Genomic DNA, 69,960 nt, shown 5'->3' on the forward strand with positions numbered 1-69,960 from the left:
CCCCTCTGTGTAAGACATTAACTCCGACGGTGACCCTCACAGCTCCACTGCACTTTGCAACGTTGGCGCGAGGAGGACGAAATGCCAGTGTGCATCGATCTCACAAAGAATCCTGGGCCGCGGAGACGTCTTCAGAACCGGAGACAGAGCACATACCCTCATTACTCCCAGCTGCTTAATTAACTGCATCGAAGGGCTCTACTGCCATTGTGTCTTTTCCAATCCTTCTGTTGGTTTGTGAGGAATGGAGGATTGTGGGTGGTGAAAGTCACTATGGTGCAGCTTCTTAACAAGGAATCATCTCTGGCTACCAAGGGGTTGATGGTGGAGCCAGTGCACAGGTAGGGACCCCGCCCCCCACCCCCCAGCCCCCATGCTCGGGAAGGCTGTCGGAGCACAATGCAAGCAGGGACCCTCAGACTGATTTCTGGAAGTCATCGATGATCCAGATGAAAAGCACACGCCGTCTCGGGAGAGGGTGGCCTGTGTCTGGAGCAGCTGGCAGCAGGAAGTCACCACAGTTGAAGAGAACCTGTGTTGGCATCTCTCTGTCACAGAGAGGAATTCCACGATGCCAGGAGAAAAGTGGCAGATTACAAAACAATAGAACAAGGAGGCAATTACCTCTGTGCAAGGTTTCAAAAGAACAGGATCCTAAACTGGAGGGCATTTCCTTAAACATCAGAATGTTTTCTTTCTTGGCAGAAGGAATGCAATTTAACAAATTGCACAGGAGATGATTGGGAAGTAGTTACTTGTGGGACTAGTGCACTGGTGCCTCCCTCTACATAATCAATCGCTAACTCTGTGTGTGTGTGTGTGTGTGTGTAATAGATAGGTAATAAAACACCAGGCACTTTGCCATTCTTCATATGGACAATTCAGTGACATTTATTGCATTCATGATGGATGATAAATCCATCCGTCACCCTTAGTAGAAGTTCCCTGTGCCCAAAGCAATGCTGCTGCTTGTTCTTCGGTGCCACCGAGTCAGTTCTGACTCATAGGGACCTGATGTACAGACACCGCCCGGTCACACACCCTCCTCACAGTTGTTCTTACATTGGAGACCGCTGCTACAGCCATGGTGTCAATCCATGTCATTGACAGCTTTCCTCTTCTCAGCCCTCCCTTATCTCCTCCCTCCCTCCCATCACTCAACACCCAAAAGACCTCCCTACCATCCGGTCGATGCCAACTCATAGCGACCTGGTAGGATAGTGTAGAACTGCCCCTGTGAGACTCTGAGAGTATAGCTTGTGTTCGTCTGGGTTGACTAGAGAAACAAATTCGAGTAGTCCCCTGGGCGGAAGCTTCTTAGAGTAAAAGAGCGGAAGTGCCTTCTCTTCTGGTCTCTTTGGTCTCGGCCGCAGAAGCGAGATGATGAAGGGAACGTCATCCTTCGGAAAGCGTCGCAATAAGACGCACACCTTGTGCCGCTGCTGTGGCTCCAAGGCCTACCATCTCCAGAAGTCGACCTGTGGCAAGTGTGGCTACCCAGCCAAGCTCAAGAGAAAGTATAACTGGAGTGCCAAGGCTAAAAGACGAAATACCACCGGTACTGGTCGAATGAGACACCTAAAAATTGTCTACCGCAGATTCAGACATGGATTCCGTGAAGGAACAACTCCTAAACCCAAGAGAGCAGAGGTTGCAGCGTCAAGTTCATCTTAAGGATTTCAACATTTAGTTGTGCAATAAATGTTCTCGTATTAAAAAAAATAGAGAAACAAATTCATAAACACATGTGTATAAGAAAGAACTTTATATCAAAGAGTAATTGTATATTGAGAGAACACTCCAGTCCAATCCACATCCATAAGGCCAATATTAGCCCATATGTCCGATACCAGTCTATAAATTTCTCTTCAGACTCATGCAACGCATGCAATGACGCTGAATGCAGAAAGGAAGATCACAGGCCAGTGGGTGGAAAGTCTTGTGGATCCAGCGGCAATGGAAGCTTCTCAGCACTAGTGTGGTTCTCCACGTGGCTCCCAGCTCCAAGGCTCTGGCTGCATCAGCATAGCTCCATGTGGCTTGTCAGCAGGAAAGTCAAGCAGAGAGTGTGTGCTTCCTGCCTCCTGGGAGGAAGATAGGAGTTCCCAGAATCCTCAGGAGAAGGCCTCACTGGCTATGACCTGATTGACAGGCTAGACTCCACCCCTTTACACATTGACAGATTATGTAAATGCTACATAGCTCTTTACGGGAGAGTAGAAAAGCCTGTCTTTCCCTGTGGAGGAGCTGGTGGTTTCAAACTGCTGACCTTGTGGTTAGCAGCCCAACAAGCAACCCTTATGTTTCCTACCCCTGGTCATGAGGAGTAAACCTACTCACAGCCATTGAGTTGGTGCTGACTCAAAGGCACCTTAGAGAGGGCTTCCGAGACTGTGAATTTCCATGGGAGCAGACAGACAGCCTCCTCTTTCTCCCATGGAGCAGCTGGTGGTTTTGAACTGCCGACTTGGCAGTCAGCCGCTATCCCAACAATGTCACCAGGGCTCCTCCAGTCTACGTAAAACCAAACCAAACCCTTTTCCTTCCAGTCATTTCTGAAGCTAGAAGACCCAATAGGACAGGCTAGGACGACCCCATGGGCTTCCCCGGGCTGTGAACCTTCATGGAGACAGACCACAGTGTTCTCCTGCCAAGCAGCTGGTGGCTTTGAACCACTGAGCTTTTGGTGCGCTTTCAGATGCTTCCATCGCTGTACCAGGGCTCCCTTAGGTCTGCATACATTTGTTTACTCTAGATCCTTTAGGTTCAATATTTGTCTTTGTTTCGTGGCTCACATGTTTCGCTGGCCACACTGGTTCCAAGGTCAACCCAGGGTGTGGTTAGCACCCGGACCTCATTTCTCTTTATGGCTGAGTAACATTCCATCGTCTGGATCAGCGGTTCTCAACCTCTGGGTCGCGACCCCTTTTGGGGTTGACCAACCCTTTCACAGGGGTTGCCTAACTATCAGAAAACACATCCATATTTCACAATATGTAATTACATGGTGTTTTGTGATGAGTCATTATGCTTTAATTATGTTTAATTATGTTCAATTTGCAACAATGAAAATAAACCCTGCATATCAGATATTTACATTACAATTCATAACAGTAGCAAAGTGGTAGCGATGAAGTAGCAATGAAAATAGTGCTATGGTTGGGGGTCACCACAGCATGAGAAACTATATGAAAGGGTCGCGGCATTAGGAAGGAGCCCTGACAGCGAGGTGGGGTCAGCATTGGACTGCAGACCACAAAGTCAGTGGTTCAAACCCACCAGCATCTCCTCTGGAAAAAGAGGAGGCTGTCTGCTTGGGTGAAGACTGGGAGTCTCAGAAAGGGCCGAGGGTCAAGATGAGTTGGAATGGACTCATGGCTGTGTGCATGCATGTTTGCATGCGTGTATGTGTATACCACACTCTGCAGAAACCCCAAAGCCAGGGTGGGATTTATACACCATAGCACCCCTCGGCAAGCAGTCTGAAGACGGGGCCCTGCATAGCTCTTGTCTTAAAAATCTTCCAGCTCCCCTTTGCCTGGGAAGCCAGTGGCCTCAGCTACCTACTGGATGGATTCACATCCCACCCTGTGGCGTTATGGAAGAAAGGCCCGGGAAGCTGCTTCCGGAACGACGACAGCCACGAAAGGCCCGTGGCGCTCAGCTCCGCACCGTCACACACAGGGTCCCTATGAGTCATGCAGAATTGGCTGTTGGTGACGGGTTTGGTGTTTTGCTTCCAAAGTCTTTCTCTGAACCAATCGCTCTACCCAATCCATCTATTTCCACTACCTCTTCCTAAGCCCCAAGGAGCGAGACAGCGAGGAGGGCCTGACTCATCCTTCAGCCTCAAGACGCATTTTACTCAACAAAGGAGAGGCCCGAGATGTGTGATATCCGCATCCCATGAGGATCTGAGTGCCTGCAATCAGCTATGACTTTAAACGTGATGGACTGAACACCCGGCTGTTTAAAAGTAGTAAGATATGCTCCAAATTGCAACCGGCAGCTAGCTGTCAAGCCCTCTGACTGTCATCTGGTTGTGACAGAAGCACACACAGGACATCTACAGGGGAAACTGGAGCCTTGGGGATCCCCCAAAGCACACAGGAAGTGCCCGCCACGTCTCTGGGTGTCTCAGCCACTGCCAGGTGGGCCAGCGGCCCGTGCTCAGAAACAACATTAAAGGAAATCAAGAACAAGTTGGATGACAGCGAGAAGGCTTTTCCCTCTGGAAGGACGACTCTCCCGGTGAGTCCGTTTCAATCCTTCCCTGGGCTTATTAACTGGTTTCGTGTTTCTACTCTTTATTGTGATTTGGGTGAAAGTGTGTAGAACTGGTTCATTTTTCATTCCACAACATGCTCATTCCCTTTCCGGACAGGACTGCAGTCCCCACAACGTGACAACTCTCTCCCACTTCCTCCCCGGGTTTCTCATTTCTGAGTGTCCCTCCTCCCGATCCAGCCCTGCCTTCTGAGCTTCTTCCACGGCCACGTGCAGCCCTTTCCATCTCGAGCAGGCCTCCAGGCGGCATGGTCAGCCCAGTGGTACAGGCCGTCTTGTTGGGCCGAAAGCTGAGCCACAGGGGCAAGTTCAGTTCCAGCATTATTTTCAGTTCACCGCATTATTTTTCAGACTGGTCACTTTGTATTGTTGTGAAGTCCTTGTGCTCACGAAAGGATGATGGTATTAACTGAGCCCAATCCCTTTCTGATCCGATCCATTTTCACTAAGGACGATACAATCGCAACGCGGCTCGCTCGGGGTCCTTTCTCGTCACTTTGCGAACCTCATGATTTTGTGTAAGAAATGAGGTCATTAAGACGATGTTTTGCAGCAACCCTGAATTCTGATTCCCCGCACCCTTAAGGTTGTGGTTATAGTTGCTTGTTTGTTTGTTTGTTTATTAACTCAACCGAGCAAACTCTGCACAAGCTGTCTCCTCCGCCGAGTGTGGCGTCTGCTGATGCCTCTGCTCCGTCTGTCTTACCTCTAGCTCTCCAGTCCCTCGCCGGTTGCCTCTATGTCTGTGTGGCTTAGTAGTTAGCCAGGGATTGGGCGGAAGAGAGGTTCAGACACCTTATGCTGACCAAGTTTTCATTCACTCCTGACAGGTCCATGTGTGGGTAGGGGCGCGGGTTCAAATCCAGCCCATTTCCAGGTCTGCAGTGGGTTTACTTTCCAGGGGAGGCCAAGCTGGTGTGGCTGCTCGAGGTCTCCCCAGCTTTTACATCTCACATTCAAAGCCTCAGCTGGGAACTTGCTTTGTCCAACCAGGACCATAGAGGCAGCACCCCCACGCCCCACCTGCTTGCCGTCGTCTCCCTTCCAGGACACCACTGTGCACACTGTCTGCCTCTCCAAAAAAGGTCCACCCCTTTAACCTCGGCAGAGTTGCTACCAGTCCTCATGGCTGTCTTGTCCCAGCAGACCCTCTGACCAACCACGCTCAGTGTTTGGGAGATGGGCACAGCCCCAGGCAGGGTCACCCAGAGCCCCATTGTTCTTACCCAGACCTCAGAGTTGTCTAGGCCGCTTCTGGGACTGCCGTAGGCCTCCATTTCTGAGGGTCCCGGGCGTCCGTGTGATCCAGCCTGTTGGTGGGTCTGGAAGGGGGACACTTGCCACTTTGCACACTTGGCCTTCACTGGGCATTGAAGACTCTTCCGTCCTAGTCAGGAGCTCTGATGGCAGTGTTGGTTAGGCATTGGGCAACTAACCTCAGGGTTGGCAGTTCCAACCCACCATCAGCTCTGAGGTAGAAAGATGAGGCTTTCTGTACCTAGAAAGAACGACGGTCTCAGGAGTCCTCTGCAGGCTCCCTGTGAGTGAGAGGTGACTAGATGGCAGTAGACTTATCTTTCAAGTTTTTAAAATCGGTTTGAAATGACTTTGTATGTCACTTTGGTTCCAAGCCCACTTTGGTTTTACTTTTGCCTCTTTCAGTTTTAGCCACTCAGACCATTATTGAAATCAGGGGTAAAGAATCTGGAGGGATTGTGGTTTTTTTTTTTAGTCTTTGAACCTTTACTCTTGTTTCGTGTGTGTTTGTTTTTATTTTAAAAGACACACACTGTCTATAGTGATACAGCCCATCACAGCAAATAAAATCAGCAGCAATATCCCATCAACCCCCCTTCTCAAATGTGGTTCTCTTTCTCCTCCCACCCCCAATCCTTCCTCCCTCCCCCTGCTCCTGCCCCCAGCCCTGGCCTCCCACAAGCCATCCAAGGCTTATCTGTGGGTGTAAAAGCACGTTTCTTTTCTTTGCTTTCCCATACAACAGTGGTGTTAAGTCTTTATCTTTGTAAGATTGACTATGTTGACTATGTTTGCCAAGCATGTTCATGTCCTCCAGTGCTTAGAGTCAACATGGTTGCTTACTGATGCATGATGTCCCCTTGTACGGGCATACCAGTGCTCTATCGTAGGCGTTTGGGGTTGTTTCCATGTCCCTGCTATGACGGAAATCACTGCCATAAACATAGGTGTGCGTGTATCTGTTCATATTGCATTCTTGACTTCTTCAGGGAGTATTGCCCAGCAGAGAGATGGCGGGATCGTAGGTTCTTGTATTTGCGTTTGTTTAAGGAAGTGGATGGCAATGAGTCTTTCCACTAGCGATGTAACTGCACGGGGTTGCCTGTCTCCCACAGCAGCAGTCACTGCCATTGCTTACATTCCTTGCAAAAGATCTGCCCCTATACTGCCGTAACACCTTTGACGCAGCAGCGGTGGAAAGCCCAGGGCCACGGGAAGAGCACACTCCAGATCTCTGTGTGCAGTGGCCGAGGCGGAGGCCAGAGGCTCCAGAGACGGTGGCGCAGAGATGATGGGACAGAGGAAGAGGAGCAGCGCTGCGACAGTGGGACTGGGGGACAGAATGACAAGCAGGTTTCCTGGTCCACGGAGGTGAGGCCAAGGGACCACGTGGCTGAGAGACTGAGGACTGGTTGGTGTCCTGGTAGCTAAAGAAGGGTGGAGCATGGGGGCATGCCTTGTGGTGATAGGGAAGCCAGAGGAGGTCAGAGGTGGCAAAAAGAGCAGAGAAGACACAGACACCAAGGAAAGACACGCATGGCTCAGAAATACCAAGCAGATGAAAGGGGCACCAATAGCCCAGGGATCGACTCCTCTTCTTCGCTGCAAGAGACCAGGCTTCAAGTGTTGGTCATGTACCTCATGTGCAGCCCCCACTCTGTCTGTCGGCAGAGCTTCCATACTAAGAGGGACCTAGGAAGAAAGGCCTGGTGATTTGCTTCTGAGAATCAGCCAAGGAAAACCCTGTGGGTCCCCAGGTGCGCTCTGCAGCTGACCCTAGGTGGCATGTCGTCCTGTGGGCTCCAGGATCACCCCACAGGCAGAGAGCAACAGCAACATTTGGGAGGAAAACACAAAGAACCCCCTTACTCCCCACTCCCAGCCCCGACAACCACCCGGAAAGGCAGTCAACTCACTGCCTCGGTTGTAACCCGACTGGTCAGCTGCCCAGTCTCAGTAAAGACAGGTGTTTATCGCCGAGCAAGATTCCATGGCCAGCAGCCCGGCCTTCCAGAAATAGTTTGTTGATTAAGAGACCAGGGATTCTGATGGCCTATGGGCTCTGCTCTCTTATGCAGGGTACCAGACCAAAGTGCTAGAACCCACCTGAAGCCCAGTGAAAGGAAGTGGACAGGGCACCGGGCCTGAGACATGACTCCTGCTCCACATTCCCTTTCCCCAGATCCAGATGCAGCCCTGCTGCTAAGGCCTCCAGCAGCTCCTCCTCTGGGGAGGACTTGATGAGAGGCAGCGATGTGACATTTCCCAGCCACCGTTCCATTTCTCTTTGTAGCCTGAGACTGTTTCCTTAAGCAAAGTCTCCTGGGGTTTGATTATTGTTATTAATGATGGTGATCATATGAGGGCAGAGAGATGGCAGGGCAGGGGTGGGGCGGGAGTGGAGGGAGGGCAGCATAAAAATCCGGAAGAGAAGCAACATGGTCAGGTATGACTAAAATGTCCACGGCTGATTCTTTGCTTTCTTCTCCTCTGCGTTAGGAACTGCAATTTTTTGAAGCCTGCACTTTGCTGTAAGATCCTAAACAAAGCCACGCATGGAGTGGGGGTGGTTTCACTTTTCTCTCAGGGGGACATCATGAATCGAACCGTATCTTCCCCAAATGTTTGTTTTAAATCCTAACTCCTCTACTTGTAGCCAGGAGCCCTGGTGGCTCAGTGGGTTAAGGGGTCAGGCTGCTAACCACAAGGGCAGGAGTTCAAAATCCCCAGCTGCTCTGGAGGTGGAACATGAAGCTTTCGTCTCTACTAAAGATGTAGAGTCATGGAAACCCACAGCAGCAGTTCTGCGATGCCCTCTAGGGCCCTGTGAGTTGTGATGACTAGATGGCAGAGACACACTTACTGGTGGTATAGGGATTAACATATTGAGCTAAAAGTCGGGAGTTTGAACCAGAGAGGGGAGAAATATGAGGCATTTTGCTTCTGAAAAGATAGAAGATTTGGAAACCTTAGGGAGAGGTCTACTGTCCTAACCATGACCCTGACCCTAACCCTGACTTAATGGCCAAGCCAGATACCGAAATCCACTATTGGGTCAATACTGACTCATAGCAACCTGTCCTGGCACTTCTGCTGTCAATTTCCAAGACTGTACATCTTTATGGGAGCAGGCAGTCCCACAGAGTGATGGGTGGTTTTGAACTGCTGACTTTGAAATTAGGAGCCCAACTCATAACCATTCCACCACCATGGCTTCTTGGATTTGATGGCGGTGGGTTAGAACCCTGTTTGGAAATGGGTATTCTCTGTTCTGTTGAACATTATTAGTGTTGGGTATGCCCATCTCTTTTGAGATCTAAAAGGTCACATTAAGAGAGAAGAGATTGGAGAAGACAGATATCTCACCACCTCACTACGGGAAGATCGCCAAAGAGCAATGGGGTAGAATACAAAAGAGACAAGGACCCTGCCCCAGCACACAGAGAGAAAGCACACACAGTCCTAGATCCACCACAGCCCGGCGTCTAGTGGAGATACATTTGTGGGTGATAGGTTGAGATAGCATGTCTGCGTGTGGTATTTCCCTGATAACCAGCACGAGATAGCTAAAACCAGGAATCTGCTAGAAAACATTCCCACTCGCTGCCGGGAATTTCAACTCACAGTGACCCTGTAGGACAGAGGAGAACTGCCCCTGTGCGTTTCCGAGGCTGTGAGTCTTTATGGGAGCAGACAGCCTCCTCTTTCTCCTGAGGAGCGACGTGTGGTTTTGAACTGCTGGCCTTGCAGTTAGCAGGCCTGGGCCCCCAGGGCTCCTAGGGAAAAGTTCAGGTTTTACACCAGGAGATCCAATTTGGTGCCAAGTGTTGATGACACCAATATAGCTTGGTGTCTCTTATTTTATTCCGTCTTGTTATTTTTGTCTTGCTCTAAAGAAAGGAGAGTGGGGGTGAGTGGGGGGGGAGAGCATGCTCGAAGGATGTCAGCTCTCAGCACAGCTATTTGGGAAAACTCTAGAAATTGAGAGTGAGCCTTTTTATAGCACCGAGACTTCGTTTCCTCCCCACTCAGCCTTCATGGAGAAAGAGCCGTGGCTAACCCTTGGCTGCTGCTGCTGCTGCTGCTCAGGAAATCTACCAGCGGCTCTTCAGATGGAAGATGTAGCAATCTGCTTCCCCAGAGACAAATGCACTGCTGTCAAATCGATGCCGACTCACAGCGACGCTGCAGGTTTCTGAGGCTGGAGCTCTTTATGGGAGTAGAAAGCCTCCTCTTTCTCCTACAGAGTGGCTGGTTGTTTCGAACCACTGACCTTCCAGTCAGCAGCCCAATTTGTTACCCACTCCACCCAGGACTCTTCCCTGATCCTCCTGGATTTCTCAGTGAGTGCTTCGAATGAGCTCGCTCGGGACCCTCCAACACGCTTTTTCCCGCTGTTTTTCCTGGCGGTCCTTGACCCAGGGGAGAAGGAAGAAAGGAATTCCCAGGGGGACTTCAGCACCGATCCCGTCTCATTCTCATCATGGAGTCCCTCAAAGGGGTCCTTGTGGGGTTCGCCAAGAGAACCTGATGGACAGGTGTGTCCCCAGGCCCAGTTGCATTCCACAAACATGGGCCCTACACGGATTGAAACCCCAGGGTCTGGTCTGCCCCCGTGTTGCATCTTGCATGTGCTCTGAATGTGGCCGTTTCACTCATTGGCCTGCTTGTTGGTTTTACTGTTGGTATCGGCCTGAGCCCCACTGGTGACGCAGTGCTCACAGGTAGGGTTTGATCCGCAATGCCAACAGCTGGAAACCACTGGGCACTCTGAGGGAGAAAGACAGGGCTTTCTATTCCCTGAAAGAGTGACCGTCTCGGGCCCACAGGGGCATTCTGCCCTGGCCTGTAGGACCACTATGTGCTGGCATCACCTCCATGGCAGAGATCCCTCCTCCAGGAGCTGTTGTAGAATCATACCTATAGATGCGTTGTTGGCGTCTGGTTTTATTGGTAAGTGCTCTGGACTCAGCTCCCTCTGACGCACTGTGACCTCATGAACTGTGGAACCAAACAGCACCAGGCCCGGTGCCATCCTCACAATGGTTCGTAGGGTTGAGCCCACTGTTGCAAACACTGAGCCACTCCATCTCCTCAAAGGCCTTCCTCTTTTTCTCTGTTCCTCTACTTTACCAAGCACGATGCCCTTTTCCTCAGGACTGGGCTCTCCAGACAACATGTCCAAAGCATTTGAGACGGAGTCTGGCCAGTTCTGCCTTCATCACTAGCGATGTGTCACCGTCAGCAGGAACCCAGTGCTCAGCTGGAAGGGGCCCGAGACCTCCCCCTCCTCATGGTCCAGCCCTTCCATGGCAATCCTATTGCTGATCCCAACCAACCAGACTTAGAACAGACCTCATGCCCGGCCAGTCTGTCTGTAGCGGCTGATGTCTCCCCGGGACCACTTGGGGTCAAGTCCTGGGAAGCAGCTGTAGATGTCCTTCACGCAGACCAGCTCCTGTTACTCTCTCTCTCTGTCTCTCTCTCTCTCTCTGTGTCTATTTCTGTTGTCCCCTCTACTGAGGTTACAAGCTGGACGTCCTCCCTCCTTCCTCATTGAAGGCCTGAACTGAGTCAACACAACAGCTTCCCTGGACCACTCTCCCTACTGCCGGCTCAGTGCCCCAGTGGGCTTTGTAATTCTCTGTAATGTCTCACAAAATCGGCCGTAATGGTTGCCTACCCCCACAGTGCCCTGTGCTTCTAACTGGCAAGGCCTCCTGGTCGTTGGGGCTTCACTGAGCATGCCTGACTTGAGCCCTCGTATATTGTCCGATCAATGAATGCGCTGTGACGGGCAGCTTAGGCCCCTTTCCCTCTTGAAGGCGGCTCCTGTGTGGAACCCCCGGATGTGGGTCCTGTGTGGCCCCACTCGCTACTTACTTGCCTGGCTAGGTCAGAAATATAAACGTCCATTGCTGTTGAGTTGAGGCTAACTCATGGTCCCCCTACGGGACAGAGCAGTACTGCCTTTGAGGGAACCCCTCTTCTTTCGCTGCCCCTCTGTTTCCCCAAGCACGATGTCCTTCTCCGGGACGGTTCCTGCTGACGACATGGGCAAGGTGGTAGGAAGACAAAGGGTCTTCTTTGCTCAGGCTCCTTCTGGAAGCAGCATACCCAGGGACCACCTTAGGTCTGTGTCCCCTGCCCTCGCACTCCATCTCTGTTTCAGGTCTGGGTTCCCCATTGTCCTCTTTCCATCCTTCATCCTCTGAGGCCCAGAGGACACCTCTTCTCCAAAGAAAACCAGCTAACTCTCCCTCATAGGCAGATGGTGCACTCAGGGACAAGCCATCAGGCTCCAGAACAGACAGGATCACCTTTCCCTCCATTTTCATAGGGACTTTGGGAAGCCCCCCCACACACCCCTTCCCAGAGAGTTTTGGTCTCTCCAGAGGTAGGGGGAAAGGGTAGGGGATCCTACTTACGAGGCCCCAGAGTGAACTCCACCTTCTGCCAGGTCCTGAGCCATCCCCACCTGGTCTAGCAACACTGCCTCAGCCTGTCCTTTATTTCTCTACCTGATGAGCCACTGAAATCACAATGCCTTTATGTGCAAAAGAATCTCCCCCAAACATATTTTCTCCACCACATCACTCATTTCAAAGGTTCCTTTAATATTTTGGTGAGGGGGGTAGGCGGAAAAGGAAGAGGAGGAGATGAATAAGCCACACCTATGGTGAGTGTGTGCGTGCGTGCGTGCGTGCGTGCATGTGTTAACGTGGATATCGTCACTGGGCGAGGTGGGCTACGCAGCTTCATATAGTTGGTTGTACTGCATGTGGTATATTCCACACTGAAAAGAGAAAAACCATAATCACAAAAATGGAAAGAAAAATTAAGTAAATGAAAGAAGGGCCGCATCCTGAAAGCCCCTCCGGGTTGCTGACCCGTCAGACCTAAGCGCTGGTCTGGGCGGTTGCACCAGGAGGGAACACAACGACGAAGCGGATGTGAAGTCTTCTGTGACCCCCATGCTCGTTCCAAACAGACACCCACAGATCTGGGCGGAAGCACCAGCGTCTCCTGAAGGGGTCTGCCCGAGGGATGCCAACAGGGCCCTGTGCCTCTTGGATCCGTGGAAGCCTTTATCCGATTGTGACTCTAGGGCTCATTAAGTGGTCTTCCGTCTTTCAGAAGGCAGGCTGGTGATCAAGAGGTAATTCACTCGGCAGATGAATGTCATAGGCAAGTGGGAATAATGCCCGGCCCGTTGGCAGCAAACCCAAGAGAAACGTCCGTAGGCAGAAGGACCCTCACCGACCACTTAAAATGCAAACAAAGCCCCAGCCGCTCACTCCTGCACTGCAGCCGTCCCTGTGCTCCAGTCCCTTGGCTGGCTCACTGCCGCCACACGGGCTCAGCAAGTCCTCAGTGGTGCTCTGTCCTAACAGAAGACATGGGGACATGAGATCCGTGGCCTGGGAAGGAGACCCAGCTGGATCCCTGGCAGTCTAGCTGTGCTTCCAACCTGCCTGGTTTCTGGATTCTCTTACAACTGGAAGCTTGACTTGGCATGGGGGGAATAGGGCCAGGAAGGGGGAGTCTGTTCTGGAACAAGGTGTGGGGAAGGCCATTTCTCTCTCAAATATCCCCTCTAGCTTTCCTGCTGTCCCTCTCACTGCCCGCCTCCCCCGCTCCGACCCGTCCTCTGCCCACCTCTCCCAATTCATCCAGAGCTTCACCCTGGACCCCATGACTCAATGAGGCTGCTAAGCAGACAGACCCCAGGGGTTGGGCCATTTCCAAATGTATAGGTCTAGGCCCCACTGCCCGAACCCCCCAGGCCATTGATCTTGAGTTAATGCACTGAGACTGACATTCTTTTTTGTGGTTTCATTTTTCAACTTCTTATTGTGAATTAGGTGAAGGTTTACAGAACCGGTCATCAGTTTTAGATCTGACAATTCACATGCGTTTTGTTTCTTCCCATTGTCATCCTTCCAACACAGCCCCTCTATCACCCTCGCCCCCCTATTTCTTGTCTCCACTCCTCCTTCTGAACTGTGTCCTTCAGATGCTGCCCCCAGATCTCAATGGCTGATGATTCATAAGTGTGCATGCCTCCCCAAGGTTATTGTCCCCGTAGAGACCTGTCTGCTGTTGGGCTGAAAATTGAGCCCCAGGGAGTGAGTTCCAATGCAGGCCCAAGGGGTGGCTAAGGGCCATAGTTTGGGGGTCTTGCCAGTCTCTAGGCAAACAATAAGCCTGTTCTTTTTTTATGATTTTGAGTTCTGATCCTTACGGTTCTGGCTATTCTGTCCAAAGTAAGAACTCACAGGCCGTCTAATCGTTTCCAACTCATAGCAACCCTACAGGGCAAGGAAGACGTGCATTTCGGAGACTGTAATTCTTTATGGGTGCAGAAAACCTCATCTCCTGACTGCAGAGCAGCTGGAGGTTTTGAACTGTTGACGTTGCAGTTAGCAGCCCAACCTGTAACCACTATGGCCTAAGGAACCCTGCAGGATAGTTCTGCTCCATCACATGGGGTCGCTAAGACACACAGTAATAACAATGTAGCGATGCAAACTACAGAAGAGAAGTCATGTTTTAAAAGGATGGAGCTTAAGAGGCACCCAGAGTAGAGTTTGAAGATATGGATTCTTGGGCTCGACACTAAACCTACAGAAGCACAGTGCCAAGGGGGTGGGTGAGGGGTGGGGTGGGGTGGGGTGGGGGCTGGTAATCTTCATGTTGATAGACATTTCCAATGATTCTTACTGAACAACTGCATTTTAAGAAAGATCGCCAAAGGGCTGTGGAGGAAAATCTCATGGTGGACTGATAGGAGTGTCTCTTCCAAGGAAAATAACAGTTTTTCTCCCCTCTCTCTACATCCTCCCTCATGACAAGTCCCTCCAATCTTCTCCTAACGAACCTTGGCGAAGACCCAAAGGTCAGCAGTTGGAGACTACCACCTGCTCTGAGGAAGAAAGAGCTGGAGATACGTTCCCATGAAGATAACAGGCCCGGAAACCCCACAGGGCAGCTCTGCTCTGTCACACAGGGTTGCTATAAATCCGAATTCCCTTGACACCACCCACCAAGAGTCTGCTCCTCCTCCACTTCCTGCCTAAAGATCAAACCAAGCCCCAAACTCACTGCCTTCCAGTTGATTCCAAGTTGGGCTGCTAACTACTAGGGTCGACAGTTCAAAACCCCTAGCCACCCCAAAGGAGAAAGAAGAGGCTATCTGCTTCCATAAAGATTTGCAGCCTCAGAAACCCACAGGGACAATTGTATTCTGTCTTACAGGGTCGCCACGAGCCCTTAAACCACCACCAGAGGGATCTTTCTAGGACAAATTGGGTATGGCAACTTTCTGATCATCTATGATGATGTGGGGGGGGGGAGGGGACAGGGAATTGAGTGCCTGTGCAGGCTGATGGAAAACTCTGGAAACAGCTGTGTTGGTTGCATAATGTGGGTAATTAATGTTGCCACAGAATCATGCAAGAAAAAATTTTCACCTACCATTAAAAAAAAATTGGGGGCCTACAAATATACTCACCATGACCTAATAAAAGGGAATAAACAAACAAAACAATTAACAGAACGCTGTCCTGCATCCGGGCCTTGTGGGACACAATGTAAAGTGTTCGTTTGTATGACACACCATCTGTCGCAGGCTCTGCCTCCCCCATTCCCAGATTCTCCACTTTGGTTCTCTCTCCACCCGGCCAGGGCATACCCACAATCCCTGCCTTTCCCAGAGTGGAGGACACAACCTCCTCTGTTCCTCCCCTCCCCACTCTCTCCCTCCCCCATCACCCAGTATATCAGCCGGGAATGAAGGCTGGGTTATGCTGAGGCCCCTTCACCACAGATGCAACCTCTCTGTTTGCCAAGTGCCATTTGGCCCATGCTGCCTCCCAGCCACCCCAGGCATGCGGGCACCGCAGGATCCCCAGGGGCTGATGCTCCTAAAGTCACTGCCAGCTAGTCCATTCTGACTCGGAGCAATCTTGGAGGACAAGGACGAGCTGCCCCCCTGTGGGCTTCCAAGACTAACTGTTAACTGGCATAAAAAACCGTATTTCTCCCTCAAAGTGCCTGACTGCCTAGAGGGCCACGTACCCCTGGGTTCCCCCTCCCAGGTGCAGCGTCTCCCCAGGTAAACGAGGGAGGTGGCTTGTGGGGGGTGGGGTGGGCCGGGGTGCCAAGGGGTTGCCTGTGGATTTATCTGAATGCTCCGTGCCCACTTGTGTTCCACCACCACACCAACGTCCTCCTCTGGCTTACCTCTTCTTCACACGCATCCCCCTGAGAACACTTCTGCGCCACATCAGCCTGGCTTTTCAGACAGCCTGTCCTGGAGGCCCTAAGCGCCTGCTGTGACGCCGGTTGGCTTGTTTTCTGTTGACAGGTTAGAAGGCAGGCCCTGCGATGTTCCCAGGTTACACAGCCAAGCTGAGGTGGAGCCCCGAAAGCCCTGCTTTTTTCCTTCTTTTAATTTGACTGGTGTGAAAGTAGAACACAGGGCTGAGCACTGCTTTGCGCAGTTGCTAATTTCCCCGTGTTTATTTATATCTCTTAGTGAGAGAGCAAGAGTAACACGTTAGTCAAAGCTAAGTCCCAGGATACTGTATCAGTGTTTGGCTCACGGGAGTCCCTGTATCTCCCAGAAGAACATTACAAATAAATTAACCATTAAAACCACAGCTGTTCTCTGCTGCCATACCTCTTCCTATGGGTTCCTCCTACTTCCAGCACCTCCTTCTTCTATAAAAGGGCAAGACTCATCCTCAGGTGGTCTTGCAGCCCGAGGCCATTTACCTGAGTTTCTTCCATCGCACCTGTATATCACCGACATGCATCTCCACCACCCACTGACCCCAAACAAATTTGCATTCAGTCTCATGTGCACCCAGTAGGTGGCTGGTGCCTTCTATAGAAAACAGGGTGGGCAGTCGCTGGATGCCCCCCACCCCCGCATGGGACTAGGCAAGCCCCTTCATGTTTATCAGCGCCGGTCCTCCGCGAAGTGCAGCCTGGCTGGGAGCTTCCCTGACTCTTGGGCACAGTAAGTTGCTAAGAAGCCATGCATCCAATGGTCTCACTGCAATTGAGTTGATTTGGGCCCAGCTGTTCCTGCGAGTTTCCAAGATGGTTAACTTTTTAGGAGAGTTGGAGGCCTCATCTTGGAAACCAGCTGGTGGTTTCAAACCGCTGACCTTATAGTTCGAACTCGTAGCCCATCACATCATTCATTCATTCACGCATTGTCATCAAGTCGATTCTGATGCCTAGCCCTAGGGACCACATAGGACAGGGAACAACTGCCCCTGGGTTTCCAAGATTGTAATTATTTACAGGAGTAAAAAGCCTTTCTCTCTCTGGAAAGCTGGTGGCTTAGAACCACGGACCTTGTGGTTCACAGCCCAATTCATAACCCACCAGGCTATAATCCTTGACAATTGCCAAAAGTGAACCAGGTGAGCTCTGGCAGATGCCTGAGTTGAGTCAGCAAGAGTGCCTGATTATCAGATCTCCAGTGAGGGAGGACCAGGGACAGGGTTTTAGTGAAATTGGCCAAGTTTGAGTTTTTCAAGACAGAAACTTAACTTTTCTTTAGACATTATAAAAAAGCCTGTCTTTGAGAAGACTGACTTACTCGGCATGCCCTCCCAGCCCTGCTAGAGGCTCAGGCCAGACGCCCTTAGCAGACCAGAGCGCACCAGAAAGCCTAAACACACAAAAAGCAAATTATAGGCCACCACAGCCCAGTCAAGAGCCAAACCAGAATGGTTTCTTTCTGGGAGGCTCACCTTGTCTTCCTCTTCTTTCCTTAAACCTGGTAATCGAATATTAGCAAGTCTATCAAGAACAGACCTACGCGTGCCCCCTCCCCAAACAAGAGAAGGTTAAGCTTTTAATTGCAGGCCCTCAAACTATCATTTTGTGCAATTAGCAATTAACTATAATCGTTGATGAGAGAATGCAGAGCCAAGCGAGCAATTTCCCTCCTGTCCCTGGCTGGGTTATATTTAGCCTTTTCCTCTACCCCCTCCCCCTTCCTTTCTCTTACAGAGAACAAGAACACACACTCTCTCTCTCACACACACACACACACTTAAAGGCATATATATTATTTTCTTTTTGTACGCAAAATGGCAATGCAGCGTGCAGCGGAGCAGCCTGCACCCGAGGAGCAGTCCAGGCCTTCGGACACCTGTCTTCACCGCTCTGAGAGAGCAGCCAGGTGGTCCCAGGGAGCTGCTACCTGCCGGCCTCTGGGGAGACTGGGGCGCAGGCGAGGGGGTGGCCCATGGACACCGGCAGGCCCCCCGCCCCGGGCTGCACGGGTGTGAGTGGGGGGAGGCAGGCGGTGGCAATCACAGTGGTAGTTGCGTCAGAGCTAAGGCACTGCTGTCCTTGCTGCTGCCGCCGCTGCCCCGGCTGCTGGCAGCTGCCGGAGAGAACGGGGCGGGCTGTAGGGAGCGCACGGCGGCGGCAGGTTCCTGGGATCAGGAAATTAGGGCCGGCCCCGGGGATTGGAGGCGAGGGCGGCGCGCGCGAGCCAACCAGCGGCCGCCCCGGACCCCCGTGAGCCGCTGGCGGCGGCGCGCAGCAGCCCGGCCGGGAGCAGTCCGGGCGGCGGTCACGGCCACGGCCCCTCGCCCCCGCCGCACCCCGCCCCGCTGCGCCCCGCACTTGGGCCGGGCTGGGTGCGAGCCGGGCTCGGCGCCGGCCGCTCTTCCCCGCCCCTGGGCCGCCTGGCTCCGCCGCACCACTGCTGCCCATAGGCCGGCGGCCGCAGCCCCGAGCACCGGGTGGCTGGCGAGGAGGGGATTGTGCAAGTTGGCGGGGAGGGGGTGCTCCCCAGCAAGCCCTCCCCCTCCTCCCGCCCCGCCCCCACCTCCTTCCTCCTTCCGAGCACTGCTAACTTGTTGTGCGGAGCGGCGGCGGCGGCACCATCCCGGCGGGCACCATGGGCACGTCCGCGCACTGGGCGCTCTGGCTGCTGTTGGCGTTGAGCTGGGCGACCCCCGGGAGCAGCACCGCCGGAGCGGGTGAGTGCCGATGCGCCCCCCGAGGGCGAAATAGGGCCTTGGGTGGCAGGGGCGGTTGCGCCCATCTCCTGGGAGGCACCCCTCTGCACCCCTGCCTCCTCCCCCCTCCACTGCCCGGGGGCACCCCGGAGCTGTCAGCGCTATGACTCCCAGGCCGCGGAGACCCTGAGATTCAGGGCACCCTACAGCTGCACCTCAACTAGTCCTCATTCCTTCCCCCAACCCCCCACCCCAATCGTCGAGGCGACTCCTTCTCACCCTGGCGCGGCGGGGGCAGAGGCTGGGGCTGCCCTGCGAACAATGGTCCTGCCGCCAGTGCTAGCGGGACCTAAGGAAGGAGGCAGAGGGCCCAGGCGGTGATGGCTCCCCGGCGTACTTCTTGGCCTCGGGTGACCAGGACAGGTGACCCTGAGGAAGCGGGGGCGCTGGCCGGGATAAGGGTCCCCGGCAGCCGTGAGCAGGCGCACGTTCGTTCGGGGGCAGGCGACAGCCAGGAGCAGTGCGCAGCATGCGCACCCGGCCTGCGCTCCCCGGGCGCCTGGCCCTCTAGCTGACTGGGAGGAGGAGTGAGGTTTTAAATGGAAGGCCCTCCGGATGGTGGTCCCGAAGACCTGTGGGAACCTTTCCTGGGGTCCCTGGAGTTGCCGGCGGGGGAGGGGCCGAGGGGACCAGGACTTAATCAGGTTAGTAGGCTATGCCGGTGGTGAGATTGCCTCCCTGGGACAGAGCTCTCCTCTAATGCCTGTCTTTCACCTTTAAACAATGGATCCGAGAAGGATCGTGGGCTGGGTGCGCTGGCGTGTGTTGGTGGCTTGTTAAGGGTAAGGGGCCCACTGTTGGGTCCCCGGGGTTCAGCCGCCCCAGACCCTGTGTATGCCACACTCTGACCGTCTTGGGAACACAACAACTTTCCTGGGCCGGCGACAGGAAGCGCGGTTCCAAGGGGGCGCTGTCAGAACCCTGCGGACCCCAAGCTTGGCGACCACAGGCTGGCTGGCGTGGCAGCCCCCAGGAATCAGCAGAAAGCTGCAGTGGCCCTTGGGACCTATTCTCCCAGGTCGCAGGCGCCCAGGGGGCCAGCTGCCCGCAGTCACATGCACCTCTCAAGGAGCAAGAACTTGAATGCCTGCTCAGCCCTTTGGAGCGGCCTTAGTTGGGGTTGTGTCGGTAGGCTGACCGGGGTTCCCCCAACCACCAGCAAGCCCAGGGAGCTGGGCTGGGCCCTTCTGCCCCCTCTCGGATTGGCTGTCTGCCCAATCAGGTTTGGGGTAGTCACATGGCACCGCAGGCTCAGAACTTTGTAGCTGGATAAGTGCTACTTTAAGGGAGCCAGGAGCCACCTGACCCTGCTCGGAAGAGTGTGCCCAGGCCCAGGCCAGTGGGCAGGGAAGATGGCCTCCCGTGTCATCAAGCCCTGCGTCCTGCCTGCAGACCCCACATCTGGTCACTACGGGACCCACAAAGCTAACTTCCCAGACAGCGTCCCGGGACAGGACTGCCCCTTGCTTTCCACGCCAAGATTCCATGACGTGAGAGCCCCAGGCTGTGGGTTGCTGCCACACACGGACACCTGGCCAACTGGGCGGGGCGGGTTCGTGTGTGCTGTGCGCTTCTTCATCGTCTTCAGATGGAGAAGCTGTGCTTTCAAGCAGCGTTCGCTTTACCTGGAGGATGCTAGGGACCCGTGGCTGTTGAGCACTTGGTGTTTGAGACCTTTTGGAAAACAGCAGTGGGCGGCGCACGGCCCAGGGGTCCAAGCAGAGCTGCCAACCTTAAGATTGGCGGTTTCAAGTCACCAGCTCAGTCTCAGAAGAAAGATGCAGGTGACTGCGCCCCCGACGATTTACAGCCTCGGCAACCCACAGGGGCAGCTCTGTCCACGGTACACTAAAGGGTGGCTATGAGTCAATCGACTCGGCTGCAGTCAATGTGGTTTCGTTTTGCACATCACAAAGAAACCATGTAGAAAAACGTTATGTTGAGTTCAGGAGGCCTGGTGGCGCTGACTGGACAGTGCTCGGTAAACCACGAGGTAACCACGGGTCAAACCCCCCAGCCACTGAAGCAGGCCACTGCTTTAAAAATGTGCAGCCTGGGACACGGTGCCTTCCAAGGACATGATGAGCTGAAGTCGTCTCCATGGGCGCTTTGAGTTTGCAGTTGGACTGCTGACTGGCCCCACTCCGGCCAGCTCAAACCCAGCAGCTGTAGCCCGGGAAACCCTGCAGAAGGTCACTGTGAGCTGGCATGGACTGGGTGGCTGTGAGTTGGCCTTGGGTTCGGTTGTTCGTTGTCCTTATGGGTCCCATCTCTCAGAGACCCAGTGTAAGGAAGGACTACAAGGTCCCACCAAGTGTTAGCCCCTCTCATGGAGAACCTTCTATTTCGTTCTTTTCAGGGGGGTGGGGGGAACTCTAGACTTTACCAAGCATGGCTTCCTTCTCCAGGAGCCAGCCCCCATCCTAACAGCACAACTAAAGTATTTAAGACCAAGCCTCACCACCCATGCGTCTAAGGAGCATTTGGCTGTCCTGCTTCCAAGCTAGATCTGTTCCATCTTTGGGCAGCCCGTGGTCCTTTCAGTATCCTCTGCCAATGCCATCGTTGACGGCGTCGTCAGTTCTTCTCTGGTGGTCCGTCCCCAGAGCCCCACTTTCCCATGCAGAGCGGGCAATGGGGGATCACGGCACCCTAGTCCTCAGAGGGACGTCTTTGCTCCTCAGCACTTCAGAGCAGTGCGGTGTGTTTCTTCGGGGCGATGTGGCACTCTTACTCCTTAACACTTTAAAGAAGTCTTTGGGCAACAGGGTTGCCCAAGGCGGGACATCTTTTGGCTGCTGCTTCCATGTGTGCTGATGGTGAACCGAGGTAAACTCAAATCCTTGCCAACTTTTATCTTCTTCGACCAGGGGCTCGCTTAACAGCCCAGGTATAAGGACTTTTGTGAGGTGGTTGTCTGTATTTTCTTCTCTTTCTTGAAGTAGTTTCTACTAAAGGCCTTGGATTGCTATCAGTAAGCACATCAAGTCCTCTGTAATGCCGGCAAGCAGGCGGTGTCATCTGCCCAGGCCAGCTCCTTGGCTCACTGGTCAGCACGGAAGAAGTGTGGTAAAGAGACGCGACCCTGATACACACCTCTCCTAGTTTTAAACCGTGCGGCATCCCCGGGCCCTGCTTCAGTGACTGGCTCTTGGTCTATGTACAGGTCCACAGGAGCACCTTCAGGTGTTTCTAGAACCCTCATTCTAGTGGGCTCCGTGGTTAGTTATGATCCACATAGTCTTTGTATCCAAGAAACCCCACCCCACTCACTGCCCTCAGGTTGATTCCGACTCATAGCAACCTTATAGAGCAAAGTAGAACCAATTGCCCTTGTAGGTTCCTAAGGCTACAGATTTTTATTGTTGTTGTTAGGGGCCATCGAGTCGGCTCTGACCCCTAGCAACCCTAGGCCCAACAGAATGAAACACTGCATGGTTCTGCTCGGTCCTCACCGTGTTCCTTCACCTGAGCTCCTTAATGCAGCCACTGTGTCAATCCAGCTCCTCAAGGGCCTTCCTCTTTTCGCCTTCCTTCCACAAATCTGTACAGGAGTAGAAATTCTCATCTTTCTCCTAAGGAGCAGCTGGTGGGTTTTGAACCTTCAAACCTGTAGTTAGCAGCCCGGAATGTACCCTGCTATGCCACCAGAGCATAGTCACAGCTAAACATCTTTCAGGTTTTTCTGCCTTCAGCCACGAGCCATCTGACACTAGCAGTGATCTCAGTCATTCCATTGCATCTTTGGAGTCCACCTTGAATCCCAGGGAGCTCCCTGTTGATGCCCTGCTCCAACTGTTTTTGAACGATCTTCAACAAGATTTTATTTGCATGTGATCCTAATTATATTGTGTGATACTTTCCACCTTAAAAATTAAGCTAGGCAAAGCCGTATGTTCACTTTGCATTAAACCAGGTGAGAGTACCACTGTTCTTTGTCACACTGGAGTATGTGACATGCCACCAACAGTGGCAGAGAGAAGCCCACGGAGCACTTAAAGCTCTTCACGGGAAGGCAGGCGGGCACAGCTTTCTAAACTGGTAGGAGTTGGCAGTTGGCTGAGCAGTGTTGACCCTAAGCCACCAGGCCAGCACTGGTTCAATTTCATAGCCCAAAGGCAGATAGATGGGTTCCCTTCCTAATCCTGGTCTACCAAACCACCACCCCCCTAAAAAAAAACAAACACTCACTGCCATGGAGTCAATGCCAACTCATCGTGAACCTGTAGGACAGAATAGAACTGCCCCGTGGGTTTCCCAGACTGTCACTCTTTACATCAATAGAAAGCTCCTTATGCCTTCCAAGGAGCTGCTGGTGGTTTTGAACTGCTGACCTTGTGATTAGCAGCACAATGCATAACCAACCCATCACACCACCAAGGCTACATCATCTCCAGTGGCATTCGCGCTCTCTCTCTCTCTCTCTCTCTCTCTCTCTCTCTCTCTCTCTCTCTCTCTCACACACACACACACACACACACACAGGCACTGGTTTTAAAACCTCTGGGACAGAACAAGGGTACCCCACAACTCTGGCAGGGAACCTACTACGAGAAGTTTAAGTTCGGTGGTCTATGTGCCCTAGCTGATGGCCAAACCCAGAGGCGTTCCAGAGCATGTCTTTCAGCAAGGGACCTGCTTAGGGTCTGGAGCCCCCTGTGTTCTTTCCAGCCAGGGCCTAGAAGAAGCACAGTACACGGGAGCTAGCCACGCATGGCTCCTCTGATCAAGTTTGTCTGGTAGATTCTGACTCATGGTAACAGCATGGCTCGTCACCTTGATTCTTACAACAACAAAAAACCTCCCTGCCACCGAGTCAATTCTGACTCACAGTGATCCTGTAGGACAGGGTAAAAGTGTCAGTCTTTACCAGATAGAAAGCCGCCCCTTTCTCCTGTGGGGTTTCCAACTGCTGACCTTGAGGTTAGCAGCCCCAGTGTGTAACCACTATGCCACCAGGGCTCCTAATCCCCTTGAAGAGTGGCCAGGAGAGCAGGCAGGGAGCTTTGCTTACCAAGGGAAGCACTGGAGATAGCTGATAGTGGTAACAGACCTGGTGCCTTAGGGACAGGGAGAAGTGCTTTGTTTTCTCTGAAGAGCCCCAGGGGCAGGTGTGACAAGAGGAGCCCTCCTGTGGGGCAACAATGAACAAGCCAACAGAGACTCACGGGAGGGTCCAGCTGAGCCCCTGATGGCAGCTCCAGCGCCCTGATTTCGAGAGCAGGTTGGCTGTCCACCTTGCCCTCTTGCCCACTTCAGGTGGCATTTTGCCAGTGTGCCTGTCATGTGTCCCTCTGACTCTTGGCCTGTGTGGCACGATTCCTCAGACACCTAAACACGCTGAGAGACCAAGTTCAGCAGAGTTGCCCAAAGTCACAACCTAAGTACAACATGCTGCAAGGCTCACTGCCATTGAGTCCATTCCAACTCCTACAGCCCTGCAGGGCAGAGGGGAGGGAGCTCACAGCAGCCCCAGGGCTAGTCCCCTTGACTTCAGAACCAAACAAGAAACCAAACTCAACTGCCATCGAGTCCATTCTGACCCATGGCATCCCTATAGGACAGGGCAGAACTGCCCCTGGATATTTCTGAGACTGTAACTCTTTAGGGGAGTAGAAAACCATCTTTCATCCACAGAGCAGCTGGTAGTTTTAAACTCCTGACCTTGTAGTTAGCAGCCTGATGCATAGCCACTCCACCACCCTCAACTCCCGGTGACTCAGAATGGGACCACTGTGGTCCTTATGGGTTCACAGGTGATTTTTCCAAGCCTTTCCTCGTAGCCACATTAGTCTGGTAAGGAACTTGGACGCAGCGTGGAGACAGTGGGAACCGAAGCCTTCTTTGGCCCTCCTGGCCACTCTGCTGTTTGTAGCTGTCTTAGTTACCTAGCGCCGCTGTAACGTAAGTGCCACAAGGAGGATCCATGAAGGTGGTAGCGTGCGGGTGGGGGAAATGAAGAGGAGCTGATATCAAAGGGCTCAAAGTAGAAAGAAAATGTTTTGAAAATGGTGATGGCAGCATCTGTAAAAGTTTGCTTGATAGAATTGTTATAATATTTGTAAGAGCCCCCAATAAAACGATTAATAATAATAAAGTACCACAAGGAGATGGTGGAGTGAAGAGACATACTTATTTCGTTCACAATTTAGAAGTCCAAATTCTGGGGAAGCTCTAGGGGAAGCCTCTCTCTCTCTCTCTCTCTCTCTCTCTCTCTCTCTCTCTCTCTCTCTCTCTCTCTCTCTCTCTCTCTCTTTCTCTGTGGCATTCAGTGGAACTTGGCTATGTGCAGGTTACTTGACATCCATGTTCCTCTGGGTCTAGGAGGTTCTCAGTGCAGGGTCCCTGGGTCCAAAGGACGTGCTCTGCTCCTGGCTAGTTTTTCTTGGTGGCAGGCGGTCTCTCTCTCCTAGCTTGTCCAACCTCTTTCATATCTCAAAAGAGATAGACTCAGAATATAACGAAATCCAATAGATTGCATTTGGCCTCATTAACGGTACTAGTGCTATTCCTGCCTCATTCATATCACTGAGGTTGGAATTGATAGGCTCATTCCATCAGATCTCAGGATGGGGGGTGATTGCACATGACCGAGGATCATGGCCTAGCCAAGTTAGCGCATGTGTGCTTGGAGGAAGGGACACAACTCAGTGGACAACAGTACCCATGGGACCCCACCCACAATGGAATCAGCGGCTGCCCAGTCCTGTGCCATCTTCACAAGAGGTAACAGATGGGACAATGTTCCGTTGTTCACAGAGCGTTCACCAGCGGGTTTTCAGAAAGGGATGACCAGGCCTTTCTTCCTAGCCGGTCTTAGTCAAGAAGTTCACACAGGCTCTGGTGGTAGCTGTGCATGAGGTGCACTGACTGGAAACGGAGCCTGGGTCTCCTATGCATCGGGCTGCCATCTGCAAGTTCATCAGTTTGACACCACCATCCGCTCCTCCAGAGCAGGTTGAGGCTTTCTACTCCTGCAAACAGTGACAGTCTCAGAAACCCACAGGGACCGTTCTACGCTGCCCTGCCAGGGCACCATGAGTCGGAATCCCTCCTAGAAGGGGAGACGTCCACCCCCGGACCACTACGACTTTGATAGACAGACTCTTAACACCTCATAAGAAACAAAGAATCCTGGGTTACAAGTCGGGCTGCTAACAGAAAGGTCAGCAGTTTGACACCACCAGCCACTCCTTGAGAGAAAGATGGAGGTTTCTACTTCTCCTAGAGGTACCATCTCGGAAACCCGCAGGCGCAGTTCTGCTCTCTCCTGCAGGACCACTACGGGCCCGAATCGGCTGGCAGTGACTTTGAGTTAGGTGTGCTGAGTACACTGCAGGGTCAGCATGAGGTACCAGCTTGCAAAGCGCCACCTCCCCAGGTGGCATGGGTCTGCCGATTACTTGTGAGCGGCTAAGGAAAGCCAGAGCATTCCTGCTGGGTGTCGGGAGAGTGTTTTGTGCAGATTCTGCTTAAAAGGGAATACGCTTGGCTTAGCGATCCTTTGCCCACGTGGGATCTGAGAGATGCCGCAGGAGCCTCACGGGTGGGTGTGCATGGCCGCGAGGTTGAGAGAGGCTGTTGGAGGAAAAGCCAAGCTACGGACACTGGCCAATGTCGTTGAGGGCACCGCCAACATGGGGAGCTTGGGCTGGCCCTGCTGGCTGAGGCCTTTATGTGCCCAGCCGCAGAGTGACGTGGATTGGCAGTGGCAGGGGGCTGGCAGTTCGGCCAACATACAGAGTCAACCCCTGGATAAGAGACCACCTGTGGCAGGCATCTCAGGTGTGATGCCGTAAAACCAGACCAAACAGGTCGCCCAGGGCTCACTTCAGACCAATGACGACCACCCGTTGTTACAGGTAGATAGAACGCGTGCTCTGTCTCATGTTTTCTTGTGACTGGTTAGGGGTGGGGGTCCCAACCACCAGCCTTTACGTTCCCATTTCCCCTGGGAAATGTCCCTAAACTCACCACCAAGAATGTAGACTCTCAACTGACAAAAGCTGGGAGATGAGACAGGTGACCTCAGAGAAGTAACAGGATCTCAGCAGCGATATTCTGCTACCAAGCCTTGCCACATGGCCATCCCAGTGTGGCCAGAAGTCAGATCCAGGTCTGACCGCGAAGTTCCAGCCTCAGCTTCTGCTGCCGCTGCTGCGCTGCTTGGGGGTTGCAGGCGCAATTTTCAACGTGCAGTGAGCCCACAGGATGGGAAAGAACTTCCCCTTCAGGTTCCCTGCGGGACAGCTTGGGCCCCACTTTTCAGCCACATACACCGACTGCCATCTGGTCGATGCCAACTCTTAGTGACTCTGTAGGACAGGGTCGAGCTGCCCCTATGACTTTCCGAGACTGTAACTCTTGATGGGAGCAGAAAGCCCATCTTTCCCCCTTGGAGCAGTTGGTGGTTTCACACTTTGGACCTTTCAGCTCGCAGCCTGACTGTGCTACCCGGCTCCTTTGGTTGTTGTTAGGTGCTGAGTTAGTTAAAGTTTATTGTGCCAACCTGGCCGATAAACACCTATGGGGTTAATTGAAGGGTGGAGAGATAAATGGCTCGGTGAGCCTTGTCTTTCTAGTTCTCGGGTCTCTTGCTTTGTGATGATCGGACCAGGGTGCAGCTGCCTTAGCCAGTTCCCTGCTTCAACTGGCAAGGCTCACTCCCTGCAAGACATCTCCAAGGAGAAGCCGCATGGATCTACCCCAATGCAGCCCTGGATGCTGGAGAAGCCATGTGGAGACCCCTGCCAGTGCTGAGATACTTGCATGCTCACTGATACGGCTTTCTTCCTGCAGTCAGGTGTCATAGGGTGTGTTTTGTGAGATGGAGGAGGACTCTGTGGCTTGGTGTTGGCCATATGGGTTAATGTTGGACTTGTGGGCTTGGGCAGTACTAGGTTGGGATGTTTCCTTGATGCGCACTTAACCTTTATATAAAAGTCTCTCTTATACATGAGTTTCTGTGGATTTGTTTCTCTAAAGCGCCCAGACTAACACAGGTGCCATCAAGTAGGGTCCCTTTCCCAGTTCACCCCTCCTCCCCATCTGCTCACATTCCTCCCTCTGCTAGTGCACTCAGGACCCACCTCTTCCTCATGCTCCCTGTAGTTTGGCTGCGTCAACCCTGTGATCAGGCTTAGGGACAACTGTGAGGATGATGCATGAGTCACTTAACAATGACAGCCACGGGAGCCCCAGCAGTGGTCATCTGCTCCCTTTAAGGCGACAGCCTACGGAGCCCTGTGGAGGTGGCGCTACTGTGTCATAGACCCACGATGAGTCAGAATGGACTTGATGACACCCAGCGGCCATAGGCCCTCGGGTCTTACCCACATCTGTCCACTAGTCACAGGACAGTGACTGAGGTGATGGGGCTAAGAGGCTGTATCTGCCCCCAGGAAATAATGCCGCAGCCTTGGCGGCGGGCTGGCTGCTGCAGCGTGCTTCCCACGCCCCTGCCTGCCCCTGCTTGTTGCTTTTGAGTACGCTGCTTCCTGCCATCAAGGTGGGGGGCAGCTCCAGGCTGCTGTTGAGGCTACTGTCCGCTTGGAGTGGCTGCCAGCAGCCCCGGGGGCTAATCTCCCAGTGCCCCGTCCAGCACTCTGCTGCTGGGATCCTTAGCATTCCCACCGGCTTATTTTTGCCCAGAGACAGCTCGACCTTTCTCCTAGTCTGTCTTCATCCAAGAATGCTACTGAAGCCTGCACCTCCCACTCCCACCCCCACCCCAGGCACGGGAGACCCTCGTGGCGTGTTTACAATCCTGGCTGCGTAGCCTCCAGCCTCCACACGGAGCCTTCCAGTCTGTGTTGTAACCAGACTTCCAGGTGACAGTGAGTGACACATGCGAAACTTTGAGGCCCACAGATGCGAAGCCACCACCACCACGCCCCCAACCAGAATGGGCCCATGGAGTGGATTCTGACTCCTGGCCACCCCCATTTGAACCAGAGTAGAACAGGCTGGAAAGGCGGTTCAAGAGCCGTGCCCCCTTTCAGAAGTAGATCGCCAGGCCTTTCTTCCAAGGCACTCTGGGAGGACTCCAGCCATGAGTCTTTTTGGCAATAGGTCGCACCCTGCAAGAATGTCAGAGATAGACCCCCACCCCCATCAGCTGTGCTTGGAGATGCCGCTCCGTCAACCTGCTGAACTCGCTTAGGTCAGGGAATTGGCACGGACAAGCTGTGCTCCGAACTGGGCTCGTCCAGAGACTCGGGTTGGCCAGGTGGCCAGGGACTCAGGTTGGCCGGGTGGCCAGGGACTAGGGTTGGCCGGGTGGCAGGAGCAATGGCTTGGCTGCGCACCTCCTCTTGTTGTGTGTGCACCATTGCCTCTGGCTAACCGCCCTCCCCACCGGAAGACTAATGTGCTGACTGGGGAAGCTGCACGTCCCAAGGCGAGCTTTCACCGTGAGCAGAAGAAAGACTAGCGTCAATGTGGCAGGCAGACGAGGCGATCAGGACTAAAAATAAATGCCCTTGGTGGAGCCAGAAGTGCCAGAGTACATGGACTGAAGGAATGACACCAGATAACAACACCTGCGGGGGACAGGCGGGGAGAGCTGGGCACAGGCCTGTGCAGTGAGGCAGCCTGCGCCTCAGGCCGGCCACCTCAAGGTGTCTGAGACCACTCCCCTCTGTGGACTCTGACTCACAGGCCCGGCATGTGTGCATCAGAAAAGAGCACCGTGGGGTTGTCGGTGGCAGCGATCAGGCCTTGCTCCCAAGCGCCCCCCCCCCACCCAAGGGGACTTGAACCCTCAACCTTGCAGGCATTCGTTGAGTGTGGCACTCCCACCTCAGAGTATCTATGTCCCAGGTGTGCACATTCCAGAGCTTCTGGGGAAGTGCTACTAAGAGACCTTCAGGGACAGGTCAGGTCATCCGAGTCTACTGTCAGGTAGGTGGTCCTGAAGCTTGCACCTATATGGAGGGACCTCCTGACAGTGGTGTGGTAGGTTACACATTGGGCTGCTGAGTACAGGGTCAGCAGTTCACAACCACCATCATTTCCATAGGAGAAAGAGGAGGCTCCCTGTGCCTGTACATAGTAACAGCCTCGGACACCCACAGGGACGGTTCCACCCTGTCCTATCGGCTCGCTGTGGATTGGAATTGACTCGATGGCAGAGTTGAAACCCCACACCCAAACCATCGCCACTGAGTTGGAATCAACACGTAGCCCCTCCGTGGGGTTTCTGAAGCCGAACATCTCTGCCATGAGACTAGGCAGCCTCACCTTTGTCCGGAGGACCGGCTGGTGGATTTGAGCAGCTTTGGTTAGGATCTCAAAACCTAAGCCACAGCACCGACCACGGGTCCTTATTCATTAAGTTCCCCGGGTGGCAGAGTTCTGAGCCACTAATCCAATGGTTGGTAATTGTGACCCATCCAGCAGCAGGGCAGAAGACAGACCTGGTCCGCTTGCATAGAGATTACAGCCATGAAAACCATAGAGAGAAGTTGTGCCCCTCCCTCGGTTGCCATGATGTCAGTCTGCGAGCACATTGTTTGGAGGGGGTTGTGGGGGACACTTGCAACCTGTCTTCAGTTTGCGGAAAAACTCAGAAGTTCCCCAAACCTGTGAGCCGTCCACCTGTCTCGGTCACGGTGTTGACCACAGCTGAGGTTAGCTGGGCTCCTGGGACTGGTGCTCTGAGTGAAGCTGTTCTCACCGTCTGCTACCTTCTGTGGAGGGGACAGTGTATTCATGTGGCATTTGCTTGGAATATAAATGCCTGTCTAAGTGACTAGGTACGAGAGACTGCCGGCCCCCACCCATACCCTACACCCCCCCCAAAGGCGAGGACAATCTTTCTGAGTCTCAGAAGGAAACCTGATCTCCCCGCACTGTGCCATTTTTATTGTCGATGCTGTTGTCGGTTGAGACGGTCCACAGCAGAGCCGGCGTGGGCTCACGGCCCAGCAAGTACACTTCAAGGGCAGGGGTGACCTGCTTCTTATCCAACTGTTTCCTGTCTGAAAGCAAAAGTGTCTTTCTCAAACTCTTGGCCCACAGGCAATCTGCTGGGCCAAGCTTGCCTGCCTGGCGGTTATAGGTGGGAACCCATGGTCTCTCCCTCCATGTCACCCACCCCCCTCTGACCCCCTGACATGCCTGTGAGACAGGGTGGCCCAGAGGAACCATTTCCCCAATGTGTTCACACCTGTATTTCCCCTTTCTGAGCAGACTAGTCTGGATGGGATACCTATTGCCTCTCCGCCCAGGGTTATATTTTACTATTAAGTTCTTTTTGACGCGTCCTGAGCTTTAGTTGTTCTTGGTAGAGCATAGGGAGTCCTGGTGGCCTAGCAGTTATGCAATGGGCTACTAACCACAAGGTCAGCAGTTCAAAACCACCAGCCACTCCGCTGGAGGAAAGTAGAGCTTTCTAGTCCCATAAAGAGATTCCGTCTCGGAAACCCACCATCCGACCCTGTCCTGTACGGTTGCTGTGAGTCCACACTTAGTCCGTGGCAGTGAGCTTGGGTGGGGTTGAGTTTGGGGTAGCTTCCACCCACGGAAGTTTATTTTCTCAGCCTTCGGAGGCTGGGAGTGGGGCTGCAGGGTGCAGGCTCTCCGGGGAAGGCGCGGTCTCTGTGGGCTCGGGCAGGGGGAGGCCTGTGTCTCTGAGCTCTTGGTTCCTGCCAGGGGCACTTCTCCTGTGACCGGTCTCCCCTCGCCCTGTCCTGTGGACGTGCTACTCTTCTGTTTGGTGCAAGGTTAACTCCAGAAGCTCTGCGGGCCAATCCTGCCTGACTCAAAGGACAAAGCCCATTTCCAAAGGGGTGGTGGTGTCTTCAAGTCCACTTCAACTCAGCTGTGGAGGAAGGGGCGGAGCTGCCCCAGAGGGTCTCTGCTTCCTAAAAGCAAAACCAAGCAGTTAACTTAGATGCCAGTGATGGCGTTCATCGGCAGTTGTGCATTCACGCCACAGTCATTTTCGAGCATTCCCCCTGCAACTCTGCTGGGCAGAGTCTCCCCGGAACCGCTGCGGGCTCCCCCTGCCCACCGTTTGGTAGCAGCCAGCCGCCTCGCCTTTGTGCCCCCAGGGCCCCTCCTGGTTGCACAGTGTGAGAACTACTCCCCGCCCCCCCCCATCCCTGTGAAAGCCCTCTTCTTGGGTGTGGAACAGAGTGCCTGGGAATGGATGGGTAGTGGAAACTGGAGGCAGGAAATGCCTTTAAGATGTACAGCTTTGGATTGTATTAGTGGTTAGCAGGGCTCGCCTAGTGGGTTACGAAGTGGGCTCTTAGCCACAAGGTCAGTGGTTCAAACCTACCAGCTGCTCTCTGGGAGAAAGATGAGGTTTTCTGCTCTTGTAAAGATGTGCAGCCTTGGAATCCCAGAGGGACCATTGTATTCTGTCCTGTACAGTTACATTGACGGTAGGGCAGTGAGACAGGGGCGGGAGGCTGGAGGCAAAGGGGAGTCCTTGGTTAGGTGGCCCTGAGCTTGTGTCAAGATAACCTTAAGGGGTAGATCTGTTAACTGCTACGATGTCCACTTTTTTTTTTTTTAATTTATTTTTTTTTGATGTCCACTTTTTACACCATGTGTATGTGTATATGTAGGTGCACATATCCATAAGTGTGTGTATTAGTATATATGTGTGTGTGTCTATATAGTGCGTAAATAGTATGTTTATATTATACACACATATAGGGGTATCTTCAGAAATTCATGGAAAATGGAATTAAAACACAATGCAAATTCTCTAGAAATTCTTATGTGTATGTGTGTATACACACATATACACACTATATAACCACGTGTACAATATATATACCATATATATGCGCACACACAGAAATACACACATATAAATAGACTAACCCAGAAGGCCACCTGGACTCCTATATGGTGTTTTACATGTATATAACACACATCTCAGTATAGGTATATATATGTGTTGTATACACACGCACACACACACATCCCCGACAACACAGTGAGTTACACGTTGGGCTGCTAACCACAAAGACAGCTGTCTGAAACCATCAGCCGCTCCCCACAAGAAAGATGGGGGTTTCTGTCCCACTCCACACAAGAAAGATGTACCCCCTCAGAAAGCCCTGGGGATGATTCTGCCCCATCTCTCTGCTCTGCCCGTGCTTGACGGCAGTGGGTCGGGTTGGTCTTTTACATACACACATCACATTGTGTCCACACGCCTTTCTGTCTTTGTAGCTGGGCCCTCGCTGGACTCTGAGCAGAAGAGCAGAGCGGGTTTTCAAAGCCGCCGGCCCAATAGAGCAGAGCTGCCAGGCCACATGCTAATCTCCCCAGCATTCCCCATGGAGCCTGGAGAGCTCCCAGAGAGCAGGGCGTCACTGATGTCACCAGGGGCCGGGCTGGAGGATTGTGTGCACACACAAGAGTCCCAGCCCGTGCCTGTCACTGTAGGGTGGCTCCTGTCACCAGCTGAAAAGCTGACAGCTGGCTGTGAGCCATGGGCCCCAGTGATCCACAAGAGTTGTGTGCGGCCACTGGCTTTGTGCTGGAAACATCTGTAACGTGTCTGTGATAGAGAAAGACGAGGCTTTCTGCTCCCATAAAGAGCTACAGTCTCAGGAACCCACCGGGACAGCTCTAGCCCGGCCTCTAGGATCGCTGGGAGTCGGAATGGCCTGGATGGCAGGGATTGAATTTTTTGCTCAGAGCGTGTGTGCTTTAAGCTGCCAGATCTGTGTCTTTTGTCTGAAGTCGCGTCCTCTGGAGGATGGCGCTGCAAGTGACAGAAACCCTGGAGGCCTGCAGTCCTTCGCAAGGCCAAGCATGCCACCGCGGCCCACATACTAGGATTAGTCCTTCTGCAGTGGGAATGTCACACCCTGGCCTCAAGCTGAAGAGGCCTTGGTTGGGACCACCCCGGAGCATCTGGGAAGAAACTCCTGCTGATCTGCTTCTGGAAAGCCAGCTGTTGGAAACCCAGTGGAGCCCAGTTCTCCTCTGGCAGCCACAGGGTTAACAAGAGTAGGATCAGGCTGCCTGGAAACCCGTACCTGTATGGAGCTTATTCTGAGCACCCTGTTTGCAGAAAGCAATGGATGACAGTGGAAGCCCCCAATCCATTTGCAGGGTCCCTGCATGGACTGAGCCTCCACTGAAGTCCTTCTGACCACCAGCCAAAGACGTAGCTGATACCCTAGCTGTCAGGTAGAGCGCACTGGAAAGCGGATGACCCCCACCCTCTCCAGCCAGCCCAGGGAGGGCAGTCTCTGAGGGGCTTGCCTGGGCGTGTCCTTGATGGAGACCCTGTACTGGGGACGGTACTGGCCGGTGGCCTGGTCATGGGTCATGCCCTACCATTTGTGCTCTGACTGCTTTGGTCGGAAGGCCCTGGACCAATCTCGTAAGCTCTCGTCTCACACAATGGGCGTGTCCCCATCATGGTCCTGCCCCGCCCCTGTAGCCCCCCCCCCCCGTGACTGAGATGCACTGACCTGCCCCCAAGCACGCCGTTGTGACGGTGTCCTGTGGTCTGTGCCTTGTTGAAGTAGCGGCCTGACTGTGAGTCCCCGACGCCATTATGACTCTTGCTTGCGGCCTCCGTCATCCGGGTGCCATGGCTGTGTCTTGGCCCTCCCAAGACTTAGCAAAGGTGCTCTGCAGTGATATTGGAGACTGGCGTCTCTCTTGGAGCCTAGAACAACCTCAGGAAAGCGGGGCACCTGGCACAGAGAAGCCAGGCCTTGCCTTTCCTCCCCGCCAGTAAGTTAGGGCTTAGCCACCTCCTTTGCCGCCGAGCTGCACCTAGTTCCTTCCTCTGGAGGTTCTTTATCTGTTCCGAAGGGATTGGGGGACACATCTCTCTCCCGTTCCACCCGGAATTCTAAGAGCAGGCACTAGAGCAGTGGTTCTCAACCTTCCTCTTGCCGCGACCCTTTCATACAGTTCCTCATGTGGTGGTGACCATAAAATAATTTACGTGGCTACTTCATCACTGTAATGAATCAGGTGACCCACGTGAAAGGGTCGTTTGACTTCCCCCCCCAAAGGGGTCGCGACCCACAGGTTGTGGACCCACGGCACTAGCTGTTCAACCTCGAGGCCTGCTACACCTTCTCCTTGTGCCCCTTCTAGCTATCCCACTGAGCTTGACCCTGAGTGATAGCATAGGGTGGGCAAGCGGGGCCTCTGAAGGGCTGGGATTTGGCCCCGGGACTTAGAGGAACTTGACTTCTCTAAGACGTCCTGAGCATCTGGGCCACTAGGCTCCTTCTCCTTCTGTCTTGGACTGGCTCTCCTGGCCACCCACCGTGCCCCATTTTCCAGAACCAGAAAGGGATCATGGGAAGGAGCCTGGGCCCTCTTTGTCTTGAAAGCAGCTCCCTTACAGTTGTGTGTAACTGGCTCTGGTTACATTGTATCCTCCAGACTACACCTAGCTGCAAGAGAAGCTGGAGACTGCCCTCCATGGCTGGATGACACAGCTCGTCACTTAAGTCACTTCTGTGTCGGAGGAAACCAGCCTCCAACAACCAAAGGGCCAGAAGGCACAAATGTAAGGCAGTAATGTGTAAAGATGATAGTAAAGTCATAGAGGATAAGAAAGATAGGAGAGAAAGTAAGGTGAGTAGGGTAGCCTGCTCACCTCAGCCCCTCTTGCTGGACCATGTGGCACTGGGAGAAGTGAGCCTTTACTATCTTGGACATTTATATTAGACATGCATATTCAGTAGTTACATGCGCCACAGGGTGGGTGGTTATCTGCAGTAAGGTCCCTGAGCTCACAGGTGAGGAAATCTGATACCCGCATTGGGGGGAAGGGAGATGGGGGGGCGGTGCTGGGTGTCACGGTGGGAAGAGAGCTAAAGGACCATGTCTGCTTCTACAGGGAGATGAATCAACCATGCGCTCACTTTAAGGCAGCACTGCTGTTAAGGGGAGAATCTGTGGGAATGATTTTTAAAGCAGGATAATGTAGTAGGACTTCACCTCTGACTTACCACGGAGGCTTTCCTTCCATGGAATACCAGCCTTCCAGATTCCCTCTGTTACAAGTTAGGGAATGTGGTCCTCATCCTGTTTCCCTGTTATTTTCCCATTCTCTGGCTCCACCTGCCCAGGGGACACTGGATAGCATCACTCACTGCCAAGAGACCCATCTGACTGGCTGCTGCAACGTCACAGTCCCCGATGTACAGCACAACGCAGCACCGCCGGGTCCTGCGCCCTCCTGGCCATTGTGCTTTGTGTTGGAGCCCACTGTGTAGCCACTGGGTCAACCCATCTGGCGGAGGGCCTCCCTCTTCCTCGCTGCCCTCCACTTTCCCAAGCATGGGGTGCTTCTCCGGCATAACATCATCACCCCCTGGGTTTGGGGGCCCCTGTCAGTGCTGAGCCGACTCTCTCCCTGCTGATTCCAGGGAGGAAACCCAAGTGCGACCCCTCCCAGTTCCAGTGCACCAGCGGGCGCTGCATCACTCTGCTGTGGAAGTGTGACGGCGACGAGGACTGTGCCGACGGCAGTGACGAGAAGAACTGCGGTGAGTCCTCCGGGCCCGGGATTCGGGGAACGGAGCCCACCCGGCACACGCGGGCGGATCTCTAACCCAGGAGGGCTGACGAGTGCCAAACGCATGTGTGGAGACCCTACAGGGCAGTGGGAGAACTGGCCCCACCCCCACCCCCAAGGCTGTGAACCGCCCAGAAGCAGACTGCCACTCCTTCCACCCCCACAACACGGCTGATGGGTTAGAACCGCCAACCTGCCGGTTTGCAGTGGGGCCAGCACTGAACCCCCTTCGCCACCAGGGCTGTCCACAGATGCAGATCATGAACCAGAGATCAGCAGGCAAGCGGTGCTTGTCAGGGTAGAGAGGAGGGCCTAGGGGGTGAGGTGAAGCAGGGGCGCGGGGACAGCGATGTTAGGGGAGGATACAGTAAGGATCCTTACAGGGCCTGATGCTGGCCAGAGCCCCCAGGACTGAGACCATCTCATGGAAACGGTGGGCTTTCAAACGACGTACGTAAGGCCAGAGGGCTACTGGTTCACTGAAGTCGCTAATTAAAAGCTCCATGCCTCCTCTGCTCCCCCTCCACCCCGTGTCCTGACACCCCGCTCCCCCCCCCCCAAGGAACATGATCAACTATGCCTGAGAATCACTCTAAACCAGAGTCCAAAGAGACTCTCCTTCCTGGTCTAGAGGAATATAATTAGCTGCTTGTCCACAGACGGTTATCAGCATGCATGTGGAATGTTGAAGATAAGTGGCGGGCGGGCCTTTCAAATGACTGGGCTTATCTCCCATTGGGCCAAGAGGAGCTGTAAGATGCCTGGGAGGGGAGGCGAAGACCAGCAGTCCCAACAGACAGACCAAAGTGACCTTAGTTTGTTTGTTTAGTTGGTTGCTGGTTGTTTTTCAATCCCCCAATGGCTCTAACCCCTGAAGAGAAAGACGGTAGTCAACGCCAAGAAATCCCCTCAGGGTGCACCCCCCCCCCCCTCCGCCACTTGGAAGCGGCTGGAGCAGCCCCCTCCTGCATCCGTCTTCCTCACCGTCACCGAGGCCTGTGGAGCCCAGACTCCATGGCTGTCAAGTGAGGGCAGGCTCTGAGTGACCCTCGGGCAGGCGGGCCTGCCCCGGAGCGTTTCCCAGACGCTCTCTTGACAGACCTGAAGGCCACGTGGTTCTCTCGTGGATCTGAACCGCTGGCCGGCGTGTGGCCCTTCTGAACCTCCTGGGCCTGTTTCTCTCGCTGAAGTCAAGCTGAAGACGAGCTCTGTGCACGTGTTCCCACTGACTCAAAAACCCAGTGTGAAGCCCGCTGCCTGAAGGGCCCCGTGCCCAGTAGAGCAGTCACCTCTCCGTGGCAAGCCCATCCTGACTCACAGCGACCCTGTAGGGTCGAGCAGAGCTGCTGCGGGGTCCCCAGGGCTGCAAATCTTCCAGGAGACAGGCTGCCACGTCTTTCTCCCAAGGGCCAGCTGGGTGGGTTCCAAGGGCGACCTTTCAGTCCGAGCCCAGTGCTGAAACCGCCAGACCACCAGACTCCTGCAGTAGGCCAGTGGAGGGGATGCACTTCATTTCTGGGGCGCGCCCTCCTGTCTCTACACGAATCCATCGCTGTGGTTAGGAAAGGCCCCCGGCCCCCATGACCTTAGAGGCCAGTCCCAGGGTGGTGGACTGAAGGGCTGTAGAACTTATAAAGTCCTCCCAGGGCTGGAAGGGCCTGCAGGAAGAGATTGGAGCCGTTGCTTAACTTCAGGAATGGACGGCCTAGGTGGCTTCAACTTCCACCTCCTCCAAGCCTCTCCAAGGCCCTCCAGCTCCCCTGGAGATGGACAGCGGCATGCTGGGGAATTCTGCTGCAGAGTCAGAATGAAACAAAGCCAGACATATAAACAGCCCTGGTCAAGCCGGTTCCCACTCTCGACGCCCCATGTGGGTCAGCCTGCAACTGTGCTCCCTGGGGATTCTGTGGGGGAAATAGTCCCCCCATCCCCCATGGAAGTAGACTACCAGGCCATTCCTCCGAGGCTCCCCTGAGTGGACTCCAACTACCAACCTTCGGATCGGCAACCCAGCACGCTAACCACGTGTACCACGGATAGAGGCTTTTGCCTTGCGAGTGAAAACTGGGCTCTTGCGTGGGGGACTTCGACTTGCACCCCACCAATAAACGCTCTCTCTTGTAGTGAAGAAGACGTGTTCCGAGTCAGACTTCGTGTGCAACAACGGCCAGTGTGTCCCCAACAGGTGGCAGTGTGACGGGGACCCTGACTGTGAGGACGGCTCTGACGAGAGCCCGGAGCAGTGTCGTGAGTGTGCTTTGGCTTTGGGCTCGGACTGCCCCCAAGGTTTCACTTGACCCTTGGTGTTCGCGCTCCCGTGTCCACCTGGAGCTGTCGGGGACACGTTGGACTGCTAACAGCAGGGTCAATGGTTCAAGCCCACTGGTCTCTCTGTGGGAGAAAGGCGAGGCTGCCTGCTGCCTTACAGCCTTGGAAACCCTATGCAGGGTCGCTGCGAGTCGGAATCGACTCCACGTTGGTGGGTTTGGTGGTGGGTTTTGTCCACCACCTGGGCAAGGCTGTTAGATTCCAAAGTTAGTCACACCCTTGACAAGTCCCCTTCCCAGAGTGCTCACCCCTCTGCCTTGGTCTCTCCACACTGACCTTCCCAACTCCCCGACCCCGGAGCCAGCAGGTACTCCTGGACTAGCTCTCCATGTTTGACAGTGACTTGGAGCTGATGGCATGCTAGTCCTGGAAGGTAAGTCGAGGTAGAGCGGTCCCTCCTGGGCCAAGTGTCAGGTCAGAGATGTCAAGCTTCTCAAGATACCAGAAACCTATTCCTGGAAGGGTGAGGTGGCTGATGACAGGCCCAGTGCTGGCTTTTAACAACCATGGAAACAAGAGGTGGCACCAGGGACCTTCCAGCTGGTTCTTCCTTCAGTGAGAGACTTCGCAGGTGCCCTTGTGTAGCTGAGCTCCTTTGAGGAGTTTGACATATCTAGGTGAAGGTCTTAAGAGTACACTCTGTGACTGCTCACCCAAGCTCGGCGGTTCAAACCCACCAGCCGCTTCTCAAGGGAAAGATGAGGCTGTCTGCTCTCATGAAGATGTACAGTCTCAGAACCCCTAGGGAGCCGTTCCCCTCTGTCCTATAGGGTCCCTGTAGGGGTCCCGAGGGTTTCCGTGAATGTGAGTCGGAATTGATTCGGTGGCGGTGGGCTTGGTTTGGCGGGTGGGTGTGGGTGTGGGTGTGGGTGTGGGTGTGGGGAGGGGTTAGGGGTCATTTGAAACCCTCTTGAGTGAAGGATTCGCTTAAAGAAAGCTTAGGCCTGAATTTGATCAGAAAATGCAATGAAGTCGAGAGCAGCCAGGTGTGTTTATCTCAGCTTTTCTCACCAGAAGTGAGGGGCCAGGAAGGGGTCAGCCAAGGCAGGTGTGCCATCCCAGGCAGAGAGAGGCTCCGGAAGAACCCCAGCCTCGGTGTTAGTGGGTGGGGTGGGGGAAGTAGGGGTGTGTGAGTTCAGGTCCGGAAGGAAAGCATCTTCCTGCTTTGCAGGACACACGGTCCAGAGGGACTTCTGGAGAGGACAGCGCAGGGACCAACACAAAGGGAGACTTCCTGGGTCTTCCGCCGCTGGCCCCGGGGAAATTGGGAATAGGGGTTAATACCTGACAGCCTTCAGATAAATAAGGACGCAGGAGTCCCCGGGTGGTACCAGTGACTAAGCATTCACTTACTAAACCAAAGGTTGGTGGTTCCAGCCTGCCCAGAAGCACCACGGAAGAAAGGTCAAATGTCCTAGCCATTGAAAACCCCATGGAGTGCAATTGTCTGACATGCACGGGGTCACCATGAGCCAGAATCCGTGCAGGACCGGACAGAGCAGGCTAGCCAGCACACTTGTCCCTTGCCTAATGGAAGGCACCTCATAGAGATGGCAGTTGGCACTCTCCTGCTGTCCAAAAGGCCGGGGCCCAAGCCGAGCCATGGCTCTGTGGAAGAAGAGACCTGGCAATCTGCTCCTGCAAAGATGACAGTCCAGGAAACCCGAGGGGCGGGGGTGTGTGGAGGGGGTGGGCACCGTTCTCTGCCCTCCAGTGCCGTGAGTCTGAATTGACTCATAACCGCCACCCAAAAAGCCAAAGCCAGAACTGGGAAAGGCCACGGGCGCTTGGAGGAGTGGGGCAGCCAGGCTCCCAGGTGTACTGCAGGTAGCATAGGTGGGCAGGGCTCCTCAGGTAGCCCTCTCGGGCATCCTGGGTCCATGATGGCTCGGGGAAGCTCAGGAGTGGCAGTTCTATGCCGGCCTGTCCCCAGGCTCCTGAGACGGTGTGTCTCCAACAGATCTGCGGACGTGTCACGTGCATGAGATCAGCTGTGGGTCCCGATCCACTCAGTGTGTGCCAGTGTCCTGGAGGTGTGACGGCGAAAGTGACTGTGACAATGGGGAGGACGAAGAAAACTGTGGTAAGAAGGCCTGTGGGGTTGGGGGGTCGGTCACCCGCAGGCGCATCTGGACGGACTCAGCCCTCAGCAACATTGCTGTCTGCTCAGTGCCGCGAGAGGGCTGGACGTGGGAAGGCGCCCGCTGACCATTGCTGGTGCTGGTGTCTCCTCTTTGTTGTTGGGTGCCACTGAGTTGGTTCCAACCTATTGCAACCTCGTACACAATGGATGGAGCAAAACAACGCCAGCCCTGCGCCGTCCTCAACGTGACTGTCCTGTCCAAGCCCAGGGCTGCAGCCACTGTGTCCATCGCCTTGTTCAGGGTCTTCTCCTCTGAGCCTGTCTCAGTGAGCATCATGCCCTTCTCCAAGCACCGTCTCTCCCAATACCATGTCCGGAGAAGAAGAGACGGGGCTGCACCCTTGCCGCTGCGGCACACCGTGGCTGTACTTCTTGCAAGGCTGCCCAGTTTGTCCTTTTAGCCATCCGTGCTACCTTGAGTATTCTTCCCCAGCACCACAATGCAGAAGCAAGACGATGTGCCAGACGGTCCTTCCTAAAGCTGCCGCTGGGACAGGGAACAGAGATGGCAGACTGCTGTGCTAGGGGGCGTTCAAGTCAGTTCAACTCACAGTGACCCCATGCATGACAGGACAGCGGCAGGGCAGGACTCTCCTCACCACCACTCTTAGGTTGGAGCCCGTGGTTGCAGCTGCAGTGTCCGTCCATCTGGTGCAGGGCCTTCCTTTTCCTGCACCTCAGCTGTACCAACATATGCCCTTCTCCAGGGAAGGGTCTCTCGACAACAGATGAATAGGAGCCAGGTAAGCTAGGTGAGGCGCCTTCCACCTGAAGGAGCTCAGTGATGTAGCTACTCTGCCCGCTCTTGCTTTTGTTGGGCAACTGACTGGAAGGTTGGTGGTTCGAGTCTCTCCCCAAAGGCACCTCAGAAGTGAGACCTGACAAGCCATGTCCTGAAGCTCACATAAGGGAAGTCGGGCGACCCACCCCAGGAGAGGCCTAAGCTAAATTTGCTCATCAGGGGCCATTCCTTGAGTGTCGGATGAGGCCTGCCTTACCCCTGCAAGCTAGAGCCTGCAATTGCCCTGCCAGAAAGTGGGCCGGGCCTGGAGCATGCATTAGCTCCTTCCCAGCCGATCCCCAACGGGAACCCCCTCCTCCCCAAGCCCTGCGATCTTTGGCACCTGTCAGAGTCCCAACCTGTGAAAGCCAGCTGTTTCCTCCTCTTTCATCTCTCCGTTCTTGGGAGGCGACCTGCCCAAAGTAAGGGAGGGCCTGGGAAAGTGCCGGGCTGAACAAACAGCTAGTGCACTTTCAAGCGTGTGCACTTTGACAGACAGGGCCCCACGGGGCCCTCCGCTCCCACATCTGCCAGGCCTCAGGGCCTCCTGACCCCAGGGGCAGGTGAGGGAGGGCGCTCTGGTGGGGACCAGGACACCGGCCCTGCCTGGAGAGGGCTTAGTCTTCAATCAGGGATGGATGCGTTGGTGAGTCCGGAGGCCGTGAAATGCCCCCTTCTGAAAACAACACTTTCCTTCCCAAGAGAGTCATTGTCTCCGCCCCAAGCTCCACCACACTGTGGCCTGGAGGGGCTTGGCAGGGAGGAGGATCAAAGCCCACCACCCCTCCACCCACCCCCACTAGTGCGAGGAGATGATTGGTGCTCAGCTGGGCAGTTACACCCCGTGGCCGTGCGTGGCTTTTTGAGCACCAAGAATGGTTCAGGGGACCCAAGCAGGAAGGCCCACGTGTAACGGTGTCACGCACATTCAGGGGTCTCTCTGGCAACCGCAACTTGATCATTACCTGTCCCACCTGAGTTATCCACCGACATGGGCGACAAACAGTAGGTTCTGCTGAGGTGAACGCAGACACCACGGCCCAAAAGTGGGCTCCTGGGTGCACCCCACTGCTGATCCGAAGGTTGGCCAGTGGGGCTCGCCCAGGGGCGCTGTGGAAGCAAGGCCCTGGCGATCTGCCCGCCGCCATACAGATGAAAGCCACAACACCTTGGGTGACACGGTTCTGCTCTGGCGTGGGGTTAGAGTCCTTTGGAAGCTCATCCCGCGCAGGCGTCGAGGCGTCAGTCATTTACGCCGTCCACCCTGCCACGACGGTTGCACTCCACGGGGTTGCTGCAGGTTTGACACACGGACGCTCCAACCCAGCGCTCTGGGGCATCACCTCCAGCTCTAACTTGAAGCCAAAGATGAACCCTGGCATCACAGTGGATTGGTTATGCTTTGAGCTGCTAACCACCAGGCCAGCAGTTCGAATCCACCAGCCGTTCCACAGGAGAAAGGGGATTTCTCCTCCTGTGAAGTTTCTGTTTCAGAAACCCACAGGGACAGTTCTACGCTGCCCTGTAGGGTCGCTGCGAGTCAGAATGGACTTGATGGCAGGGATTTTTGTGTGTGTGAGTTTTAACCCAGAGCACTAGGCTGGGCCTCGGAGAGCCATGTCTTCAGATGCCTGACAGCCCTCCGGGGGGCCCCTGTCTGCCCGCAGGCAACGTGACGTGCAGCGCGCAGGAGTTCACCTGCTCGGGCGGCCGCTGCATCTCCAAGAACTTCGTGTGCAATGGGCAGGATGACTGCGGGGACGGCAGCGACGAGCTGGACTGCGTGCCCCCCACGTGCGGCCCCCACGAGTTCCAGTGTGGCACGGCCTCCTGCATCCCCCTGGGCTGGGTGTGTGATGAGGACGCCGACTGCTCCGACCAGTCCGACGAGTCTCTGGAGCAGTGCGGCCGCCAGCCGGCCACGCACGCCCGCTGCCCGGCCAGCGAGGTCCAGTGCGGCTCCGGCGAGTGCATCCACAAGAGGTGGCGCTGTGACGGGGACCCCGACTGCAGGGACGGCAGTGACGAGGTCAACTGTCGTGAGTAGCCTAACCCGCCCCCCCCACCCGAGTGCCAGGGCACCTGGGTCTGGCCCACAGGTCTCCTCCCCACTCTCACCCCCCGGGTGCCCGTGGCTGCTCATACCACAGCCATTGCCCTCTCCGCAGCTTCCCGGACCTGCAGGCCGGACCAGTTTGGATGTGAGGACGGCAGCTGCATCCACGGCAGCCGGCAGTGTAACGGCATCCGGGACTGCGTGGACGGCTCCGATGAAGTCAACTGCAAGAACGGTGAGGGGCATGTTGGACTCATGGACTTCATCTGGACTGAGCTGGGATGTTTTCTCAATGCAATTTCTCTTTGATATAAAGCTCTTCCTTATACATAAAAAAACAAAACAAAAAAACGGTGAGGGCTCTCTTATCTGGACTGGAGGCCCGGGTGGGGCGGGTCACCAGTCAGGCATCATCTCTCTGTGCCTTCTTCCCCGTAGCCAACCAGTGCTCCGGCCCCGGGAAGTTCAAGTGCCAGAGTGGAGAATGCATCGAGGCCACCAAAGTGTGTGACCAGGAACAGGACTGCAGGGACTGGAGTGACGAGCCCCTGAAGGAGTGCCGTGAGTAAAGCGGGGCGCTTGGGCCTCAGCCACGCTGCCTCTCCCCAGCTCTGGTCAATTGTGGGGCTTCTGCCGCCAAACTAAGACAGCACAGGCCAAGCCGTACCCCACTAGTGCATAACTGAAGCCCCACACAGATCGATCGCTGCAGTCTGGTAGCTTTCCAGGGGCCGTCGGCGTGAGGAGGAGAATCCAGAAACCAAGCCTATGACCACGAAGCCATTCTGACTCATCAAGACCCCACAGGACACAAGAGGACAGCCCCCCCACCCCCAAAAACAAACACACACACACACACACACACACACACCCTTTCTCTCCATCTGCCGGCCTTTGGGTCAGCAGCCGAGCACTTTAACCACTGCGCCACCAGGCCTCCTTGGAGCCAGGCTTCTCCTTCCCCTCGCCCGTCCCGAAAAGCAAAGCTATAAACCAAACCGATCCGGCCTGGGAGCGAGCATGGTGTCACCAGACTCAGGGACTGGTGGTGGCGGGCAGCCAGGATTCGAGCCATTCCTGAGATGAGTGGCGGGCCGGCCACGAGCAGTTCAGGTGACCCACCATGCCCATCTTCGTTCCAGATGTGAACGAGTGCGCGGTCAACAACGGTGGCTGCTCGCACATGTGCAGGGACCTCGCCGTGGGCTATGAGTGTGACTGTGCCGCTGGGTTTGAGCTCATCGATAAGAAGACCTGTGGAGGTGAGTCTCAGGGGCGGCCCGAGCTCCGAGGGTTTGTTGGGGGGCGGGGGGCAGGCTCTAGGGCACAGACAGGTACCAAACTCTAAAAGCCACTCTCAACTGCCATCAAGTTGACTCTGACTCATAGTGACCCCACAGGGCAAGATGGAACTGCCCCTGTGGGTTTCCGAGACTAACTCTGGGTGGGCGTAGAGATCCTCATCTTTCACCCTCAGAGAGGCTGGTGGTTTCAAACTATGAACCTTGTGGTTAGCAACCCAATGCACAACTGCTGCACTTCCAGGGCTCCTTACAGACAGGCGCACAGCCAGACTGTTTTTCGTTTCCCTCCTAGATATTGATGAATGCCAAAACCCAGGAATCTGCAGCCAGATCTGTATCAATTTGAAGGGCGGTTACAAGTGTGAATGCAGCCGTGGCTACCAGATGGATCTTGCCACCGGCGTGTGCAAGGCAGTAGGTAATGGCCTTGGGCTGGGGTCGCTCTGCTACTGCTCCGAGAGGTGTGGTTGACACCATGGCAGGCAGCCTTGATCGAAGCGATCTTTGAGAGCAGCCCCACCAACCAGCTGCTGCCAGGTCATTTCTGTCGGAGCAGGGCTGTGCTCACCGGGGCTTTTTGGTGGCTGTCAGTTTTGAGAAGTGGGTCCCCAGCCTTCTTCCAAAACACCTCTGGGTGGACTGAAACCCCATCCCCATCCCCATCCCCCACCCCCACCCTCCCCAGCCTTCCTGGTAGCAGCTGTGTTAGCCATTCACACTTCGCTGGGGACACCCACAGTGCAAGGCCATAGGTAAAATAGCAGTTGCCCCCACTAGCCTCAGACACACACACACAAACACACCCCACCCCCCCCACCCCCACCCAGGCATCCTTTTTGCATCTAAAACTCAAACTCCCTGCCATCAAGTCCTTCTGACTCCTAGCAAGCCCATAGGACAGGGTAGAACTTCCCCTGCGGGTTTCCCAGGCTGCAACTCTTTATCGAAGTACAAAGCTCTGTCCTTCTCCATCCACACTCACGGATGTCAAGTCGATTCTGGCTCTTAGAGTCCCTATAGCACAAAGTAGAACCGCCCCTGTGGGTTTCTGAGACTATAACCCTCTATGGGAGTAGAAAGCCTCATCTTTCTCCCGAGGAGCGGCTGGTGGATTCACACTCCTAACCTTGCGGTTAGCAGCCCAACACGTAACCACTACGGCACTAGGGTCCTTCTTATCAGACGCCTTCCTCAGGCCTTGAAGAAACCTGCAATGTGAGTGCAGTTTGCCTGAGCGAGGCAGTTACGCACCCACCGCCCTGGCTTTTGAACACGTGCAGCCCAGCTGCACCTTCCCCCACAGTGGGAGGGCCGTGGGGTCCCAGGGGCTAGAAGGCCAGGCACCCCCAAGGGGTTCCGCTGGGCCTGGGTCTCAGGAGGTCCTCTGTGGAGACTTAAAGGAACCTTGCCTTCTAACGGCAAAACGCAACCGATTCTCCTTCTGTCTTTCAGGCACGGAGCCCAGTCTAATCTTCACAAACAGGAGAGACATCCGGAAGATAGGCTTAGAAAGGAGGGAGTATATCCAGCTGGTGGAGCAGCTAAGAAACACGGTGGCTCTCGATGCCGACATAGCTGCCCAGAAACTCTACTGGGCGGATCTGAGCCAAAAGGCCATCTTCAGGTAACTGTTGGCTCCCTGCTAGCCGCCTTGGCCCAAGGTTTGGCACACACCTTGGCCTGTGGGAAGGTTGGGAAGGAGGCGGCTTAGCACAGCAGGCTCTCACCCCCAGCTCTCATCAGCAGCTACCTGGTCCAGGTACCTTGAGATAGGGCTCAAATCAAGCCACACTCACTACCACTGAGTCGATTCGGACTCCCAGAGAACCGACAGGACAGGGTACAATGGCTCCTGTGGGTTCCTGAGGCTGGGATCATTCTGGGAGCAGAAAGCCTCATCTTTCTCCCACAGAGCGATTGGCGGTTTCAAACTGCCGACCCTGTGGGTCAGCAACACGGTGTGTAACCCGCCACGCCACCAGGGCTCCTTTGCCACATGACTCTCCATTCTTAACTAACCCTTGCCAGTTGCTGCCAACTTGCTTCAGGGTGGCCCCTGCGGGGTGGCCTGCGGGCCAGAGTAAAACTGCCCCTTGGGGTTTTCAGTGGCTGGTTTCTTTTGAAACTGGATCACCAGGCCTTTCTTCTGCGGTGCCTCTGGGTGACCTGGGAACACTAGTCACCGTCTAGGAAGTCAAAGGTGTCCCTGACCTTGCTCACGATGGCGCCTTTGTTTCTCATATTTCCTCCCCTAGCTAATTGAGAACCAACTTCCCATTGCAGTTACAAGTAGAGAGGGTGCCAGCCGCTGTCCCAGAGAAGGGACTCTAGCCGGTCGGCTCATAGCTGCTAAAGGACAGGTGTCCCTAGGAATGTCATGGAGGAGCCACAGCAGCAGTGACTAGATGGCCCCATCCTCGGAGCAGGGGACGGTGGTCAGCTAGCACGGATTCTGCACAGCGCGGGCGATGGTTGTCCAGGCAGGAAGTGTAGCAGGAAGTCCGCTCTGCAGGCTTGGACCGTCTCAAACTCTTTGATTTCTCGTGACCTGTTCTGTTGCAGTGCCTCAGTTGATGACAAGGTTGGTAGACATGTTAAAATGATCGACAATGTCTATAATCCTGCAGCCATCGCTGTGGATTGGGTGTACAAGACCATCTACTGGACTGATGCAGCTTCTAAGACTATTTCAGTAGCTACCTTAGATGGAAGCAAGAGGAAGTTCCTGTTTAATTCCGACTTGCGAGAGCCGGCCTCCATAGCTGTGGATCCACTGTCTGGGTTGGTATCCCGTGCTGTCCGCCCCTGTCGCCTTCGCATGCTGGCTCCTTAGGCCGGGATCTTGACGCATGCCCAGATGGGTGCTGTCGTCCCCAGATGGGGCAGCCCTCTATGACCAAGACTTGCCCAGCCCACAATGTCACCGGTTCCATGGTTGGGAAACCCCACTATGCCCATATCCCTCTGCCAGGCCAGTATGTTGTTGCTCGGTGCTACCAACTTGGCTCTGCTCCCTCGTGGCCTCGTGAACAACAGCACAAAGCACCACTCGGTCCTGCGCCGTCTGCACAACTGTCCTGATGTGTGAGCCCCTGGTTGCAGCCCCTGTGCCCACCCGTCTCCTTGAGCGGCTTCCTTCTCCCTGTTTTGCCGCCCCTCTACCAAGCACGATGTCCTTCTCCGGGGACTGATCTCTCTGGACAATGTAGGGCCAAGTCTGGCCCCCCTCTAAGGAGCACTCTGGCTGTGCTTCTTCCAAGGCGGATTTATTTGTCCTGTTGGCAGTCCATGGTCCTTTCTATGTTCTCCAGCACCACACTCAAAGCACTGATTCTTCTTTGAGCTGCTTGTTCAACGTCCCACTTTCACACGCACAGGAAGCGATAGAAAATTCCACAGCCTGGGTCAGGCGCACCTTAGTCTTCAAAGACACAGCTTCGCTTTCCAACACTTGGACGAGGTTTCAGCAAAAACCTGTGGGCACCGAGTCGGTGCAGGTGTGCGGCCGCCCCACCTGTGTGTCAGGGTAGCTCTGTGTGCTGTCAGCTGTCCAGCAGCTAAGCTCTTTCAGGAGTAGACCACCAGGCCTTTCCTCTGAGGCTCCTTTGGGTGGGTTCCAACCCTTCCCTTAGCAGCCAGCAGCTTTCATCCGTCTCCACCACTCGGTGCTATCCTGCTGCCCCAGAAGTGATTTTCATTTTGGTCTGAACATTTGGCCGGGTTCCCTGTGAATGTCCACCCTTAAATGCTAGCATGACCATTGGACTCTGGTCGCTTCTAGGCTTACGGCCACAAGTGCAAGTTGTCTGGAAGACTCCTTGAAACAACGGAACTTTTGTGGAAGGGGGTGCTGTTCTTGACTGGACCGCCAGCCTCCTGGCTAACGGGCAGCTCTGGAAGTTGGCAGCTACCACAGAGTGCCTCCTCGTTAGTTGCTTTTGACTCGGGGTGGCCCTGGGTCCCACAGGAGCACTGCCCTGTGGGGTTTCGAGGCTGCTGTCTTGAGGTGGGGAGAGCCACCAGGCCACTGGGAGATTTGATCTGCCAGGCTGAGTGCCCATCCACTGCACCCCTCGGACTCACAGGTGTTCCTGCAGAGCATCCCTAGGAGGCAGCCAGCTTGTACTGTCACTTGAAAAGAGCCAGCAGCCTGCACTCCCTAGGGAGTAGTCAGCCCATGTCATAACCTTGGGGTTTGGGGCTGTGCCCTGAGGGTCCACCGTATGCAGATGAAGGTGGTTCCCCGACCTGCGGGTTAAGATTTGCAAGTTGTGGGGACCTTGAAGTATTCCCTCTTCATCTCTAGAGAGTTCTGGGTGCCCCCTGGGCTTCAGCTGCAGGCGACGGTCACCTTCCATGCAACCCGCTGAGGTTTCTCTAATGGGCTTCCTTCCAGCTTTGTGTACTGGTCAGACTGGGGCGAGCCGGCCAAGATAGAGAAAGCGGGCATGAACGGATTTGACCGGCGGCCACTGGTGACCGTGGACATCCAATGGCCCAATGGCATTACCCTGGGTATGTACGCATCTCCTTCCTCGGCCCCTGACCCCCTGACCTCCCGTGCTGTCACTCACCTCCCTGGGCGGGCCTGGAGGTCACTCACAGCCCCTTCGCCAGCAGAGTCTGAGAAGAGAGTGCCTGGGGGTTGCAGAAAGGGTTCGTGTGCTCGGCTACACACTAAGAGTTTGAGGACCAACTTCCTCTAAGTCCCCATTGAAATCCCTGGGGAGCACAGTTCCCTGACACCCTCCCCAGAGTCACCATGCACCATGAGTCGGACTGAACTAGATGGCAGCTGGTGGGGGTGGACATGGTAGATCGCACACTCCCCGAGTCCTGATTTGATCGTTCGAGTCTCCCTACTATGTGACGAGTCTCCCTCCTATGTGACGTGCCTCCCATCACGCTTGGGGACGCTCAGACTAAGTGCCCCTGGCACAGCTGCACAGCCTCCCTGGGTGCAAACTTCTGTCCGTTTTCTTCTTGCTGGCCAAGGAAGAAACCCCAAACAGGAGACTGCCAACCCAAAGCTATCTGTTAAGTAGTTGTGTATTGATACTTATTATAATGTGATTGGTGCAGGGATAGGCATCTCATCTTCCGTGCAGGAGAGCCAGATTCCAGAACAGGCCCTGTTTCCAGATTGTCCAGACAGAGTGTCCGGACTAAGACTAGGAAGAAAGGCCTGGTGATCTACTTCTAACCCTCAGCCAGTGGAGACACAGGGGATCACTGGTCTGATCCACAACCTGCCAGAGATGACCCAGGGCTGGACTACATGTGATTCCTTTGTGCATGAGTCTCGGTCCAGCTCAGGCTGCGGCAGACAGTGTGTTATTGTTGATGTTTCCAATGTCAGTTACAGGGAGACTCCTCCCTCTCGATGCCCCAAGTCAGTTGCAACTCCTGGCAGCCCTATAGGATGTGGTAGAGCTGCCCCTGTGGGTTTCTGAGACTAACTCCCTATGGGAGCAGAAAACCTCATCTTTCTCCGGCAGAGCAGCTACTGGCTTCAAACTGCTGACTTTGCGGTTAGCAGCCCACTGTGTGACCCACGGCTCCCCCAGCAGCTCCTTGTGGTCAGAAGGAAGTAAGCAAAGGGTCAGGCTCGGCTGGCTGACCAGGTCGGCGGGGCTTCAGATAGGAATTCCTTGAGCAGGACGGACCTCGAGAGCAGAGTAGCCGCTCTTGGAGCCCTGTAGTCCATAGCCAGCACCCTAACACCTCCCTACCACGACGATCCCTTCTCCTCCCAGACCTGATAAAAGGCCGCCTCTATTGGCTGGACTCCAAGTTGCACATGCTGTCCAGCGTGGACCTGAACGGCCAGGACCGCCGGATAGTGCTGAAGTCCCTGGAATTCCTCGCTCACCCTCTCGCGCTGACCATCTTTGAGGTGAGACGTGTGTGTCCAGTTCTAGTGGCCGCAGTGCTCGGGGGGGGGGGGGAGGCTGGGAGAACTGGAGGAGCTGGCTGTACGCCCTCCCTGGACACCCGGCCCAATGCCCTTCCTCAACCCTCAAAGCCCTGCCTTGCTCCCCTTGCTGTTTTGCACCTGGGCCACTCAGTGGACCATCCATGATGGTGACCTTTGACATGGGCCTAGGTTCCTCTTGGGAGTCTGCTCTGATTGGAGTTCTATTTCAGGACCGCATCTACTGGATAGATGGGGAAAATGAAGCCATCTATGGCGCCAATAAGTTCACGGGGTCCGAGCTGGCCACCCTGGTCAACAACCTCAATGATGCTCAGGACATCATCATCTACCATGAGCTGGTCCAGCCCGCAGGTACCTTATGGGCATTGTGATGGGGTGGCTGCAGGGTGTCCCCAGCTCACTCACTAGGAATGCAGCCCTCCTGTGACCTAGCTGAGGAGCCTGGGTGGTTAGCATTGGGCTGCTAACGGCAAGTTCAGTGGTTCGAAACCACCAGCCGCTCTGAGGGAGAAAGCCGAGACTTTCTGCTCCCGTAAAGAGATATCCTCTCTGAAACCCACAGGGGCAGGCCAACTCCGTCCTGTCAGGTCGCTGTGACTCAATGGTAGTGGGTTTGGTTTTGGGGGACTCTCGTGAGCTTCTAGAACAAGGCTTTGGGTCGACACTGGGGTACTTACTTGAAAGGTCTCTCCCCCCTCCACCCCCCCTTTTTTGCTGACTAGGGAAAAACTGGTGTGAGGAAGACTTGGAAAACGGCGGCTGTGGTTACCTCTGCTTGCCAGCACCGCAGATTAACGATCACTCTCCCAAGTACACCTGCTCCTGTCCCGACGGGGACCGTTTAGAAGAGAACGGCCGGGAGTGCCAAAGTAAGTCCTTCTGCTTATCCCCCCGACAAGGACGTGTAGCTGGCAGGACAAGAGGCGAGTTCTAAGATCGGCCCCGTTTCAATGAGCACTTGGACCAGAGCGGAGAACCCTGTTGGCTATGGGTGCATGCCACCCTTAAGACCGGACTCTGGACTTGTTTTGACATGAGATGAGGTCACAGGTGACTGGAGTGTCAGCCAGCCATCCATTAGTGAGTACCAGTTAGGCCAGAAGGGCACTAAGCTAGACAGCCTACAGCTCATTAAAGAGGGTCTCAGTACTGACCTCCAAAATAGGGGGACAGAATTTATGTTAAAGGAACCCCCAAAGCCTTGCGGGGTGGCACAATCTTAGATCCCTCTTAACCCAACCTTGTGTTTCTGTTTTCTGTCCTGGCTGCTTAGTAAGAGGCAGATTCAACTGGTGTGGGGCTGCCAACCGCAAGGTTGACAGTTCAGACCCACCAAGCGGGTCTGAAAGATGAGGCTGTCAGCTCCCGTGAAGACTTACGTCTCAGGAACCCTCTGTGAGGTCACACTATGAGTCCCAATTGGCCCGATGACAGTGGGCTGGGCTTTTCAGGATTACAATTGAGGAAATCTTAGGGCGGGGTTTGGATCAGCTTAATTTTGGATCCATGCAGGGACTAGACTAGTTGTGTTTACTGAGCCAGTTAAGTCGCAAGACAATCTGGCAGACCTGGGAGACATGTCTCCTGCGCATGTCTGGCAGCTTCCAGCGATCAGCAATACTGCCCAGGAGCAATGGGTGAGCACTCGGCCACCATGCACCAAAGGTCTGCAGTTCTAATCCACCAGCTGCTCCCCAGAACAAAGATGCTGCTGTGGGCTTCCCTCCCAAGAGACCGAGGCCTGGGAAACCCACAGGGGCAGTTCTGTCCTGCCCTGCTCTGACTCCCAGCGGTCATAGTCTGCTGGGCCCATTGATTGTGCCCCCAAGACTGTCTCTCCTGCCCAAATGCTCACGGACCCTGGCGTCTGTGTGTCCCTGGTAGCTGTCCTTTCTCTCAGGTTTGGTGCACTGGGCACACGACATAGGTCAGCAAGGACTCATTTCAAATGCCGGAGGTTAAGCCGCTGTCGGCTGCTCAGCTTCTCTGGCTTCGGCAGCTCGCCACACGGGGCTTGCCACTCACCAGGCTCTTGGTTCTTACAATTCAGGTCCTGCCAGTGTTGTGACCTCCAGCGAGACAAAAGACCCCAGCACCCCCAAAAGTTCACCCACGAGTGGACTAGCTCCTGAAGGTATCGGGCACAGCCCTGCATATGGGCCCCTCACTAACTGCAGATCCCGCTTAGCTAGTCTGTGCGCCTGGGTCGACTAGTCCTGCCCGACGGGTGACCGGCTTTAAACGCCAGGAGCCTGATGCTCAGCGAGCAGAGCTGCTGCCGAGGGACGCCAGCACGAGGCCCCGGCCCTGAGGGATGGGTGACCCCTGACTTCTTTGCTTCCCCCGCAGGGATCAACGTGACCGCAGCGGTCTCAGAGATCAGCAGCCCCCCCAGGGCCACGTCTGCTGCCTGGGCCACCCTCCCACTCCGTAAGTAGAGCCCGCTGTGTGCTTGGCTCCAGGGAACTTCGGGGATAGCCGGCAAACGTGTCTCTTTCTCCCGCAACATGCCCTCCGGACTCCAGAGATGGTCATAGCCCAGGGACACTGGGTCATGTCCATTTCTCCCTCAGCGTGGGCTGCCACGGGAAGAAACTTGTCCTTGTTGTCCAGGGCTGCAGTTTGAGAGTTTCCGCAGACCAGTGGCTCTGAGAACAAGCATTGATTTTTGTCATTTCTGGAGGCTGGAATTCCAAAGCTGGGCTTCGGCCATCTGATCACTTCCTTTCAACAGCCAAGGGCAGTCAGTCCTTGGTTCCTGGAATTCCTTAGCTCCAGCAACTGTCTAGATGGCATCTACTTGTGTGTGCATGTGTGTGTGTGTTAGCTCGCATCTACCTTTCCCTCTGTGTGTGTGTGCGTGCACGCACTCGCGAGCGGCTGTCTGCATAACCCTAGAGTGACCAGCTTTAGGATCCACCCAAAACTGGGGTAACCTCTACACCCAGTATTTCCTCACAGGACCAGACCCACAGACCCAAGGTCAGGAATTCCACACACCAGTTTTGATTGTGCAGGACACAACAAAAGGCATTGGCAGATGCCTCCCTTTCCCATGCTGGGAATCACACAGGATCTGGCCTTGGCCTTCCAAGGTCACCCCCAGTGTCGACCGCCCCAGAGACCATCCCCAGCTCATGCAGGACCCTACTGTCCTCTTCCCCACCCTATCACCACTCACCCTTCCGCACTTGCGTCTTGTCTCTTCAGTCAGGAAGCTCTGCTGGGCAGGGACGGGCCAGCTCAGGGTCCCCAGCTACTCACCAAGACCTTCGCCTTTGAGCCTGTCCAGCAGTGCCTCAGAAGAAAGGCCTGGCCATCCTGGAAAGAAAAACCAGGCATTAAAACTCTGTGCAGCACAGTTCTACTCTCACACCCCCGTGCCTGCCATGAGTCAGAACAGACTACGGTCCTGGGGGTCGAATGTCATGAGAAAAGAAACCCTAAGCTACATGAAAAAGCACATGTGTAACCACAGTGCCTGAGACCAGACGATAAACTAAACTCACTGCCACTGAGTTGATCCCGACTCACGGTGACCCTCTAGGGTGGGGAAGAATGCCTCCTCCACCCCGGGGGTGGGTGGGGATGTTCTGAGATTATAACTCTTTACAGGAGTAGAAAGCCTCGTCTTTCTCCCACGAAGCAGCTGGTGGTTTTGAACTGCTGGCCTTGTGGTTAGCAGCCCAGTGCATAACCACTTTACCATAAGGGATCCATGACAGAGGCACAGGGATGGCACCTGCACAGGCTATGTTGGCGCGTACAAGGTGGCTCACCTGGCTCAGCCCCTTTCAGATGAATACTGTCTTACTCACCTTTGAAATTGATCTTTTAAGATTCTATCCAGAGAAGGTGCACACATGCTGGTGCGCTTTCTTGAAGAAAGTCCCCTGGAGTTAGGTCAGAATTTCCAAACCCAGGGGAAAGAACCGGTAAGGGCTATTAGCAGGCAGATGCTTTGTCAGACAATTTGCCATCGCAGCCTCTGTGGCTGAATTTACTGGGTCCCAAGCTCAGCTGACACCAGGACCCCCTGAAAGGAGTCCCAGAAACGTCTGCAGCTCCCCTTTGGTAGGTCCGGGGACCCCACCCTTGGCAGAATGCAGCTGGAGCAGCTAGCTCGGTACCAGTCTGTAACACTTAGCCGTCGGTCTCTTGACCCATCCACCTTCTGACGTCCAGCCACCCCACCCCCTTTGCTCCTGCCTAGTGTCAACCTTGCATACAGCAGCAAGATGCTGCCCACGCTAGGTTCGATGGGACTGTTGGGGTTCACAGAGCTTTCTCTGGCTGGCTCTGTGAAGTGGATCGCCAGCCCTTTGTTCCTAGTCCGTCTGAATCCGGAAGCTCTGTTGACCTTCCAGATTCAGTATCATGGTCCCCCCACCAGCCTGCATGGAGGAGCAGGTGGTGACTGCCCATGCACAGGGAGACCTGGGTCGCGGAGATTTCTGCCCGCCCCCTCCCCAGGCTCAGGTCTGAGCCCAGGCTGCTCTCTCTCGTCAGTGCTCCTCACGATGGCGGCGGTGGGCGGCTACTTGATGTGGCGAAACTGGCAGCATAAGAACATGAAGAGCATGAACTTCGACAATCCCGTGTACTTGAAGACCACCGAGGAGGACCTCTCCATAGATATCGGCAGACACAGTGCCTCAGTGGGACACACGTACCCCGCTGTAAGTCACCTCCATGTCTGTATGACTGTTCAGACACACCAGGCTTACAAAGCCATGGAACACCTCATCTACTTACTTAGAAGGTAGACAGCCTTGCCCTGCTGGGAGGAGCCCTGGTGGCGTAGCGGTTAGAAGTTGGGCTCCAAACTGCGACGTTGGTAGTTCAAAACCACCAGCGGCTCCATCGTGGGAGAAAGACAGGGCTTCCTAGTCCCATATTCTCAGAAACTCACAGGGGTGGTTTTACCCTCTCTGATAGAGTCGCTGTGAGCCGGTACTGACTCAATGGCAGGGAGTTTGTTTGAGCCTGCCGGGACATAAGGAAGTCCCGGCCCAACTTAGTATGACAGCGAGGCTGATGCCAGGCCATCGCTCTGCTCATTATTTCAATGACACAGCCCAACCGAGCTCATTGCCATCGAGTGGATGCCAGCGTACAGCCACCGTATAGAACAGGGTAGAACTACCCCTGTGGGTTTCCCGGCCCGTCTCTCTTCACTGGGAGGAGAGTGTCTCACTTTTCTCCCACAGAGCGGGCGGTGATTTTGAACTGCTGACCTTGCAGTTGGCAGCCCAATGCATAACCACTGTGCCTCCAGGGCTCCTTTTACTTCTACTGAAAGGACTTCAAAAAGTACATGGGAAACCCCATTCTCTTTCACCCTACTTTTCCATGAAATGTTTGACACCCCCCCCCCATAGAAATGACACCTAAACCATAGCATGAACCAAGTAGCCCCTCTCTGACAGGTTACCACAACTGTGTACAGGATACGTAAGAGTGAATTAGGCCTGCGCACCATAGAAGAGTTGCTTAATGTCTGCAGAGTGGCCAAGATCCATTGAGCCACGATTCCCCAAGTGTTAGGAAGGAATCCCCTCCACCCTAGCACAGCTAGCTTGTCCTTCTGCCCTAGAGCCGAGCACAGATCCTTCCAAGGAAGCCCAAGTGCAGTGCTGGCTCCTTGTCCGGGGATGGACTGGCACAAGGCAATTGCGGAGCACTTCCTTCCGAAGCTCTCTGGTGAAATGTAAAGTGTATCAGTGCCTGGTAGACATTGGTCTTTTCCCCATTTTTCTTCACGTCAGACAGTAGAATACATGATAAAATAATAATTTATAAATTACTAAGGGTTTGTGAGTGAGGAGCTGATCCAAGGGCTCAAGTAGAAACCAAATGTTTTGAGAATGATGATGGCAACAAATGGACAAATGTGCTTGACACAATGGATGGAGGGATGGATTGTGATAAGAGTTGTACGAGCCCCCAATAAAATGCTTTCAAAAGGCGGGGGGCGGGGAGATCCTTGACTAGAACAGGTAGAATCACACCATTCTCAGTGCTCAGTCAAGTGAAGCACCTGAGTGCTGTAACACCACCCTCTTCATGTCTGGCCTTCCGTCTCTCTCATGCTCCGTGGGCCTTTGAATGACTGCCGCTGAGGCAAGGTCTATTTCAGGGGCTGGAGTCAGGTCCGGGCACGCGTCCGCGACCTCACGGGACCTTCCTTCTTCTCCGCAGATATCAGTCGTCAGCACAGATGATGACCTTGCCTGACCTCGGGCCAAGTCTGGACTTCTGAGGCTGACGTCTCGAATGCTACTCTTGGGGACCGGTAACCAAGCCAGCAGCTGAGTCCTCCTTCCTCCAGTCTGGGAGGTCATGAAGACACCTCGGCGTGGATCAAGCTTGCGTCCTTGACCGTTTTTTATACCACTGCTTTTGTAAATGTCCTTGTCCACATGCTACTTCGGCTTTGGATGTGGTTACCAAGTCTCTGTAACCCTGGAATTCCTAGACAGTATTGCCACGTCTGGCCAAATATGCACTTTCCTTAGAAAGCCATAGTCCAGCAGTGAAACTTGTCTATAGTGTACACCTGTACATATCACTGTATAGGCCACCTGTAAATATCCCCCCAACAATCACTATTCTTAAGCACTTTGAAAATCATTTCTATGTAAATTATTGTAAACTGGTTTTTCAATGGTTGGGGCAATGGCAATAGGAGAAAACGGGTTACTAAGATGACGTTGCCAAAACAACAACAAAACAGAACAACATTTGTAAAACTAATTTTGTACGTATGAACGGAATCTTTGACCTTCAGGGAGGACTGCCGGGGCTGGGTGATCCAACTACTGTACAATTTTTTTTCCAAATGCTAAAAAAAAAATTAAACCGAGCAGCTGAACCATGGTCTGTACCTCGTGGTCTAGGGTCAAGAGTCCAAGTAGGGTCCCGAGTTCTAACAGCGTGCGTGAGCTCCTGACATGGCTGTTGTACGTGGTAAGAAGGCCTGACTTGGGCTGATGGTTCTTAACAACCAAAAGCAAAGGACCATGTGATGCTTGCCCCCTCAATATTTCTTACTCTGTACAAGTAGCGAGCGTACTCTGTACCTGCCACCCCTCGCACCCTCGCACCGGACATTGTTTCCTCTTCTTGCTCATTTGTTTCTTGACCCCGAAGCTTGAGCTACGATGTCAGTTGGTCCCTCACAGCTTCATATTTAAGTGTCGTTTGTTTTCTGTGTGCTATCGATATAGGAGTCCTGGTCACATCATGGTTACGCAGGTCAATAGTTCGAAACCACCAGGCAGCTTCCCTGAAGAATTCCAATCTTGGAAACTCACAGGGGCAGTATTACCCTGTCCTGTAGGGTCACTGCGAGGCAGAATTGACACAGTGGCAGAGAGTGTGATTTGGTATTATCACAAGATAAAGGGGACTTCAAAAGGCCCAGGGGGACATGGAATTAGAAGAGAATTTGTCCCCCACACTTTGGGAAGGCCCCTTCCAAAAGGCAGGGGAAGAATACGTTTGAAAGCCCGGGAAGAACTTTCTTCCTGTAAAAGTCTAACCTTAACCACCAAGATGGGTAAGGTAACGAGTGGTGACACTCTCGAACCATCTGAGGGTCTGGTCCTCCTGGGGTCCCAGGTCCAGCAGGGTCTGAATCACCTGGGCACTTTCTAGAAGTGGAACTTCTCAGAGCTCTGGATCAGGGACTCAAGGGGTGGGGCCCAGCGGCCTGTGTTTCCACGGGGTTTCCAGGTGGGTCTCCATTGGCTTCACAGAGAATCTCCTTGACATGACTCTTGAGATGCCGGGCCCTAAATTCACAGCAAGATGAGTCCACTGTGGAAGAAGACAGCGAGCATCTGGTTGGGGTAACCAAATGACTTGGTGGTCCCGTCAGAATCCCATTTGCATATGGAATGAAGCAGCTGACCTCTGGCATGGGTCTCAGAGCGGGAGACGGACCATCCCAAAGGCCGGTGAAGCTGCTTCTCTTGCGTTCTTTTGTAATGGACGCCTGCTGTGGCTTGGTGAAATGGACGAAAGTGGGCGGACTGGCCTGGACCTCGTCTTGTGGGAGAGGTGGAGGGCTGAGCAGGGTGTACTCAACAAGGGCCACCTGTCTGCTGTCGCCCGCTCCTTCCTTCCTTCACAATGGATGGACACCACTGACATAAGAGGGTTACTTTCCCTCCCGGAGCGCTTCGAGATGTTTGTCTTCTGTTCTACAAAGACCAGGAAGTATGCTTTTCACTGGAGTCACACGAAGTCTCTTTCTACGGCGCTCGTAGATCCTGATATGCAACCCCTTACTGGGGATCAGTCACAGGCAGACCACGTGCCATCACGCCTCCCAGAGACATCAGTGTACACAAGTGGAAGGTCTGTGAAGACCTGCATCGACCGTGTGTGTGTGTGTGTGTGTGTGTGTGTGTGTGTGTGTGTGTTGGGGGGAGGCTGTTGGGCACCTTTCCACTGCCATGGAAACAGCCTGGACACGCACTCAACCCCCCAAAAAGCAAACTCGCTGCCATCGAGCCGATCCTGACTCTCAGCGGCCCTGTAGGACAGGGTAGGGTGCCCCCTGTGGGTTTCCAAGACTGTAACTCTTGACAGGAGTAGAAAGCCGCCTCTTTCTCCCAAGGAGTAGCTGGTGGTTTCAAACTGCTGACCTTGCAATTAGCAGCCCTATGTGTGACCCACTGTGCGACTAGCGTCCTTGGATACACCCCTAGAGACCCCCCAAAAGAGAAGGCTCTTGACTGTGATGTTCACTTGGTTGGGGCAGCCTGGGGCAAGATCTTGGGCCCTGGCTTTAAGTGATTCAACTGTGAGGCCCACCACTGCCGTTTATTTCCAGAATAAAAGAAAACGGTCTTATTGGTCATTTTTTCTTGGTAGCTCATTCCTTTCAGCCTCTGATTTCAACTCCCAAGCCTCAAAGGCACTGACGGGTGCCCCGTGCCACATCCCCTCCACAGGAAGGCCCCACACCAGCACACAGATTCTGACTGAGAAGTGCAGACTCACCTGAAGCCACAGTGACTCAGCTCTTTCTGCGGAAATAAAGAAGGTGACGGGCTAGTCCGCTAGCCAGTGCAGCGTGAACCGACAGGTCAGAAGGGACCAGGGCTGCGGGTTTGGGCAGCCAAACGAGAATATCCAGAGCCCCTCAGGAGAAGTACTGTATCTCCTGATCACTCTGCATGTGATCGATGCGAACAATTAAGAGGCCAAGTAGGCAGCTTGTCAAACACGAGGGGATTTGGAATGGATTGAGCCTGTCGGACAGTGACCCGGAGGGGACACCTCCATTAGGGACCGCTACACAGACCTGCAGACAAATGAAGCGAAGAATCCCTGACTCTGGCGACGAAATCCAGCAACACCCAGCCTTGCATCTGAACTTTCCACTTGCTCTCTGGTAAAGAAATCAACCCCAAACAGTAATACCTGGTCGCTGTTGAATCTCCACCAACTGGTGGCGTCCGCTGTGGGTCTGAGCACAGCTGAGCTCCGTAGGGTTCTCTGCGGCTGATTTCTTGGGAGCCAGTGGCCAGGCTTTTATTCCAAAGCACCTCCGAGTGGTCTTGAACCTCTGCTTTGGGCACTTAGCTGAGCGGGTTAGACATTTTCACCACCCAGGGTCTCCAGCTATCCAACCGAAACCAAGAGCAAATGCACCGCCACGGACCCTGCTCCGCCACGAGTCAGAGGACCCTCCAGCTACACCGGGGGACTAGGACGGCTGCCGTGACCTCTGAGATCTCCTAAGTGGTTGAGCACTCCGCTAGTAGGCATAGGATTGGCAGAATCAAATCCACCCAGAAGTACTTCTGAGGTCAGGCCCAGGGATTGGCTTCTGAAAGGTCACGTCTTTGGGCAAGTACGGAGCACAGGTGGGGTCACTATGAGTTGAAAGCGACCCAATGACAACAGCAACCATCCGCAGCTGACCCTCTGTGCTGGGGCTTACACCTCTGTCGTGAATCAGGGGACCCCCAGATTTCTTCTCCAGCAGGATCTCACCCAGGAAAGCCCTTTATTACTCTGAAAGACATAACTTTAATAAAATAAGTTAACAATAATCATGAATGGCAATAACAATAATCCCTTTATTATTTTGAAAAATAATAGACCTCCTTGGCGTAGGGGACATTGCAACGTGTGTATCTGCTTTTGCTGTGACAGCTTGGGTCCAAACTGAAGGCTCCAACCTGCTGGGATGTAGTGTTGATGCATGGCACTGCCACCCCAAAGGTCGGCAGTTCGAAACCAACAGCGGCTCCTCAGGAGAAAGAGGAGGCTTTCTACTCTCACAGAGTGACCGTCTCAGAAACCCACGAGGGGCAGTTCAACCCTGTCCTATAGGATCGCTGTGACTTGCAATCGACTCGATGGCCATGAATTTTGGACGGCACAGTGCTTGAGCACTCAACGGCTGCCCCCAAAGATCAGTGGCTCAAGCCCACCAGCAACCCCGAGGGAGGAAGAGGAGGCAGCCTGCTCCCATAAAGATAACCACCTGGGGAACCCAGTGACGAAGTTTTACTCGGAATCTTTCCAGCGGGCGCAGGTTTGGTTTTAGTCCTCACGCCTGAGGCCGTGGTTCCATAACCAAGCGTCAGTCGGGCTCTTGCGAGGAAAGCTGAGACTAGCACAGCCACGCCCTCCCGTGCAACGGGCCTAAACCTCGGAGAAGGCATAGAGTGGCGGGCAGGGGGCAAGGGTGTCTGGTTCCACATATGGGGTGGCGGGGGAATCTGAAGATGAAACAGCCTTTGGGGGACATCTTCCATCCCAAGCATGAAATAGAGGCTGTCCAACTCCAAAGACGTCTGGAAGGGGGGAAGTCTTCTCTGGTGTGTCTGTGTATTCGTGTCTACTCTCACACGTGACAGGTGGAGTTGATGCTCGTGTGGGCCCCTCCCTGGGTGGGAGACCTGGGGACCCACAGATCAACTGTTAAGAACCTGATTCAGTGTCCTCTCTATATATATAAGGATCCCTGGTGGGTTAAGTAATGTATTAAAGACAGTGGCTGCTAACCATGACATCAGCAGTTCAAGCCCACCAGCTTCTCCGAGGGAGAAAGATGAGAGAGTTTGGTCCCCATAAGAGTTACAGTCTCACGAACCCTAAGGAGCGGCCCTACTCTGTCCTATAGGGCGTGTGCGAACCAAACACGACGGCAGTGGGGTTCTCGCTCGGGTATCTCCCAAGTGTGGGGTTTTGGAGTCTGGCTTATCTGAGGCCCAGGGGGATCAGACAACTGGCTTCCCAGCCCCGCTCCGTCTCTTCTTGGGGCACCAAGGCAGCTGTAAGGTCATTGGGGGATGGAGAGATTGGGATCTGCATGTTAGCTGTATGTTACACACACACACACACACACACACACACACACACACACAGAATTTATATTTTGCTGAAGGACCAATTCAGGTGGATGACCAGGTGGCTCTGCCTAGAGGCAGTGACAATGGCTCCTCATGGACCCTGCATCAGGCTTGGGATGTGGTCACGTGGGCAAGTTTGAAATCCCCTCTAAATGGGAGGTGATCGGGACTCTCCTGAAGGACAGGGAGGGTTGCATGGTGGTCATAAACATGAGTGGCCATTTATAACTATTGTGGCATTGAGGATGTGCAAGGCATGTATGACTGCCACACACCGCCATCAACAGTGTCCTTCTGGTCCTGAGTGTAGCCCAGTCTCGGTGGCCTTCACTCAAACGATGGTCACAGGCATGAGACCCTGCCCCAAGTGTTCCCCACGATCTAAGACTGAAGCATGGGCGTTTCGGTAGTTAGAATAGTGGTCTCATCCTACCTAATGCCGTGACCCTTTCATACTGCTCCGGGGACAGAAGCCGGGCATCAAGCCACTCCTGTGTCTCCAGGGAGGACACGGCTGAGGGGAGAGGCTACGTGCCACTCTCCCCGTGTCCCTCCTCTGTGGAGACACTGTGTTCCCGGGTTCCCAGTCTGGAAACCGTCTCTAAGACCAGTCAGATAAGATGGCAATGGGCCCCACCAGCAGTGCCTGTCCACCAGCCGGGCACACTGGCTTGGAGGTCGCCTCAAGGTCTCACCCAAATCCAGTGAATCTGGGGAAAGAATACTTGGAATTGACACGCAAGGCAGCTTCTTTTGCCTTGGCAGCAGGGCTGGGAAGATCCCCGGGAAGGACATGTCTCTGCTGCTGTGGGAGAGCGGCTCACTGAAGCTGCAGACTGTAGTGGCATGGGAAGCAGTGGGCTGCAGAGAGCAGGAGAATTGTCCCGTTACAATGACCAGTCCCACCCACCCCCACCCGCCCCAGCTCCTTTTTAATAATAATAAAAGGAAGATCAAAGAAGAACCGATGTGTTTGAACGTGGTTCTGGAGAAGAATATTGAAAGTAGCATTGACCGCTAGGACGACCAAGGCTGTCTTGGCAGCAGTATGGCGGGGCGCTCCTCAGAGGCAAGGATGGCCAGACTTCATCTCACATACTTTGGCCAGGTGGTCAGGAGAGACCGGTCCCTGGAGGACCCCACACTTGGTAAAGGGTAGGGGCTGCGACGCAGAGGAAGGCCCTTCAGATGGGTTGGCACAGTGGTTGCACCAATGGGCTCAAGCGTAGGGACAATTGTGAGGCTGGTGCCGGACTGGGCAGCGTTCCGTCCTATTTGGCAGGGGGCCGCTGTGAGTCAGAACCAACTCACGACACCTGACAACAACGATGGTGATGCCGAAGTGCCCCGCACAGACAGGCGGATGGGCGTTCAGGGAAGCAGTCTTTGGCATGCATACCTTTAGCAGACCTTTCGTCCCTGAGGGCAGAGTCGGTATTTTGAAGGAGCAGGGATCCTGGAGTGTTCCACATGCTGTGCTGGGCAGTGCCCCTGGAGAGCCCTCAAGAGCATCCCAAGAGTTCAGGTGGTGCAGAGCATTAAGCTCAAGGATGTTAGCCCCAAGGTTGGAGCCCACCACTCACTCGTCACTCTGTCAGAGGAAGACAAGGCGGCCTACTCCCGTAGAAATGCAGGCACGGGACCCCCAGGAACAGTTCTCCTTGGGCCCGACAGGGTCCCGCAGGGTCACTCTAAGTCATTCTCAAGTCCATGGCAGGGTGTTTGGGTCTGTTTTCCTCTGAGACTGTGTCAATGAGGAAGGCTTAAAAAACGCACTTAGCACCAAAGGCATCATCTCTGAAATGAACGCGTAATCTGCCACGTGGCCTGCCAGTCCGAGGAGTCGTCAGCAGCCTGCCACCCTTGGCTTCATTGGGTAACGATATGCTGATTGGACTGTTCCAAACATGGTCCCACAATGCCACAGCCACAGCAGTCACTTCGCAGGGAGAAATGAGGAGTTCTGGGCGTGTCTGAGTTTAGCACTGGTTTGTCAACTAAGTGCCTCCATTAGGCATGGCTGGTGTAGGGCTTACGAGTTGGGCTGCGATCTGCATGGTTGGCAGTTCAAACCCCTCCAGCAGCTCCATGGGAGAAAAAAATTGGGCTTTCTACACCCATAAGCAGTTACAGTCTCAGAAACCTACAAGGGATCACTAGGAGTCAGCACTGACTCAATGGCAGTGAGTTTGGGGTAGGTTCGGCAGAAGAGGTGTTGCCTACAAGCCTTGGTGGGTTCTTATCCCGGCTCTCTCAGCCGCGAGCGACAGAATCTGTTAGTCCACAAATCCTTCATTGAGCATCAACTGCATGCACGGCCAGCTTCTGCAGCAGGTTGTGATCAGGAGTCTTGCACATCTCCATGTGGAGGCATGGCTGATCCGTGGTAGGAGGCTTACCTTCCATGCAGCAGACCCAGGTTCAATTCCCAGTGACCGCACCTCAGGCATAGCCACCCCTGAAAGTCTGTGTAGGCTGGTGTGCCTCTAGGATGCTCAAGAGGGCTCAGGGGAACATCCAGATGGGCTGGGAAGAAGGCCGGGAGAGCTACTTTTGAATCAGCCAAGGAGAACCTTATGAATCACCATGATTGGATATGCGTGGATGTAGCGCAGGCTCAGACAACATTCCTTTGTACACGGGGTTCCAGGTGTGTTTGGGGGCCGATGGGGAGAGGGCGACTCAGTGGCAGCTCACAAAACAATAGCAGGCAGAATGGTTCAGTAGCACGGTGAAACTGTGGTCAGTGAGCATCAAGCCGCTGCAGCAGGTGGGGTGGGAGTGGGGTGGGGTAGTGGCAGCAGGGGACACCTCTGTGGGCTGAGATAACCAGGGAGGCTTGTTGGAGGGGGTGGAATTCGTGTCCTCTGGAATAGACAGCTTTAAGGAGCAGAGCTCTCCTATAAAAAGCCTGAGGAAGTCAACTGGTCTTCCCAGGAAAAGACACAATGGACACAGCACCTTGTGTTTAATCTCAGAGACCGCCCTGAACCTCCAAAAGGCCATCGGTGGGCTCCAAGCCCGATTCCCACCTCTCAGTGCACCCACAGGTGCGACCACGGTCTCCTTCCCCCTCAAATGAGGACAGCTGTGAGGACGCCCAGAACGGGAAGTGTTTCCTCCTGAGGGGCTGTGGTTGCCGAGATCCAGTCCACACAGCGGTTCACGGGCCCAGTGAGTGTCTCACTGAAGCGGCAAAGCCCCGGCCAGCCGTTCTCGGAGCAATCATCACGCTGGGGGGCTTATTCTCAAGTTATCCAGCTCCAGAGCCATTACCTAGGTCTGCTCTGGGTCATCTCCAAAACCCAACTGTGTTAACCCCTCCTATTCTAGGAAAGACAGCATCATGGCTCCCCGGGGTCTCCTGAAGCGCATCCCCCCTGCCTTTCCTTCATGGAGTGCTGGTGGTACCATTGTTCAAACATTGAACTGCTAGCCAACCCCAAAGCCAGCAGTTCAAAACCAGCAGCAGCTCCTCAGGAGAGACAGGGCTTTCTACTCCCATAAAGAGTTCGTCTCAGAAACCCACAGGAGCAGTTCCACCCTGTCCTATGGGGTCACTGTGAGCCGGCATGGAGTTGGATGTTTTGTTCATCGCTTTCCCATGGTCCACAGGGGCCGGGGGAGTGGGGGTGGGGGTTTCACCACCAACAGGGAAGATTCGTGGTCCAGTCAAAGACATTTGCTCGGCCCAGGGTCTGTGAGTGACACATCAGGCGAGTCCATAGTTCGGCGGAAGTTGGGCAGGAAGACAAGCATCTGGTTCTCCAGCTTGGTCTTTCAGCTGGCCCCTCCCTTGCTGTCGGCTTCCGGCAGGCACGGGCCCTGGCCTCTCTGTGACTCAGAGTTCTGCCACCTAGAAGATGGCTCAGTGATCCAATACATAGTCCTCCCAGGAGCCAGCTGGGCCGGCAGATGTGTGCTCTCTAAACATAAGCTTCCTCTCTCCCCGGGGCTGTTTAAATAAAAGGCGCCTGCTACACACACAGTTCTGCAGGTTCTCTTCCGGGAGAGGAGTTGGCCTGGGTGTTTACATCTGGGGCCGGAAGTTCACCTTTGGCATCGTCACAAGGCATGCGTTATATTTGAAGCAGTGCCACCCATGTTGACCACGCCACATCATTCCCGCTTGTGCCAAGTGAAAGGCCTTCCCCGGTCCCTTGGCATCCCATGGATAGATGGCGCCGGGGCCTCCTTCCCAAGGGCACTTTGTGACCTGCGGAAGAGGTGCCTCGCTAACGTGTCAGCAGAGCTGTCAGAGCTGCTGCGAGAAACAGCAGGCTTGAATCCAGAGCTGGGGACCTCTGTCCGGCGGCATCTTGTCCATGGGCCGAAATGCGTTTGGGAACCATGGGGCTCCCGTCTCCACTGCGAGCCCCATCTTTGTTTTCCTCGTCGGTTACTAAACCCTGCATTTGGGATCAACCCAGCCTCGCTCAGGACTGATGCAATCTAGAGAAACTCACGGCTGGCCATGGGCAGATCAAATTGCAACATCTTTGTTCTTTTAAAAGAACGCAGAGAGAAGGAAGGGCCCCAGATGTCCCGCCCAGAGCCGGAGAGTGTGCCTGTTGGGAACGTGGCAGCTCTCCAGTGTTGTGGGTGACAGCAACGTCATGGAGTGGTGCTGTCAGCAGTCTGCCAACCTGCACTTCTTCTGTCCCTTCCTCTCTAAACCTGCAGTGACCGGGAGTCGGAAGCCAGCACTTCCCTTTAAACGTGGATCCCGTCGCCACTGACTTATACCTACTTCAGCCCAACTCTGGCCTTGGCACTTCATAAAGCAAGTGTCTACTCAGTTTACAGAGGGCTGTGGATGAAAGCGGGAACCCCGAATCTGTTTGCAGTGTCACCACGGGGGTTAAGCCTCCAGGAATCCCCTCTGACCAGAGTGGAGGGAAGGGACTGGCCTTGCTGTCAGAGAGTTGCAGCCTCAATGACGGCACATGTGATAAGGTTAAAATGTCATACCTCATCATTTGACCTCCCCTTTGACCAATTTTAAATTTGTTCCAGTTTTTAATATTGCCTGCCTTTTTTTCTCTAATGAAGTTTTTTGTTGCTCCGGTTTATTTTGCTATTGTTGGTGACCTATTTTGTTTAAAATATGCTTTCCAGTATATGAAATCCAGGCTGGGTAATTCTATAATGACAGCAACTGGCTTAATGGTTTATGGGGGGTATGGGAGGGGAGGCTGGAGGGAAATGGGGAGCTAATAATGTGTGCAAGAAGGAAGAGAATGTTCTAGAACTGATTGGGGGTAATGATTTAATATGACTGAACTGTGGAATTGTAAGTTATGTGAGTTATATGTCAATGAAACTATTAAAAATAAAAAGGAAACAGCAAGTTTTCTTAAGATGAGTAGAAGCCCACAGCACCAGGAGTCTTTCCTGTGTGAGGATAGAGGCACACCCCATAAAAACCAACCAGAGAGCCCCCGTGACCATCTCTGTGGGGTCTCCAGTGACCGATCTTTTCAGGTGGAAGATGGCCTGGCCTTAGTTTCTCGCCCCCCCCCTCCCCAGAGCCACCAAACTCACTACCATCGGGTCAACCCCAACTTCTAGCAATCCTATAGGACAGACTAGAGCTGCCCCCGTGTGTTTCTGAGACTGTAAGTCTTCACAGGAGTAGAAAGCCTCATCTTTCCCCTAAGGAGCGGCTGGTGGTTTTGAATGGCTAGTCCTGGTGAGGTGGTTACAAGGTAAGTTGTGATCTGCATGGTCGGCAATTTGAAACCAGCAGTAGCTCCAAGGGAGACAGACTGGGCTTTCTACTCCTATAAAGAGTGACCGTCGCGGAAACCCACAGGGGCTCACTGCGTCAGCATTGACTGGATGGCAGGACTGAGTAACCTTGAGGTTTAATAGCCCAACATGTAACCACTGCCCTACCAGAGTCCCTAGGGTGCCTTCCAAATAGAAGCCCCTGTCCCCTTTCTTCTGGCATTTTTGCTGCTGCCTGTGTGCTCCTTCAGGGCGGGCCTGGGACTGCTTTTGTGATGCTGCAGCTGAGAAGACCCCTGCGTCGCACAGCCCCCCCCCTCCGAGAACCCCAAGAAAGAAGTCAAGACTGAGAACAGGCCTCGTGTTCATTTGCAGGTGGCGGGGCAGGGCGGTTCTGGTTCTGCGGTGCAGTTTAAGATAAGTCACACGGCGCTTAGTAAACGACTGAAAGCCTGTTGTGGATGGCGGGGCTGGCAATGAGGCAGACCGGATTCTGATTTGAGGACAGCCAGTCAATGAGACAGACGAGACACACCTGCACCGGTGGGCCCACAGGATGAAGATGCAATCGACGGGCTCCTCCCGCAGGGAGCCTGCTCCTGCCCCAACAACTCTGTTCCTGCTGGCCGAGAATCCCCGGGCGTTGGGCGCCATTGAGTTGATAGTGACCCACGTGGACAACAGAAGGAAACACTGCCGGTCCTGCACTGCATCCTCCTCACAGGTGGTCCCGTGTTGAGCCTGTGGCTGCAGCCACTGTCCATCCTTCCTTGATGGGGCCTTCCTCTTGTTCTCTGCCGCTCCACTTTACCAAGCAGGACGTCCTCTCATAGAAAAACCACATCTTCTTCTCCCACATCCAAGCCTGCAGTCCCATGGCCTCTGCTCCTTCATGCCCCTGGCCCAATTCCTTTACTTGTACAGGAAGTTCCTGATGCGCTGCACAGGCGCGCCGCATTTTCTTTTTCCCCCTCCCCTCCTCCCCCCAAATGGCTAGCAGTCCATTTCGATGCGCGTCAAGTGGCGATGCAATGGAGAAAATGCTGCTTCTGTGCAAACACCCCCTTCTCCCTCCGCGGCTGCCCATTCAGCCCTTCTCTTTAGACTCCCGTGAGTCATTTTGTTCTTGCTGTTTAATAACAACAGCAAACATCAATGATGTTTGAAAAACAAAAAGTCCTGCGTACCTTGCTCAATTAGAGAACTTGAATTAGAGTTTCATGTATCCGTGCAAACCTCGGGACAATGTTATAACGCTTCTCTATGTAGCTGGTACAAGTAGGGCAATCTGTCCATACGTTGGGGTAAGTTACTCTCAAGGAAATGAAGTTGTTTTCCTTTCAAGACAGGAGTTTTGCTGTTTAAATAAACTTCTTTTTAATTCTTTTTTTAAAGAAGGGTGTGAGTTTCCAAGGGACCTGCTGGACCAGCTCAGTGCAAGGCAGAGGGCAGCTCAAATGCAGGGCGACTATTTTAGGGAGTTCCCAAAGGAGAGGCTTTGACAGATAACCTCAAGGACACAGGGTTAGCACAGCCAAAGGAGGAGGAAGGTTCGCCTGACCCAAGCCGTGGGATTTCCAATGGCGGCCTGTGTATGTTAAAACGGTGCTCCAAATAAGGAGAGACTGGAGAAAAACCGATGCGTCCAGAACAGTCAGAGCAGCAGTTCTCAGCCTGTGGGCCAAGACCCCTTTGGGGGTCGAACGACCCTTTCACAGGGGTCACCCGATTCATAACAGTAGCAAAATGACAGTGATGAAGTAGCAACAAAAATAAAGTTATGGCTGGGGGGGTCACCGCCACATGAGGAACTGTATGAAAGGGCCACGGCGTGAGGAAGGTTGAGAACCACTGGCTTAGAGGAAAGGATGGCAAGACTTCATCTCCCATTCTTTGGCCATGCAGTCAGGAGAGAGCAGTCCCTGGAGAAGGACACCATGCTGGTAAAGCAGAGGGGCAGAGACAAAGAGGAAGACCTTTGACACAATTGATTGACAACAGTGAGTTGCTGGGCTCAAACATAAGAACAATTGTGAGGATGCTGTGATAGTCGGGGGGGGGGGGGTTTGTGTGCCAACGTGGCACCTGTAAGAAATTATGGACGGAGTTTAGCCTGTCAATCGAATCAAAGCTTCATGACCTCCTTTGGAGTGATACCCAGATCAATGGCTCCCTGGAG

The 69,960-nt window shown here is 54.2% G+C and overlaps 2 protein-coding genes across 4 annotated transcripts; both read left to right on the plus strand.

The window, feature by feature from the left end:
* The first annotated feature begins 1,378 nt into the window (after positions 1–1,378).
* On the plus strand, positions 1,379–1,701 carry LOC142457798 (large ribosomal subunit protein eL37-like). The gene has a single exon (XM_075558909.1). It carries the CDS (start codon positions 1,381–1,383, stop codon positions 1,672–1,674), a length of 294 nt encoding a protein of 97 aa, XP_075415024.1. The 5' UTR covers positions 1,379–1,380; the 3' UTR covers positions 1,675–1,701.
* A 16,416-nt stretch (positions 1,702–18,117) lies between these two features.
* VLDLR (very low density lipoprotein receptor) lies at positions 18,118–57,547 on the plus strand. 3 transcript variants are annotated; one of them, XM_075559871.1, is made up of 19 exons: positions 18,119–18,560; positions 35,975–36,094; positions 38,248–38,370; positions 40,412–40,534; positions 43,043–43,414; positions 43,544–43,666; positions 43,870–43,992; positions 44,574–44,693; positions 45,028–45,153; positions 46,188–46,359; positions 47,298–47,516; positions 49,132–49,250; positions 50,492–50,631; positions 50,883–51,024; positions 51,396–51,542; positions 52,724–52,807; positions 53,023–53,103; positions 55,183–55,352; positions 56,875–57,547. In XM_075559871.1, the coding sequence occupies exons 1-19, from the start codon at positions 18,479–18,481 to the stop codon at positions 56,908–56,910; spliced, it is 2,622 nt and encodes an 873-aa protein (XP_075415986.1). In that variant the 5' UTR covers positions 18,119–18,478; the 3' UTR covers positions 56,911–57,547. The 3 variants fall into 3 exon arrangements, with proteins under 3 accessions (XP_075415988.1, XP_075415986.1, XP_075415987.1); XM_075559873.1 differs by lacking the exon at positions 38,248–38,370 and having other exon boundaries at positions 18,118–18,560; XM_075559872.1 differs by lacking the exon at positions 52,724–52,807 and having other exon boundaries at positions 18,121–18,560.
* Positions 57,548–69,960: the final 12,413 nt, after the last annotated feature.

Source organism: Tenrec ecaudatus, chromosome 10 (genome assembly GCF_050624435.1).
Source record: "Tenrec ecaudatus isolate mTenEca1 chromosome 10, mTenEca1.hap1, whole genome shotgun sequence".
Lineage (NCBI taxonomy): Eukaryota > Metazoa > Chordata > Mammalia > Afrosoricida > Tenrecidae > Tenrec > Tenrec ecaudatus.

Excerpts from the sequence above, each read along its gene's own strand:
- LOC142457798 (XM_075558909.1), top strand. The coding sequence starts at position 1,381 with ATGATGAAGGGAACGTCATCCTTCGGAAAGCGTCGCAATAAGACGCAC.
- VLDLR (XM_075559871.1), top strand. The coding sequence starts at position 18,479 with ATGGGCACGTCCGCGCACTGGGCGCTCTGGCTGCTGTTGGCGTTGAGC. Across the intron at positions 18,561-35,974 it reads GAGCAGCACCGCCGGAGCGG|GGAGGAAACCCAAGTGCGAC; the intron begins GTGAGTGCCGAT and ends TGCTGATTCCAG. Across the intron at positions 43,667-43,869 it reads TGAAGTCAACTGCAAGAACG|CCAACCAGTGCTCCGGCCCC; the intron begins GTGAGGGGCATG and ends TCTTCCCCGTAG.